General features: G+C 44.2%; 1 protein-coding gene across 1 annotated transcript; it reads left to right on the top strand.

Annotated features, from left to right (window-relative positions):
- The first annotated feature begins 16,560 nt into the window (after window positions 1-16,560).
- Window positions 16,561-59,153, top strand: LOC124593692 (protein yellow-like). Its single transcript, XM_047131995.1, has 4 exons — window positions 16,561-16,839; window positions 40,989-41,402; window positions 45,109-45,470; window positions 57,083-59,153. Exons 1-4 carry the CDS (start codon window positions 16,561-16,563, stop codon window positions 57,297-57,299), a joined length of 1,272 nt encoding a protein of 423 aa, XP_046987951.1. The 3' UTR covers window positions 57,300-59,153.
- Window positions 59,154-72,089: the final 12,936 nt, after the last annotated feature.

Below are 72,089 nucleotides of genomic sequence, written 5' to 3'. Positions count from 1 at the left end.
CGAATGTCAGCAAGTGTGGAGTGCGACGCTACCGTTTTCACACCACACAAGGAATCTACCTCTTGGTTCCAGAAGTACGCAATGTTTTGAGAGAAGGATCAAAGTATTTCATTAAGTTTGAAATAAGAACACAATTTTTATTTACACTCTCTTTTTGTTCACCAGCACACGGAAACAAAAGTGATAAGGCTGACAAAAAGGTTACGCACGGTTCAGACCCCTTCGCCAATAGCTCTCCAAATATCCTTTATCAAATTGCGATATTAGTATCCATTACTTTCGACGTCTCGTAACTATGGTCATATACAGGGTGAGTCACCTAACATTACCGTTGGGTTCTCGCTTCCCACGCCCGGGTTCCAGGATTCGATTCCCGGCGGGGTCAGGGATTTTCTCTGCCTCGTGATGACTGGGTGTTGTGTGATGTCCTTAGGTTAGTTATGTTTAAGTAGTTCTAAGTTCTAGGGGACTGATGACCTCAGATGTTAAGTCCCATAGTGCTCAGAGCCATTTGAACCATTACCGCTGGATATATTTCGTAAACCACATCAAATACTGACGAATCGATTCCACAGACCGAACGTGAGGGGAGGTGCTAGTGTAATTGTTTAATACAAACCATAAAAAATGCACGGAAGTATGTTTTTTAACACAAACCTACGTTTTTTTAAATGGAACCCCGTTAGTTTTGTTAGCACATCTGAACAGATAGACAAATACGTAATCAGTGCCGTTTGTTGCATTGTAAAATGTTAATTACATCCGGAGATATTGTAACCTAAAGTTGACGCTTGAGTACCACTCCTGCGCTGTTCGATCGTGTGTATCGGAGAGCACCGAATTACGTAGGGATCCAAAGGGAACGGTGATGGGCCTTAGGTACAGAAGAGACTGGAACATCCAGAATTCAAATTAATAATCGAATTAATTAATTTAATAAGATTGAATCTCAAATTGCTGGTCTACCCATGTACCACGGAATAAAATAAAAACTGTCAGTAGTTGAGGGAATGTGAATGAAAAAATGCCGTATTTAAGTTTAAAAAATAATGCAAGTATTACAGATTCATTTTTAACTACAATGGGCTGATAAATCTTACGCAAAAAATATCAAACAAAAGTAAGAGAAGGGATGGTGTTTGATTCGCAAAGCATACATTGGAGTAGAAGCTATACAAATACTCGCATGAAGTTATCCCTTTTACAACGCAATCTGACTTTGTTTACAGGAATCCACTGTGAGACCCAACTCTATTCAAACGGAATCAACTACGACCCAGTATACCACAAACTATGGTTCACCTGTGAACAGGCAGCTGTGAATATCATTTAACAACCCTACGCCAGTGCAGCAGTATTTAACGCTTTTACTTTGATTGAGGCGGCGGCAGAAAACGCCGAGCTGTCGGCGAGTAGTGACGCCTGCAGCAGCTGTTGATGTTCTGACACGTCCACGAAAATTTGCAAACTACGCTGTCTAGCATTCAGGTGATCAGAACGTGGGAAACTTCCCAACCGGAGCCCTGAAATACCGGCAGGTTTCATTGTGAGGTGCACCTGTTCGCTGGTCTGGCCAAACCAATTTGACTCACAGTCATGATAGTGCGTGCTTGAATTGTCAAACGGCAAGCAGCTGACTCAAGACGAATAAGTTCGCCCTCGTGATACACAATCTGCTCGAAATAATACGAGGGTTGGAACATTAATAGTGGCAACTATTTATTTACAGCTCGTACAAAATAGATACGTGTTTCAAAGTTTTACTGACCTTCAAAGTAGTCACCAGCATTGCGTATAACCCGTTGCCAGTGATGTGGAAGTCGTAGGATACTCTTAGCTGTGCCAGTTGTGTTGACAGTTCGAGCGGCGCGGTCTAATGCCCGACGAATTTTTAGCAGTTCTGAAGCGAATGCCGTGAAGTGTTTCCTTGAGTTTAGAAATCGAGTTGAACTCTCGTGGGCTTAAGTCAGGGGAGTGTATTACGTGGTATATCACTTAGCAGCCCCATCAGTCAAACAAGTCAGTAACACTGTACGTGCTTGCGCATTGTCCTGCAAAATGATGGTCAGGTCCTGCAGAAAGTGTCATCACGTCTGTCTCTATGCTGTTCATTTTTGGAACACAACCTACATGCTGTCATTCCATATCTTCATGCTGAGGCACGCCCCTGGTAGCTGAGTGGTCAGCGGGACGGAATGTCATACCCAGCGGCCCTGGTTCGATTCCCGGCTGCGTCAGAGATTTTCTCCGCTCAGGGACTGAGTGTTGTGTTGTCCTTATCATTATTTCATCCCCATCGACACGCAAGTCGCCGAAGTGGCGTCAGCTCGAAAGACTCGCACCAGGCTAACGGTCTGCCCGACGGGAGGCCCTAGCCACACGGCATTTCCATTTCATGCTGAGGGATTATGCCTGACTTGCGAGTGTCAGCCGATGATCTTGTTCACTGAATAGATCAGGCGATTCAAAAATGGTTCAAATGGCTCTGAGCACTGTGGGACTTAACTCCTGAGGTCATCAGTCCCCTAGAATTTTACTTAAACCTAACTAACCTAAGGACATCACACACATCCATGCCCGAGGCAGGATTCGAACCTGCGACCGTAGCGGTCGCGCGGTTCCAGACTGTAGCGCCTAGAACCGCTCGGCCACTCCGGCCGGCTCAGGCGATTCGTGAAAACCGTCTATGAAGGGGAATTCAAAATAAACGAAGAGGTATCTTGTCATCAGACATTGTTCATCTTCATGACAATGTTCGGATGCAGACTGCATTTTCAATAAAGACGCTGCTGCAGCGTTGTGGGCGGAAAGTGCTCGATCGTCCACTACACAGCTCAGACGTGGTTCCCTCAGGCGAATCGCCTTATGAGGACAGCATTACGGCACAGACAACGAACTGCACACCAGCGCAGAGAACTGGTGAAAAGCACAGCTGCCTTCTGTAATGAGGGTATTTGGAAGTTGGTACCATGCTACGATAAATGTCTAAGTCGGAGCGGCGAGAAGTAGCTGGAAAGTGTAGTTAAATGTCGTAATTTAAACGTTTTCGCTTTTCACTATGGTTCCCATTTTACAACCGATCGGATCTTGAAAAAATAGCCCTCACATTTACCAAAATTAAAGTCAAAATGTTGTAAGTGCTTTATTTGTTCGGTGTCGTATTGCGGGTTGGTTGCTTCGGTCAAGAGGTAATACACAGCGCAAGGAACAGTTCATGGCAACGTTTTGGAAAATGTGATCGCTGTGGATTTTTGTACTGGTAACACCGAAAATGATATAGCACATTCACGGATTGCCCCTGTCAACCGTGTACATTGTTGCATTCCGCAATGTTTTAATTACTTCATCCACAATCGTCATTGGCACTTCGGTAACAAGTAACGGAAGAAGTTAGTACAGTATAGGACCATCTTTTTTGGGAAATACGAATTTAAGTACTCCATGTGTTAATACACTGAAGAGCCAAAGAAACTGGTACACATACCTAATATCGTGTACGGTCACCATGAGCACGCAGAAGTTCCGCAACACGACGTGGAATGGACTCCACTAATGTCTGAAATACTTCTGGATGGAACTGACGCCATGAATCCTGCAGGCCTGTCTATAAAACCGTAATAGTACGAGGGGCAGGAGATCTCTTCTGAACAGCACGTTTCAAGGCATTCCAGATATTTCAAGATTTTAAACATGGCTGCAGCAGCAACTGTTAAAATTCTTCACAATAAAGGATGGCAGCCAAAAACAGTTGCAACTGTTTTTGGCTGCCATCCCAGATATGCTCAATAATGTTAATGTCTGTGGAGTTTGATCGCCAGTAGAAGTGTTTAAACTGTGAAGAGTGTTCCTGGAGCCACTCTATAGCAATTCTGGACATGTGGGGTGTCCCATTGTCCTGCTGGAATTGCCCAAGTCCGTCGGAATGCATAAAGGACATAATGCAGGCTATAGACAGGATGCTTAAGTACGTGTCGCCTTTCAGAGTTGTATCTAGACGTATCAGGGAGCCCATATCACTCCACCTGAACACGCCCCACAACATTACAGAGCTTCCACCAGTTTGAACAGTTCCCTGCTCACAAGTAGGGTCCATGGTTTCATGAGGTTGTCTCTACCCGTCCATCCGCTCGATACAATCTGAAACAAGACTCGTCCGATAGGGGCAACATGTTTCCAGTCTTCAACAGTCTAATGTCGGTGTTGACGGGTCCAGGCGAGACGTAAACCTTTGTGTCATGCAGTCATCAAGGGTACACGAGTGGGCCCTTGGCTCCGAAAGCCCAAATGTATGATGATTCGTTGATGGTTGGTACGATGACACTTGTTGACGGCCCAGCACTGAAATCTGCACAGCAATTTGGGGAAGCGTTGCACTTCTGTCACGTTGAACCATTCTCTTCAGTCGTCCTAGGTTTCGTTCTTGCAGGATCTCTTCGCGGCCTCAGCGATGTCGGAGATCTTATGTTTCAGTGGATTCCTGATATTCACGGTATACTCGTGAAATGGTCGTACGGAAAAATCCCCACTTCATCGCTACCTCCGAGATGCTGTGTCCCATCTCTCGTGCGCCGACTATAGCATCTTGATAACCTGCCATTGCAGCAGCAGTAACTGATCTAACAACTGCGCCGGACATTTGTTGTCTTATGTAGGCGTTGCCGACCGCAGTGCAGTGTTCGGCCCGTTTACATATCTCTGTGATTGAATACGCACGCCTATACCAGTTTCTTCGGCCTTCATTGTGCAAATGGTTTCTAGCAACTATTTTGCTTTTACGTTGAATAATACCTCATTTAGACTCTCGTGAATCTGCTCGTCATAATTGTGTTTTACCAGGTATTTTTTGCTCGTCATCATTGTGTTTTACCAGGTATCTATTCTTTAGATTCGTTTATCTTCAATCATCGACTGTACACCGTTGTAGTTATATGTTTGGTACATCCCGTTTCAGATCTGAGTTACCTGAAATGAAAAACTTATTCTCTGATTAGAAGCGAAATTATGTTTATGAAGCCACTGTAGATATTGTTAAAACACTATTTATTTCTAAGCTGCCTCTACTAATATACAACGCCTGTTCCAAATCCTGCTGTGTTTATGGAGCAGCCATGGCATGTAACAACTACAAACGAGTAAAGCGTACGTCACGGTTCCCTGCGTTTCGCATGTCGTGCCACATTTTCGTGACTCTGGATTAATTTTTATCAGCAGTCTGACGGCTGTGGTCACGGTATGTGCGGACTTTCCCACTATTATGGTCAGAGAACGGAAAGTGAGCGCGGTAAACTCGAGGAATGCCGACTGAAAGTACGTGTTTAGTCGTGCAGTGCTGTTATCAGCAAAGCCATCGGCCAACGACAACGCAGTAACACGACTCTCACTGCCAAGACCAGTGGTACGTTTTCTAGCTTCATTATCGCAAAATCCAAACTAAGTGACTTTACTAATTAGACCAAAAGGCGAAATTCGGATGATTAGGTGATGTTTTATATTTGCGCACATTTGCAGTGTGACGTGCTTTCTGACATTTGTTTCACGCGAGCTATAGTTGTACGAGTGTTCCTCTGCCACGTAAGCATCCACTCTTATCTGTTTCTCAAAGTAAACCTGACATGCAATAAACGCTAGGTGGCAAACACTTGCTCATTAAAGTAGTCCAAAACCTATCAATCCAATGTTCAACGACTCTCTACTGAGTAAATAAGTAACTTCAACCCTTATACTGCTACGGAACACCACATTAATCAGTCACGACCGTTTATCTTCATTCCTGTTAAGTCTTTTTTAGACAACATTTGCGAACATTTGCTGTGCACTTAATCTCGTTTAGTATCCTTAGAACGTGTTTTCGTATATTCTGGCCAATGAAGTGTTTTGTCGACGTACACTAATACCTCTTATGTTGGTTGGTTGGTTGATTTGGGGAGAGGGGACCAAACAGCGAGGTCATCGGTCTCATCGGATTAGGGAAGAGTGGGGAAGGAAGTCAGCCGTGCCCTTTCAAAGGAACCGTCCGGGCAATTGCCGAAAGCGATTTAAGGAAATCACAGAAAACCTAAACCAGGATGGCCAGACAAGGGTAATAGCCACCTCTTGTGTTGCTTCGGTAGTTTATACATAACGGTCTTCACCATTCATATTCATATATTAATTATAGATTATTAATTTTATATGCCTCCAATTTCGTTTTATCGTTCAATTGCTGTTCTAACAGGCAGACGTTCACCAGATGTACACGTGTTAATTTGATGTTACATCCATACGCTTACATACATAATATGTATCTCAATTCTCCATGCTCACAAGTTCGAATAAACATTGAGAAGCAGTTTCCTCCTTATACTACTGTTGTACTGAATTTCTATCAATCTCCAATTTCGGCCATACGACAAACACCATTTTTTTGATGTTGCAAAATTCAGTTTTTTTTGAAACTTCCTGGCAGATTAAAACTGTGTGCCCGACCGAGACTCGAACTTCGGGACGTTTGCCTTTCGCGGACAAGTGCTCTACCAACTGAGCTACCGAAGCACGACTCACGGCCGGTACCCACAGCTTCACGTCTGCCAGTATCTCGTCTCCTACCTTCCAAACTTTACAGAAGCTCTTCTGCGAACCTTGCAGAACTAGCACTCCTGAAAGAAAGGATATAGCGGAGACATGGCTTAGCCACAGCCTGGGGGATGTTTCCAGAATGAGATTTTCACTCTGCAGCGGAGTGTGCGCTGATATGAAACTTCCTGGCAGATTAAAACTGTTTTAATCTGCCAGGAAGTTTCATATCAGCGCACACTCCGCTGCAGAGTGAAAATCTCATTCTGGAAACATCCCCCAGGCTGTGGCTAAGCCATGTCTCCGCTATATCCTTTCTTTCAGGAGTGCTAGTTCTGCAAGGTTCGCAGAAGAGCTTCTGTAAAGTTTGGAAGGTAGGAGACGAGATACTGGCAGACGTGAAGCTGTGGGTACCGGCCGTGAGTCGTGCTTCGGTAGCTCAGTTGGTAGAGCACTTGCCCGCGAAAGGCAAAGGTCCCGAAGTTCGAGTCTCGGTCGGGCACACAGTTTTAATCTGCCAGGAAGTTTCATATCAGCGCACACTCCGCTGCAGAGTGAAAATCTCATTCAGTTTTTTTTGTTTACTTTATAACCGCTTTCGAGTATCAGAAACCATTCTCAACCAATTCAAACAGAAAAAATGGTTTATTCCGTGATAGCACGTAGACCATGGTTGGTTGGTTGGTTGGTTGGTTTGGGGAAGGAGACCAGACAGCGTGGTCATCGGTCTCATCGGATTAGGGAAGGATGGGGAAGGAAGTCGGCCGTGCCCTTTCAGAGGAACTATCCCGGCATTTGCCTGGAGTGATTTAGGGAAATCACGGAAAACCTAAATCAGGATGGCCGGACGCGGGATTGAACCGTCGTCCTTCCGAATGCGAGTCCAGCGTCTAACCACTGCGCCACCTCGCTCGGTTCGTAAACCATGTTAATGCTATGCATACTTCTGTTTAAGACAAGTTTTTCAGTGACATTTGGCAGGACAGACATATTTGTATGTAGATGCGGAAATAGATATTGTAGTTCCGTCGCTTAAACAAAGACGCACTGGCTGTTGAAATAAACTTGAATTAATTCTCCTGACTGTTGACATTCTTGCTGTCGCGCGTATTCAGTAACAGAACGCTTGTGCGTGCCTAAGATCAGCTCTCCTGTCTAACGATATACTCATCGCGTGGGGCAGTCCGGACGAGGTCGTGGAGTACCGAGATACATGTGCGTGCGCTACACACAAAGGAGTGGGATTTATTCTCACGGAAGTGGGGTCCTTGGCGAGTAAATCACAAGCAGAGACTGACGTGAAGGCGGCGCCCGTCAAGATCCTGGTCCGCGAGGCGTCGGCTGTCGCCGCACCAGCAGTCCACACCACCACTTACATACACTCCTGGAAATGGAAAAAAGAGCACATTGACACCGGTGTGTCAGACCCACCATACTTGCTCCGGACACTGCGAGAGGGCTGTACAAGCAATGATCACACGCACGGCACAGCGGACACACCAAGAACCGCGGTGTTGGCCGTCGACTGGCGCTAGCTGCGCAGCATTTGTGCACCGCCGCCGTCAGTGTCAGCCAGTTTGCCGTGGCATACGGAGCTCCATCGCAGTCTTTAACACTGGTAGCATGCCGCGACAGCGTGGACGTGAACCGTATGTGCAGTTGACGGACTTTGAGCGAGGGCGTATAGTGGGCGTGCGGGAGGCCGGGTGGACGTACCGCCGAATTGCTCAACACGTGGGGCGTGAGGTCTCCACAGTACATCGATGTTGTCGCCAGTGGTCGGCGGAAGGTGCACGTGCCCGTCGACCTGGGACCGGACCGCAGCGACGCACGGATGCACGCCAAGACCGTAGGATCCTACGCAGTGCCGTAGGGGACCGCACCGCCACTTCCCAGCAAATTAGGGACACTGTTGCTCCTGGGGTATCGGCGAGGACCATTCGCAACCGTCTCCATGAAGCTGGGCTACGGTCCCGCACACCGTTAGGCCGTCTTCCGCTCACGCCCCAACATCGTGCAGCCCGCCTCCAGTGGTGTCGCGACAGGCGTGAATGGAGGGACGAATGGAGACGTGTCGTCTTCAGCGATGAGAGTCGCTTCTGCCTTGGTGCCAATGATGGTCGTATGCGTGTTTGGCGCCGTGCAGGTGAGGGCCACAATCAGGACTACATACGACCGAGGCACACAGGGCCAACACCCGGCATTATGGTGTGGGGAGCGATCTCCTACACTGGCCGTACACCACTGGTGATCGTCGAGGGGACACTGAATAGTGCACGGTACATCCAAACCGTCATCGAACCCATCGTTCTACCATTCCTAGACCGGCAAGGGAACTTGCTGTTCCAACAGGACAATGCACGTCCGCATGTATCCCGTGCCACCCAACGTGCTCTAGAAGGTGTAAGTCAACTACCCTGGCCAGCAAGATCTCCGGATCTGTCCCCCATTGAGCATGTTTGGGACTGGATGAGGCGTCGTCTCACGCGGTCTGCACGTCCAGCACGAACGCTGGTCCAACTGAGGCGCCAGGTGGAAATGGCATGGCAAGCCGTTCCACAGGACTACATCCAGCATCTCTACGATCGTCTCCATGGGAGAATAGCAGCCTGCATTGCTGCGAAAGGTGGATATACACTGTACTAGTGCCGACATTGTGCATGCTCTGTTGTCTGTGTCTATGTGCCTGTGGTTCTGTCAGTGTGATCATGTGATGTATCTGGCCCCAGGAATGTGTCAATAAAGTTTCCCCTTCCTGGGACAATGAATTCACGGTGTTCTTATTTCAATTTCCAGGAGTGTATATTGCTTACTTTGCGTTTTGCAACCTTTTTGACGTATAGCTACATGATAAAGCTAACTGTCAGCCGCCCTGCAAGGCACATCTTTATCTTAGGGCAATAGACTTCATTCATCATTATTTCAAAATATTCACGCATAAAAATCAGTGCTTTACTTTTTCCCGTTTTCATTATACATTTTCCAACGTTACTCTTAACTCTAAAACCACGCCGCGCAACAGAATTAAAGGATTACATTTCCGAAAGTGCGTACATGTTTCTCATTCCAACGTATAAAAAAAATGATTCAAATGGCTCTGAGCACTATGGGACTTAACTTCTGAGGTCATCAGTCCCCTAGAACTTAGAACTACTTAAACCTAACAAACCTAAGGACATCACACACATCCATGCCCGAGCCAGGACTGGAACCTGCGACCGCAGCGGTCGCGCGGTTCCAGACTGAAGCTCCTAGAACCGCTCGGCCACTCCGGTCGTCGTGAGAACTGGGATGCCCAGCTTTGAAACTACACTGTTTTTGTATGACCGGCCGAATAAAGCATTTCAGACACACTTCAGACACACCGCCGCTCAGAGATGAAACGATAGGGCCTCAGCAGGTGACAGGAACAGCACAGTGAAACCAACCCTTACTTTGGGACGGTTGTCTCCACATATTTCGCCATCGAAAATGACAGTTGGCAGTGCGACGAGCAAAAGGACGATGTTATTGACAATCTTAGGCACTGTTGACAATTGCTGGGTGAAACAGACCTTTTCGACGGACCTCACGGGGTTGCAGCCACAGTGAAAGCGAACTCACCCTTTTGTGGGTACTGCGTGGAACCAATAGCAACCGTTCAAAATCCTTCGACGAAATCTGAACGTGATCCGACACAGCAAACAGTCCTTACGCTTTTCCAGTGCTACTTTTTCACGCACTCTTGTGGCGTGTACAGGGAGGGGTGCAACATTGACACATGCGTGAATAAAACGGTAAAGGGTGCCTCTAAGGCAACCCAGTTCAGCAGATGCCTCTGTGGCACCCACCCACATTTATTGAGTGCTTAAAAATGTGCGTTTAGAGAAAAAACCTTCGAATTACTCGCACGCTCCTGCAGGCAGACTGGCAGCTGGTTTCGGAGGTGTCTCAAGGGGCTGCCTCCCTGCGCGTACCTCGGGCTACTTCACAGGTTTCCTTTCTCTGTGCACTGAGTATCCTGTTCTTGATAAGATTTTTGTGGGAATGGTTTGCTAATGTTTTTTGTCTACGCATTATGAAAAGAAACCTCCTTTTCAGAATGTAAGGATGCATGTGATATGTTGGTACCATGCAATGTGTATTTCTCTTGTTAATTATAGACTTGAGACGAAGTGAAAGCAAGGAATATCCAGCGAACTCTACGTTGGCCCGTAGCCTACTCGGATAGCACCAAAAACAAAGGCTGATTTTTAACGTCCTCATGCTACCAATGAAACCATGTCAAACACCTTGCCACTGTCCCCAAGAGTCACTGCAGAGACGTTTCGTATCTAACTCAGGCCTGGTGTTAAGAACGCACTATTCCTCCGCGTCAGTCGCATCCTTGCCATTGGACTCCTGATTGTGACACTATACTAGGACACACTTGTGGTGATAAGCGGAAAATTATGACATCTGCCATACCACAGCCTGCATCTGACGAACTGTTCAGTCCTAGGTTTCGCATCGCAATTCCCCATACTGTGCAAGCAGCCAAATTTCCAGTAGGAGAAATTGTTTTGCCACTTCTCCTAGTTAACGTCATTTTTATTCTTGTTTTGTTATGCACTTGAGCACGTCTCTTCCACATCAGGAAATATTCTGCTTGTCTCTTGTAATATTATCTACTTACTACTAAGCTATTATGCGTTAGTTTAAAAGAAATTCCGATACAAAAGGAACAGATTTGTCAGTTGTCTGCCCTTCCCAGAAAATTCAGTAGAGTCTTTGTTGCCATGTATGATGAAAGAGACCGGTGCTAACGATGTCAATAATGAGAACGTGAAAGCGGGAAAGTTCAGAGAGGGTGTTCAGTAGTTCAGATGCCGGACACAAATTTGAGAGGACTTGATCTAAGGTATCTTACAGCCACGCTTGTGATGTGAATGAGTCATATTGCAACGAATTCCCTGTGTACTGGACGTTAACCTTCGTATGAACCACACTACTTTAAAATTATTTTTCATGCAAGGGCAATATCAAGCATAGTGTAACCAAGGCACCATTGTTGAGAACGGGAAAGTCCTTTTACTTGGCGAAGCTTAGCTGTCCTTCTCAACCTCACAGCCACTAATTATGTGTGAACTTTCTTCGCTTCGGAGTCCGTGAAAAACTTTCTTAACATGGAGATTGCCGAGGTGGTGTACTATCGTGCAACGTATTTTTGCGATCAGCTGAACTCCTTTGTGTCAAGAATAATGGCAGAAGCTATTGTGGGATAAGACGATTGAAAGCAGCAATGAAAGGCAACGTTCGCTACTAGTCGTTTCAGCAGCGCTGAAAAAGCACTTTACCTACTTTTGTGTGAATTTTGATCTGCAGTTCGCTCTAGCCACTCATCCAAGATGTATTTACTATTATCCTGTATTCAGATCTTGTATTGACCGGTTGTAAATACGATTACACGTGAACATTGAAAACAGATCACCGTAAAAGGATTACTGCGTTCTAGAAACGATTTGATTCGATTGCTTTGAGCATTACCATCGATGTACATTTTTTCCACATGGATGACTGTTGCGCAGAAATTCTCACCCATCCATCACTGTTGCGAAAGTAATCTTATTTAGTTCCGTCTTAAATTAGGATATTCCAGCGATTTATTTATTTGTAATCTAGAGAACGTTGAACGTACATTATGGCATTATTTGTTAACTCAGCCTGAAATGTCAGAACATTTACAACCAGGCTATACTTGGCATTCCAATAGTTTTATTTCCATGTATGAAAATAGACTCAACACCTTAAAGAGGTAAAAAAGGAAATGAGTCTGTTACCAATAAACAATCCAACGTTGCCATAAATATGTTTAGCAAGCATAGCATAACAAATTTCCGTATGATATTTGGTAAGTGCAGACATATGATATTAGGACGCGTTTCAGAGACGTGAAGGAACAGACACAAACCACTTCGTACCAAATGTAAAATACCTTCCAGCAGGATGGTCAGCTCAGCAGCCACAATACGATGTTTTCTGGAGTGGGACTTCAGCATCTTGCACATGACGATCTGTTGTTCTTGTGGTCTTCAGGCTGAAGACTGGTTTGATCCATACCACTCTATCCTGTGCAAGCTTCTTCGCCTACGGATAGCTACTGCAACTTACATCCTTCTGAATCTGCTTAGTGTCCCCCTCTACGATTTTTATTCACCACACTCCTCTCAAATACTGAACTGGTAAGTCCTTGATGTCTGGAAGTGTCCTATCAACCGATCCCTTCTTCTAGTCGTATTGTACCACAAATTTCTCTTCTGCCCAGTTCTGTTCAGTACTTCTGCATTAGTTGCGTGATGTACTGACCAAATCATCAGCATTCTTCTGTAGCATCGTCTTTTCAAAACCTTGTTTTCCCTTCTTGTCTAAACTATTTATCCTCAATATTTCACTTCCACATCTGGCTACACTGCATACAAATACATTCAGAAAAGGCTTCCTAACACTTAAATCTATATTCGATATCAACAAATTTCTTTTTTTCAGAAAAGCGTTTCTTGCCATTTTCAGTCGACATTTTATGTCTTCTCTAGTTCGGCCATCTCTGTTATTCTGCTGCCCAAATACCAAAACTGATCTACTCCTTCTCGTTTCCTAATCTAATTCCCTTAGCATCACGTGTCTTACTCGCCTATATTCCATTATCTTCGGTTTGCTTTTGTTGATGTTCATCTAATGTCCTCCTCTCAAGAGACTGTCCATTCCTTTCAACTGTTCTTCCCTACTCTAGGGTATAACTCTGTCTCACTCCCTCACTCCCTTCTCAACCACTGCTTCAATTTCATACCATCGACTCTTCATAACTGCCGTCTAGTTATTGTACAAGTCGTGAATAGCCTTTTTGCTCCCTGCATTTTAGCCGTTCTATCTTCATAAATTCAAAGAGAGACCTATCTTCTAAGTCGTAGGGTCAATGTTGCCTCATGTGTTACGACATTTCTACGGAATCCAAACTGACTTTCCCCTAGTTCGGCTTCTACTAGTTTTTCCATTCTTCCTTAAAGAGTTCGTGTTATCATTTTGGAAGCATGACTTATTAGACTGATAGTTCGGTAATATTCAGGTCTGTCAGTAACTAATTTCTTTGGAATTCTTTGAGGGTATTTCCCCTCTCTCATACACGTTGTGCACCAGGTGGAAAAGTTTTGTCATGAATGGCTCTCCTGAGGCAATCAGAAGTTGTGTTGGAAAGTCGTCTAATCCCGGAGCCTTGTTTCGACTTAGGTCTTTCAGTGCTGTATCAAATTCTTCTCCCAGTACCATATATCCAGCCTCATCTTCATTAGTTGCGTGTTCTGCCAATCTAATCTTCAGTGTCCTTCTTTAGCGCCACATTTGAAAGAATAAGTCTGGCAATCCTAAAATGTGACGTGATCTGTGTTAACGTGAAACTACTTAGTGCAAGAATGTTCGCTGGTGAGTGGGTCGCACAGAAAAGTGAGCGGTACACGGGCGCATGTAAAAGGCTTTTCCGTTCAGTGTGGGTGACAGCTTAGCTGCCCAGTGAAACAACTTTCGCTGCCGGTTGTTGTAACGTGTGTCGTGTTCCCTGGTAACTCGCCAAGCCGCCCAGCAGTCGGTAGGACTAGAGATCTAGGCTAGAGCGTCCGGACACCTGCCAGAAGGGAAAACGTCGAATGCAACTGGTCTCAGCTTGCCAACACGGAAGCTGTGGTATCTGGTGACAGAGGCTGCCATTAGAATCGCGGTAGTTACTAACTGGGTGACGTCAATGACTGCTAGGAAACAACAAAGGAAGTTGTTTGCTTGAGCAGAGAACGTTTTTAATTGTGGGACGGTATTAAGTTTTGCATTTGGAAAAATATATGGGTTTGTTGTTGTGGTCTTCAGTCCTGAGAGTGGTTTGATGCAGCTCTCCACGCTACTTTATTCTGTGCAAGCTTCTTCATCTCCCAGTACCTACTGCAGCCTACATCCTTCTGAATCTGCTTAGTGTATTCATCTCTTGGTCTCCCTCTACGATTTTTACCCTCCACGCTGCCCTCCAGTACTAAATTTGTGATCCCCTGATGCCTCAGAACATGCCCTACCAACCGATCCCTTCTTCTAGTCAAGTTGTGCGACAAACTCCTCCTCTCCCCAATTCTATTCAATACCTCATCATTAGTTACGTGATCTACCCATCAAATCTTCGGCATTCTTCTGTAGCACCACATTTCGAAAGCTTCTATTCTCTTCTTGTCTAAACTATTTATCGTCCACGTTTCACTTCCATACATGCCTACACTCCATACAAATACTTTCAGAAACGACTTCCTGACACAACTATACTCGATGTTAACAAATTTCTTTTCTTCAGAAACGCTTTCTTTGCCATTGCCAGTCTACATTTTATATCCTCTCTATTTCGACCATCATCAGTTATTTTGCTCCCCAAATAGCAAAACTCCTTTACTACTTTAAGCGTCTCATTTCCTAATCTAATTCCCGCAGCATCGCCCGATTTAATTCGACTACATTCCATTATCCTCGTTTTGCTTTTGTTGATGTTCATCATATATCCTCCTTTCAAGACACTGTCCATTCCGTTCAACTGCTCTTCCAAGTCCTTTGCTATCTCTGACAGAATTACAATGTCATCGGCGAACCTCAAAGTTTTTATTTCTTCTCGGTGGATTTTAATACCTACTCCGAACTTTTCTTTTGTTTCCTTTACTGCTTGCTCAATATACAGATTGAATAGCATCGGGGAGAGGCTACAACCCTGTCTCACTCCCTTCCCAACCATTGCTTCCCTTTCATGCCCCTCGAGTCTTATAACTGCCACCTGGTTTCTGTACAAATTGTAAATAGCTTTACGCTCTCTGTATTTTACGCCTGCCACCTTCAGAATTTGAAAGAGAGTATTCCAGTTAACATTGTCAAAAGCTTTCTCTATGTCTACAAATGCTAGAAACGTAGGTTTGCCTTTCCTAATCTTTCTTCTAAGATAAGTCGTAGGGTCAGTATTGCCTCACGTGTTCGAACATTTCTACGGAATCCAAACTGATCTTCCCCTAGGTCGGCTTCTACCAGTTTTTCCATTCGTCTGTAAATAATTCGCGTTAGTATTTTGCAGCTGTGACTTATTAAACTGATAGTTCTGTAATTTTCACATGTGTCAACACCTGCTTTCTTTGGGATTGGAATTATTATATTCTTCTTGAAGTCTGAGGGAATTTTGCCTGTCTCATACATCTTGCTCACCAGATGGTAGAGTTTTGTCAGGAGTAGCTCCCTTTTAATGGAATGTTGTCTACTCCCGGGGCCTTGTTTCGGCTCAGGTCTTTCAGTGCTCTGTCAAACTCTTCACGCAGTATCATATCTCCCATTTCTTCTTCATCTACCTCCTCTTCCATTTCCATAATATTCTTCTCAAGGACATCGCCCTTGTATAGACCCTCTATGTACTTCCAGCTTTCTGCTTTTCCCTTCTTTGCTTAGAACTGGGTTTCCATTCAGATAAGCCTCTACATCCTTACATTTGTCCTCTAGCCATGCCTGCTTAGCCATTTTGCACTTCCTGTCGATCTCATTTTTGAGACGTTTGTATTCCTTTTTGCCTGCTTCACTTACTGTATTTTTGTATTTTCTCCTTTCATCAACTACATTCAGTATCTCTTCTGTTATCCAAGGATTTCTACTAGCCCTCTTGTTTTTACCTACTTGATCCTCTGCTGCCTTCACTACTTCATCCCTGAGAGCTACCCATTCTTCTTCTACTGTATTTCTTTCCCCCATTCCTGTCAATTGTTCCCTTATTTTGAGTTTATGCCACGTCGGTTTGCTGCTCTGTGCTAGGCGGAAGGATATCCGACACGGTATTAGGACGTACCCAGTGACTTTCGTCACCTCAGTGTATGAGCCTTAAGTTTCAGTGTTTAGAGCTTTTGTAACATCTTTTGTCTATTAGTCCCTCTACTTGGGACTGGCCCGTCAGTGTTTGCCGGCGAGTGAGACGGCCCGTGGCTTGGTGGCTGTGCAGGAGACATGAGGTGGGCCCACCTGTTGTTCCTCGGCGTGCTGGCGGCCACGCACGCCGCCGACCTGGAGCAGCTGTACGAGTGGAACTTCCTGCCCTTCCGGCTGCCGCGAGGCTTCCCGAGCGACGGCTACGTGCCGGAGAACAACGTCTTCACGGGCCTCGAGGTGGGCTGGAACCGCGTCTTCGTCGCCATCCCGCGCCTGCGCAACGGCGTCGCCGCCACCCTCGCCGTCCTGCCCAAGGTCACGCACCCGGCGCACGGGCCCGCCGCGCCGCTGCTCGACGTGAGTATACCATGAGTATGCCCACGCAGCGCCGCCGGCCTGAGCTGCAGCCGCACGCTGTCAACACACTGTTTTGTGGGTAGGGCAACCAAAACTTAGATTACACATTGTTACTACAGATACATTTCCAAAAAATCTCCAAAATCATCTTAAAAAAACTTTCAAAAATTTCAAGACACAAAAAAATTACAGACATTGGCTGCGAACGGCCATTGATTGAAGTCAATGCGGAAAGTTGAAAATTTCTGCCGGATCGGGATGCGAACACGGGTCTCTTGCTTACTAGGCAAATTCTCAAGACAATTGATCATTTTTTTCAGTTTTGATCGTTATTGTTCTAGGTATTAGGTCTGGGCAGACTTCGCATTACACCTATTACACCTGTTCAAGTTTATCGTTGAATATTTTTTTTTTAAAGCAGGGTGCAGCCAGCGCGCTAACCTATCGTGCTGACAGCCACTCAGCTGTACGAAATACCCCCTGCGCATTATCCTCATTACTCGCGTAAGAGTTCGTGCCTGGTGTGCATCTATACTGAAGAGATCAATGATGGCGATGGCGATCTCGCCATATATATATATATATATAGAGAGAGAGAGAGAGAGAGAGAGAGAGGGGGGGGGGGGGGGGGGGAAGAAAATTCTTCAGGAGCGCTTTAGCTATAAAGACAATCTGTTATCGGGCAACACAACCATTTACATGACATTATAATGGACCTTCAGGCAATAACAACTTTTCACATCATAAGGCTAGAGAAAAGGTACGGTGTCCCAACGCTGAAATTGCAAACCGAAAATTGCTTAACCTCTTAATAGGTCGATCATCTAACGGCTAAATTTGGAATTTTACTCCTTAAGGTGGACATCGAAAGCGGCAAAACTCATTGTGCATTAAAAAACCCCAGGCTGTTTTATATTACACACTAAGTAAAAACGTTGAATCCTTATTAAACGTCATCCTAAAGTGCAGTTCCCATAAAAGAAGAGTGCAGTCAACAGGGATAATGTCTCCATCAGGTGGACAAAATCATAGTTCATGCAGATCACGTGACGGGGACGTTGTATATGCTAAATGTACTCCTCTTTTAATGGGTTCAAATGGCTCTAAGCACTATGGGACTTAGCATCTGAGGTCATCAGTCCCCTAGAACTTAGAACTACTTAAACCTAACTAATGTAAGGACATCACACACGTACATGCCCGAGGCAGGATTCGAACTGCGACCGCAGCAACCGCTTGGTTCCGGACTGAAGCGCCTAGAACCGCTCGGGCACCGCGGCCGGCTCTTTTAATGGGAACTGGAATTTAGGACCACGTTTGATAACGAGTTAAGTTTTTAGACCCTGATCTGTTATAATAATGAAGCTTTGGCTTTTTTAACGCAACGCGAGCTCTTAACTCTTTTGACGTTCGTCTTACGGTGTTTCATTCCGAATTCAGCAACTCGCAACTATCGATTAGCAGTTTCGACGTGCATTCTCTCCATCCTTATGAAGTGATAAGTTATTTTCACAAGATGCCTATAACGGTGTCAAATCAGTTGTGTTGCCTAATAAGGGAACTTCTTACAACTAAGCGGCCCCTGAAGAATTTTCATTCGTTTTCAAACAAAAAATTTTACAATCATTTCTTAAGAAGATTTTGGAGATTTTTTTGAAAATATCCTTGCAGAATCACTGTCAAAAGCTCTGTGTAACGATACCACGAAAGTCTGATGATGTTCTGCTATTGCAGTTCTTCAGTCTGCAGAACCGAAGTTGGCTATTGATATGATATACAGAGAGTTTGAAGAGAAATAGTAAATATTTTAGAACGTGGGAAGCTAGAGTAATTCCAATACAACACTACATACAATATGTCCTCAATTTTTATTGGTCACCGAGATACAGCTGTTAGAATTTAAGCCAAACAAATACTCATAGAAGATGTTAAGAAACGGCAAATGATTAAATTCCATGTTGATTTTCATAAATTCCAGCTCCGACTTCAATGTGATACAATACTTTAGAAAAGTATTATAATTAAAATTATTTCAAACGGTTTGAATCACAGAACTACTAATCACTTTACAATAGAGTAAAACATGAACTTTAAATCTTTCAAATCTTTCATCATCAGTTTTAAAATTGCTATGGGTAAAACAACAAATTTTAAGAAAACAAATCTTCACAATTATCAACAAATTAAATCACTTGAAGAGTAAGCAATGAAATGGCAAGTAGACCAGTCCATTCAACAATGTGTGAACATCAAGCCGTCTCGTTACCAAAAGAACATCGTTTACAAGGTGGATTAATTTTAGAGTGTGTGATCGGCTGATACCAGTTGTATATGCAACCTCTATGGTCGTTAGTTTGTCCTGAAATCGATACAGTTCCCGAATACAGTAATGATAGCTCCTACAGCTCTGCAACTGTTAAACACATATGATAACCAAGCAACGTGAATAAAATATTTTGGGCCTTAATAATATCAGAGCTTGGCATAGTTTTAAAGACAAGGCTTGTGTTTTACCCAAAAATATTACTTAACTACATAAGGAGCTAGAGAAGGGAATTGCTAAATCAGACGACAAATTTAATTATTGAAAACCAACACAGCACTTAATTACCTGATGCAAGGAATTTAAATTACCCAAAAAATTACTTAACGAGAAAAGAAGCTACGAAAACTTAAATGACAAATTTAAATGTGAATAAACAGTTCCTCACTTGATAGATGCTCGGTACTCTTTAAATTTAAGGAGTATTACTGTGTGGGCACTGGAACTAAATATATGTCTGCTAACCGGTATGCCGAACTTCGCACAGATTTCCTTTAGTACGTTTTTAGAGCAGGGTAAGTACTTACCAAATGTAAAACTTACACTGAATACTTCGTCGCTAGTCCTGGAAGACAATTCTCAAGTGCCAAAGAAACGGGTATAGGCATGCGTATTTAAATACAGAAGTATGGAAACAGGCAGAATACGGCGCTGCGGTCGGCAACACCTATATCAGATAAATGTCCGGCGCATCTGTTAGCTCGGTTACTGCGGCTGTAATGCAGGTTATCAAAATGTAAATGAGTTTGAACGTGATGTTATAGTCGGCGCACGAGGAATGGGACACAGCATCTCCGAGGTAGCGATGACGTAAGGATTGTCCCATGCGACCATTTTACGAGAGTACCGTGGATATCGGGAATCCGGTAAAACATCAAATCTCCGACATCGTTGCGGCCTTGCAAGAAAGGGACGAACTACAACTGAAGAGAATCATTCGGCGTGACAGAAGTGCAACCCTTCCGCAAGTTCCTGCAGATTTCAGTGCTGGGCTATAACAAGTGCCAGCGTGTGAAACATTAAACGAAACATATTCGACGTGGGCTTTCGGAGCCGAAGGCCCACTCGCGTACCCTTGATGACTGCACGACACAAAGCTTTACGCCACTCCTGGGCCCGTCAACACTGACATTGGAATATTGAAGACTGGAAACACGTTGCCTGGTCGGACGAGTCTCGTTTTAAATTGTATCGAGCGGATGGACGTGTACGGGTATGGAGACAACCTCACTAATCCTTGGGCGCTACATGTCAACAGGGGGCTGTTCAAGCTGGTCGAGGCTCTGTAAAAGGCGTGGGGAGTGTACAGTTGGAGTGATATGGGACCCCTGATAGGTCTGGATACGACTCTGACATATGACACGTATGTAAGCATTCTGTATGATCGCCTACAACTATTCATGTCCATTGTGCATTCCGACGGACTTGGGAAATTCCAGGGGAACAGTGCGACACCTCACACGTCCCCGATTGAACACTCTTTCGAGTTTAAACACTTCCGTTGGCCACCAAACTTCCCAAACATGAATATTATTGAGCATATCTGGGATGCCTTGTGAGACGCCCTGCTAAACCCGCAGGACAGGACAGGTAGTTTAAGTTGTGGAAAGCGGCTGTCAGTTACACTCGAACATACAACGTTTTATTTGACCAATATTTACAAGAGCCAAGATTTTTTTTTAAAGAAACACAGCTTTAGTTTTGAAACTTAATTAGCGGCTGAATGCGTCGTACTGTCTAATGCCTTAAGGGCAAGACCACTTTAATTTAAAAACGGCTGAAAGCCAATAACTTAAAGTTCAACCAAAATCGGAAATTTAAAAGGCAAAGCCTTATCTTAAAGCAGTTCCTTAATTAGGCTGAAGGCCCAAAGAATCTCACACTTTAAGAGCAAAACAACTTAAATTCAAAATCGGCTGAAGCACTCCATCTTCAGGCCACAAGTGGCCCATCGGGACCATCCGACCGCCGTGTCATCCTCAGATTAGGATACGGAAAGGAGGGGTGTGTGTCAGCACACCGCTCTCCCGGTCGTTATGATGGTTTTCGTTGACCGGAGCCGCTACTGTTCGGTCAAGTAGCTTCTCAGTTGGTATCAAGAGGCTGAGTGCACCCCGAAAAATGACAACAGCTCATGGCGGCCGGGATGGTCACCCATCCAAGTGCCGGCCACGCCCAACGACGCTTAATTTCGGTGATCTGACGGGAACCGGTGTATCCACTGCGGCTGAAGGCCCAACACTTAAGACTCAATAACATTAATTTTAAAAATGCCAATATATGTACGTAAAACAGTTCTTAAATTAGGCTGAGGGCCCAAACGATCTTATGCCTTACGGGCAAAATAACCTTAATCTAAAAATCGGCTAGAAGCCATACAAGTACAAACAACAAGAACAAACAAGAAAAGACAGTAGACCCAAGGGCACTCAGCCTGGAATTCAAACACTAACCCGCGCTTAGGTGAGACAGGCAGTCAGCCCAACCATTGTCGATCTGACGACAAGCCAACCAACCTGTGCTGGACAGCCACAACACGATGAGGAAAATACACTGTCTGAATTTACGTCAACGGTCAGGGCAGGTAACTGGAACGTTAACGGCCACAAGGCAGAAGATTCCGCTGGTGCACTTCAATCCAAACAACCAAGTACAGTTAAAATCCACCGGAGGGTGGCTGAAACTTGAAAACACACATTTTTGCTCACGGGAATATCCGAACAGCCGATAACAAACTCCAAACGACACAATGTGAACAGTCGTGACTTGCTGGTAGATTCAGGCAAAACTCAAGTTTCATGTCCAGGATCGGTGAGCTACGAACCTCGTAGCAATGGGGTCAGCACCACACACTCAGACACTACATAGAGGCCGCCAGCGGGCCCCGGCCAAACCAAGCGCCGCGCAGATTTCCTCACTGCTCCACGCTAACAGACCAACTGCCAGGCCCGGAAACAGTGAAACGACCAGATCTACGTCGGCCGATGAGACGACCAACCGAACGACCAACCAACGGTCGTCCCGCTCCAATCTCCCTACGTCGCACAGTTCATGTGTGTAGCCAGCGGTCGGCGAGTACTGGCTGTCGACGCCTCACCGGCGCTCCGTCCCCGACTTCACTGCTGCTGCGTCCCGACTGCACAGCTGACTGCCAGACACACGACGACCCGAAAATACTATCGGTCGCTCCGGAGATGGTATGACAGTGCACTTATCGATACGCGCTGCTGCTGCCGCTCACGGTCAAATGAGGCAGGAAGTTAACGACGCCAGTAAATGGAATAAGAAAACGAGGCGACAGTAGCGTAATACAAGATGACAGACAATCAATTGGATAAACGCGAGCCGTACACGGCCCACCTTGCGACGTGCTATTCAGAAGAGATCTCCCATACCCGCGTACTCTTACGGATTTATGGACACTCCTGCAGGATTCATTGTGTCAGTTCCCTCCAGCACTACTTTAGACATTAGTCGAGTGCGTGCCACGTCGTGTTGTGACACTTCTGCGTGCTCGCGGGTGCCCTACACGATATTAGGCAGGTGTACCAGTTTCTTTGGCTCTTCGGTGTACGTTAGCCACACTGTAAGACCCACGTAAAGCTGAGCGTGTTGCACACACAGCGACCAATAGGTCGTTCCACAAGCTATCTCCGGAACGATGCCATCAATGGGAAGGAAACAGCAACTGCTTTACTGAATGTACGATGTAGTCGGGGACTGGTGTAAGCTAATACGCGCCACTTTCAGACATTGCAAGACTACGAAATCTAGTCAGCTTGTCAGGAGCCGACTGGCACACACAACGGCCCGTCCACACACGACACTACACACAGCTGCTCTGCAGAACACAGCAAGTTGCACTATGGCTCAACTTCTTATCCACGGGAGGAAGCAAGCAGTCACTCTGCGGTAGCTTTCTCTCTCTCTCTCTTTCTCTGACACACACATAGACATACACAAACACACACAAACACACACACACACACACACACACACACACACACACACTCACACACACTTTGTCTGTCCCTGTCTTCTTCCTTCGACTGCCTGTCTTCTCTCTAGCGCCAACGTCAGCGCCGTTTTAAGAGTAGCCCCGCTAGAGTTTCTCCAATATCCGAGTTGCTATTTAACGCGAGATATCGAACCGCGATCAGAGCTGGAGCAAGGTCGACCACGCCACGGCTCACAATGTACTTTCAAATTCTCTGGACAACATCACGTGTAACTCCTCTGAAGTCGTTCTGGCCTTCTTTTATGAGGGCAGCACTATTCAAAATCCAGACGATGAATTCGTCGGTTGAGTTTACAGCCGATGGGAATTACAAATTTTATTAATACCGCCAAGAAGGAAAGCGGCTACTTCAGTTAATGTCTGCCTCTGCCTTCTTCTCGGAGATTTACAGTAAACATAACGATAGAGGTGGTGTCCGCAACGTTCTTAAATATGCAACACCGAAGCATGTCTAAATTCTGTGCATGTTTTCCAGAGGACTACTTTCTATCAACTGAATGATGGCTTCAAATTCCCTCTTCATTTGCGTCTACAGAACAGATATGACCGCTGTGCAATGCGCCAGTGTCACGCAGTTCAGTGAAAACACGAGTAAATACTCTTGAAACTGTCACTGTGCCGTTAGGAAATCATTTATGGCATTCTCTGCAAGCAGAATCAGCGTTTCCATCACAAAACTCTTACACAAACACTAGCATACTCCACAGCTATAAATACGTGTGGCATCCTTAACCGCTACTTTAGAATTTGTCAACAATTTACAATCACAGTTGAAGACTTCTAGTATGTACATCCAAGCACAGCTTCACAACTTGACCTTCAAATCAAAAATGACACTCCTTAAATAAACCCACAGCATCTGGAGTACCAACACGTGAAATGAAAACATGTCTACAACAACATGTATCTATGTAACCAATAGAAACTGGATACACGTACGAAATGTTTTATTCGAGTAAGATTGTACTACCGTCTCCTAAAATATTCTAAAATATTTAGTTTTTGTACTGAAATAATGAGTGTCCAGACGTCCTCGTTCAACGTTGTAGTTTCGACCATCCGCCAGCGCTCATGCCTTATTAGTGCAGAAGGAATGAGTGTAAATAGTGAAAGTAGGCACCTATACGAGCGTCACTACAGCTTGTTGAGCATAAATTTGATGAGATCTCCACATATTTTCTGTTTTGTAGAGAATGCTACGAACAAACGGAACGAGTCGCGATGGGCACCCCACTCTCGCCTATTGTCGCGAATTTGTGTATGGAGTACTTCTAGGTGTCATCCAAATGGAAACCCTCGTGATTTTTTCCGTTATGTGGATGACACTCTCGTCATCTGGTCCCATGGATCGGACCACCTCCTTGACTTCCTTGGACATTTGAACTCTACAAGTTCCAACATCAGATTCACTAAGGAGATCGAAGCAGAAGGAAGGCTGCAATTGCTGGACGTCATGGTCGAGAGAAGAGCTGATGGCACCCTGGGCCACGGGGTGTACCAGAATAAAACGCACACTGACCTGTATTTGCCTGCAGAGAACTTCCACCACCCTCCGCAGAGGAATGGGGTACTAAAACACTTGTATATAGGGTGCACACCATTTCATACGCAGAGAGTCTGCCCCAGGAGCTCGAATACGTCATAACTACACGCCGAAAAACGAGTACCTAGAATGGGAGATTAGGCGCGCACCAAAACAGTACAATCCTGTGGAGACGACAGATCCTACGGTGGAAGAGGCAGCCACTGCCTTTATACCACACGCTGGCGCACTATCGCGAAAAATCGGACGTTTCTTGAAAAAGCACCGAGTAAAAACCGTCTTTTGCTCGTCCAATAAGACACGAGAATTGTTGGGAAGTGTCAAAGATGATCTCGGTTTGCGCAAGGCCGGCGTATACCAGATCCCATGTCAATGTAGGAAGACATATATTGGACACACACAGTGCGTACCGCCGAAGATCATTGCCAAGAACACCAGAGGCACACCCGACTGATGCCCCAACAGGTCAGCGGCCGCAGAGCACTGTTTGTCCGAGAATAGCGCATGCAGTACCAGGATCTTGGCAGAGACTTCCAAATACTGGCACAGCGTTGTTAGAGAGGCCACAGACACTCGTACCAGGGACGATCACGTCAACCGAGGTTGCGGCCATAATCTTAGCATAGCTTGGGAACCAGCACTGAGTTTCTGCGACCAGGGCGGACAGAGAATTTATACCAACGATATCACAGACGCCGACGCTAGCGTGTCCGCGACCGCCGACACGTGCCCTCGAGCGTGAATGGCGCACGGAGCGGCTCGCGAGAACAGGCGATAATTAGTCGGCCGTGCGCCCTCAGGAGCTCAGTTCGTCAGCGCACCTGACGATGGCGACGTGTTTTATCACCGAAATATTGAGCCCGTTGGACACTATGAACCGGCAGTACACCCGTGGACTGGTTCAAATGGCTCTGAGCACTATGGGACTTAACAGCTGTGGTCATCAGTCCCCTAGAACTTAGAACTACTTAAACCTAACTAACCTAAGGACATCTCACGAATCCATGCCCGAGGCAGGATTCGAACCTGCGACCGTAGCAGTCGCACGGTTCCGGACTGCGCGCCTAGAACCGCGAGACCACCGCGGCCGGCACACCCGTGGACTGTTCGATCAGTTAAAATACATGGTAAATCAACAATAAAAACAATTCCTTAACAATATCTTATTCCTAAGAAACTCACACATAGAATCGCACAAACGTACAGTCACTTGTTCTCACATTTCTTAATATTTCAAACACATTCTAAATACAAAACATTTCAAACCCGAGCGACACACGGGAGTAAAGTCGAATTCACCACGAGCAATTCAGATTTATGTTTTCCGATATTTCCTTTAATCACCTAAGGCAAGTTCTGGGGTGCTCCCTTTGAAAAGCATGCTGACAACTCACTTCACCATTCCGAAACTGACGACGCCGACAACGCCTTAAATCCCATTCTGCGTCCTTTGTTTCTCAAGAAATTCCAAACAAAACATAAGTCTACAACTAAATACATGCGATACTTGAAGAAATACAGCAACAAGCTACTTTATTTTAAACTTTATTTATGATAATGTGTGTTCAGGTTTTCATCCATGTTCAATTGACGTAATGTATTTATACCTTCACCAACGCCACATTTCAGTAGAGTGCACTTTGAACGCTGTAGCTGTCCTGTGCAATATAAAAATTGTTTTAACTAGCACGTTTCCCGAGGTGTATATTCAAGTTTCATTTGCAATTAGTTGCACTTAATTTTAATCTGGATCTTGCAGCTCCTTGCTTCTGTGTGTTTATATCGGAAAATACACATACGTTATAATTTTCGCATGCATTCGGAAACTACCTCTGAGGTCAGATTTGATATACTTACTATTGTCGTTCTTGAAACTTCATACATGCTTCAGTCGGTTGAAAACGGAATGGTGTGTTATTCCTTACTTAAGACACAATTGTACTGCAATGATTAGAGCTATGGTTAGCGGAGCAAGGAGCACAGGTAAAAATTAACGCACTGAGTCTTGAGGTAAATGTGAGAGTGTCATATACATAACGAAGAATAGAGTATATAAAAAGATATAACTAGATTATCCGTTAGCAGAGTTTAAATGGTTTCGTAAATAGTGAAACAGAGACTGGTTAGCATTAACAGATAGTTTATCGCGCGAAATATAAACGGAGACAGTCACTCTCATATGTTCAAATGTTTGTGAATTCCTAAGGGACCAAACTGGGTCATCGGTCCCTAGACTTACACACTACTTAAACTAACTTATGCTAAGAACAACATGTGTTGGCAGAAGAGCCAACACCGTGTTACTAGAGGAGGCCGAAATGCACGCGTTTTAACTCACGCAGTCTGGCATGTGGAGGGAAGGACTATACGGACGTGAGGTCTGAAACATGACAAGGAATGAGAATTCAGAAAGCGGACGGAATTAGTTTGATACTTAACTTTAATCCATTAATGATGAAGGTCGCTCTTGACGGTACATGATTCACAGTATCAATATGAGTAGTAACTGAATATGGCGCCTTGCTAGGTCGTAGCAAATGACGTAGCTGAAGGCTATGCTAAACTGTCGTCTCTGCAAATGAGAGCGTATGTAGCCAGTAAACCATCGCTAGCAAAGTCGGCTGTACAACTGGGTCGAGTGCTAGGGAGTCTCTCTAGTCTAGACCTGCCGTGTGGCGGCGCTCGGTCTGCAATCACTGATAGTGGCGACACGCGGGTCCGACGTATACTAACGGACCGCGGCCGATTTAAAGGCTGCCACCTAGCAAGTGTGGTGTCTGGCGGTGACACCACATAACACACACACACACACACACACACACACACACACACACACACCCATGCTCGAGGGAGGACTCGAACCTTCGGCGGGAGGGGCAGCGCAGTCCGTGACAAGGCGTCGCAAACAGGGCGGTCACTTTGCGCGGCAGAGTCACTCTGCGACAGGCTAAAATCTTCTCTCTAATATTTCAGGGAGGAGGGCGCAGAAATTTATTTGATATGGGATGAGGCAGGACATCTCTTCTAACGATCTATCTCGATATTAACCTTAAGCGATTTAGGGACACCTCGTAAAGCTCAATTTGGGACAGCTGAATAAAGGGTTTGAAACCGTTAATACGCGAATATGACTTCAGTGTCTCTTCTATTACGCCAGTTTTCTGGGTCTTGACATAAAGGTGAGTGTGTCATACACGTATCTAAGGAGAGAACAAAAATAATAGTTTACATGTCTCAAAAAGCAGCAATTTGTCATTAATCAATGTGTTTTACCCAGTTTTAGTGATTTGAGGATTAGTTTCGACTTCAGCCAGTTAAAAGGCACGAAGTTTAAATACGTAATCCAACTTGTCACCATTACCTCCACAGATATAAGCTTTAAAAACTAAATTAAAATGTTTTACTTTTCCATGCGTCCGATAAGAATCAAATCATTCTGCTTTTAAGCTATCTGCAGAATACCGTAAATCGATTTAGTAATTTATTCCAGCATCTGAGTCTCCATGAATATGTAGGCAGTGTATTATTTGCACGGAATAGGATATCAAAGCCATAAAAGATCGAGTTCTCGGCTCTCGGAATGTAATTACGTTGTTCAGATTATATACAATTTTGCTCTCGTGCGCTGCAATTTCATTCCTGAACAAGGTCGACATAACAAGTCACAGATTACTAGTTTCCACTTTCGAAACCTCAGTTTAAGTAGCGGCAAAACAGTTGGCAAATTAATATACGAGGCCGCGAATGACACTACATTAGGTTTTGTGATGTAATGCTGTACGATATATGTCATTCGCAAGAGAAATCGTAATAAGAAAGTTACAAAGGGAATGCTTTGTATCTCTTTCATGATCATTTAGAATATTCTGACGTTACCTTTTTTTGTCTCGATTTTGACGAAAATTCATCTCATTAACATACTAAATTAGCAACACCGTGATACAATGCACTGGATCATTTAAGTCATGGCCATGAGTCATACTTTCGTGGTCTCCAGGATTTTCATAAATTATTCACTAGACTATATTTACATTAAAAAGTGAGACAAGGAGACATTACCTAATTCCCTACGTTTTCTGTGCATATTTTTGGCACTTTCAGTAAAGTTGTTCGTGGGAGCCTACAGTAACTCTCACTTTCAGTATACTCACCACCTGAAACTTTCTGGCAAATTAAAATTGTATACTGCACTCGGACTCTTATCCAAAACATTGGCTTTTGTTCTAGCGATCATAAATTCAACATATTGCTGCGCGCATGGTGTTTCACGTGATACGGACGCGCTTCTCAGGCTTTGCATGGGAAATGGGAACCAGAACTCCATACGCCAACACTGTTTAGCATTTGATGATCTGGCCCGTTGCTTGAAAAGAGTGGCACAGACGAGACGAGAGAGAGAGAGAGAGAGAGAGAGAGAGAGAGAGAGAGAGAGAGAGAGAGGAGAGAGAAGGGAGGTGGGGGGAGGAGGGAGGGTGAGAATATTCACTATAAATTCGCACAATTTTACCTAAAGTTCACAGAACTATTCAGAAACTGACACGCTACAGACACCAAGGCGGCATAATGAAAAAACAGAATTGAGGAGTTTCTTTAAAATGAGTCTTAAATCTAGTGAAGTGCTGAGGCCCAGAAATAATATACAGTTGGTACTTACAGTTTTGTGATGTTTAGAAAGCACATGGCCGATTTTCGCTCTACATAATTATAACGTGACCTTCGTAAATGTTAAGAACAAAAGCACGTGATGTTGAGTGAAGATGTTCTGGAGACAAGGAATTATTTCCGTTTAATTTTACATAAAATTCATTCAATAAACATTTTACTGAATATTGACAGAAACATCATATGAAAATGATTTTAGTCATAGAAGTAAGGAAAGATAGCTGATAACGTCCGTTATAGTATCCACATAACAAGCTGCTCCCTCTGAGAACGATCACTGGCACACTTACGAAACCTGATATTTTCTTCCTCATTCTGTAGATGTCAGAAATCTCTCCTAACCAACGACCCACATTCAAAACTAATAATTTTTCGTTTACAGAGAAATAAATAGTACGAAACCAGTATGCTATGTACTTACGTGGGAGCAGCTACGGTGAGTCAGATCCATTCTTTGGTTTCATGTAGTGGCCACGCGAATATAAGGTACAGTAAAAAGAAATACAACAGCACCAGAAGACGCCTTGAATATAAAAAAAAGTCCTCAGATCCTCTATAACTTAAGAGATGAGACAGATTGGCGGATAACACTCTTCTGTTTAAGTGCATGAATGTACAGTACAGTAAATACAGTAGCATAAAAACACAAAAAATTCAAACTTCTTGATTTCAGTGGCTTTCAAAATAAGATCTTCCGTGCATCAATTTAAATAAATAAAAAATCTTCTCTGACAGCGGAAAAGTGCTTTGATATTGCAGTCGAAACTAAAGTTAAAACATGAATAAAATACACGCTTCCGTAGTGGTGGCCGCTAACGTACGTCTGAGCTGTAGCATTGTACTCATTGGTAAGTAGGTTCCCATCCTCAAGGTGGATGACATTTTCACTGCTAGTATTTACCTAGTAAGAGGAGGAGACGTGCTGGCGTAAAGCTGCTGATCACCATCACCAATCTCTGCGCCAATGTCCTGGGTTAAATGCCAGACCTCTCCGCACTGACTCCTGGAGTGAGGGCATGCAGCGGTGTTGATTTTGACCCGTCCGTCGGATGGGGACCTTAAGCCCCGTGGCGCCTTCGATACTATTCGAGAGGAGTATGCAATATGCCAGAACCGGTGTCCCTTCTCTCATCACCATCCATCCACCACAAACACCACACTATACCATACACACTTCACACACTCCACAACTCTCACATACCACCTAACTCCCACATGTCCACAAGCAAAAAGGATAACCTGCGCGAAGGGTGAACACTTTTCGGACAAGGTGGCAGAACCCACCCCGTGGGATATCCCAGTCAACTGCCATACAACATTTACTATTAAATTTGAAAGCCTCCTTCAAAGACTATTGCCTATCACAGTTCTCGCAATATGGAGTTTTCGATGCAATAAAGTAGTGCATCACCTGGGACTTGCTACCATAACAACGGATGTCTTTTTTATGTTTAAAAGTTGAGCTGTTTGCAGTTCTAAAGTTGACCATCCTGGAAGACCGTTGTGTAGCAGTGAAAAAGATAGGATACTCTATCGTTAGGCACATGCAAAGAAAGGAAATACAGGATGTTACAAAAAGGTACGACCAAACTTTCAGGAAGCATTCCTCACACACAAAGAAAGAAAATATGTTATGTGGACATGTGTCCGGGAACGCTTACTTTCCATGTCAGAGCTCATTTTATTACTTCTCTTCAAATCACATTAATCATGGAATGGAAACACACAGCAACAGAACGTACCAGCGTGACTTCAAACACTTTGTTACAGGAAATGTTCAAAATGTCCTCCGTTATCGAGGATACATGCATCCACCCTCCGTCGCAAGGAATCCCTGATGCGCTGATGCACCCCTGGAGAATGGCGTATTGTATCACAGCCGTCCACAATACGAGCACGAAGAGTCTCTACATTTGGTACCGGGGTTGCGTAGACAAGAGCTTTCAAATGCCCCCATAAATGAAAGTCAAGAGGGTTGAGGTCAGGAGAGCGTGGAGGCCATGGAATTGGTCCGCCTCTACCAATCCATCGGTCACCGAATCTGTTCTTGAGAAGCGTACCAACACTTCGACTGAAATGTGCAGGAGCTCCATCGTGCATGAACCACATGTTGTGTCGTACTTGTAAAGGCACAGGTAGAGTATCCCGTACGAAATCGTGATAACGTGCTCCATTGAGCGTAGGTGGAAGAACATGCGACCCAATCAAGACATCACCAACAATGCGTGCCCAAACGTTCACAGAAAATCTGTGTTGATGACGTGATTGCACAATTGCGTGCGGATTCTCGTCAGCCCACACATGTTGATTGTGAAAATTTACAATTTGATCACGTTGGAATGAAGTCTCATCCGTAAAGAGAACATTTGCGTTGAAATGAGGATTGACACATTGGTGGATGAACCATTCGCAGAAGTGTACCCGTGGAGGCCAATCAGCTGCTGATAGTGCCTGCACGCGCTGTACATGGTACAGAAACAACTGGTTCTCCCGTAGCACTCTCCATACGGTGACGTACTCAACGTTACCTTGTACAGCAGCAACTTCTCTGACGCTGACATTATGGTTATCGTCAACTGCGCGAAGAATTGCCTCGTCCATTGCAGGTGTCCTCGTCGTTGTAGGTCTTCCCCAGTCGCGAGTCATAGGGTGCAATGTTCCGTGCTCCCTAAGACGCCGATCAATTGCTTCGGACGTCTTCCTGTCGGGACACCTTCGTTATGGAAATCTGTCTCGATACAAACGTACCTGCCGGCCGCTGTGGCCGAGCGGTTCTAGGCGCTTCAGTCCGGAACCGCGCGACTGCTACGGTCGCAGGTTCGAATCCTGCCTCGGGCATGGATGTGATTGATGTCCTTAGGTTAGTTAGGTTTAAGTAGTTCTAAGTTCTAGGGGCTGATGACCTCAGATGTTAAGTCCCATAGTGCTCAGAGCCATTTGAACCATTTTTTGAACAAACGTACCGCGCCACGGCTATTGCCCCGTGCTAATCCAAACATCAAATGGGCATCTGCCAACTCCGCATTTGTAAACATTGCACTGACTGCAAAACCACGTTCGTGATGAACACTAACCTGTTGATGCTACGTACTGATGTGCTTGATGCTAGTACTGTAGAGCAATGAGTCGCGTGTCAACACAAGCACCGAAGTCAACATTACCTTCCATGAATTGGGCCAACTGGCGGTGAGTCGAGGAAGTACAATACATACTGACGAAACTAAAATGAGCTCAAACATGGGAATTAAGCGTTTCCGGACACATGTCCACATAACATCTATTCTTTATTTGTGTGTGAGGAATGTTTCCTGAAAGTTTGGCCGTATCTTTTTGTAACACCCTGTATATCGGATCAGACTGGAAGCAGAACCTCAAGAAAACTACGAGGAACGATGGAAGATCTTACACTTCCGCAGCTGGTAACGACGTGCCTGTAAAAACTACAATAAATGTAGTCCGTGCAAGAGCCTTGTATATCATTATAACGTAAAAGTTGTACACCAGAATATTATATTTGGTCTGGCCTTTGGTTTGGGCAAAACAACAATGCGACAATGACACTTTTGCACAACTTCTTGCTTTGACAAAACATGTTACAATAGTATAGCAAAAATTTATTGTTTCGGGACATAGGTTTCTGCCCTGGTACGGTAATTTTGCATTAACCGGGAAAAAAGAAGAGTAATGGACGTCATGATTACCTATGAATCGAAGTCCTTAATATTTGCTTTTTAAGCACATCTTTCATTATAATGCAAATGAGCCAGACTGACTTTGTTGCTGTCAGTATACCTGAAAGTATTGTGACATGTGACTCAAACTTCAAAATTACTAATTACATTGTTAAATATCAATGCAGATGACCCACATTCAGTGTATCTACGTTTTAGTCATAATGTCATTCACCTTTGGGTACGTCACTGTCTGCTAAAGACAAAAGAGAAAGTCAGACCTAAGTTTACATCCGTATTCCTGTTATGAGGTTTTCCATATCTACATCTACATAACTACTCTGCAATTAACAGTTAACTACCTAGTAGAGGGTTTATCGAACCACTTTCACATTATTTCTCTGCCGTTTCCACTCTCTAACAGCGTGCGGCAAAAACGAACACTTAAATCTTTCCGCACGAGCTCTAGTTTCTCTTATTTTATTACAATGATCATTTCTCCGTACGCACATGGCTGCCAACGAAATATTTTCCGGATTCGGAGGATAACGTTGCAATCAAAAACGCCTTAGTTTTAATTATTGTTACTACAGATCAGTATCGCATTCGTGAAACTCTGTCCACTATTTCGCAAGAATACAAAATTCTTTCAACTTTTTTTATGTCTTCTGTCAGTCCTAAATGACTTTGTTGTATAGAGAGTTTATTCCTCCTTCGGCATAGAAAATGAGGTTCTTGTTGGAAGGTATAGATAATTTGATATAGAATACAGGAAATTTTCTGTGAACTTGCCTTCTGAGTGAACAGTTCAGCTTATTTTTCCTCTGTTTCACTTTTTCTTAGTTACTGTTTCGTATCCTCTGTAGAATCAGTCTTTCTTCGGTAAGTTTAAATAAATGCAAAGTATTAATTCAGTATATCAGATAATGTAATCTGTTAATATTTCACATAACTTTTGCCACTGTAAGAGAACATTATTTTTTTGATATACGATAGTATTCCACAGTGTACTTTTACACCACACGCTGTATTCTTTCACGGAAAGGTACATAAAAATAAAGATAACTTCCTAAGTTTTGTAGAATATGCAAATACAAGTCACTGTTGTATAATAAATACTGTACCCCTTGATCATACATAATCAATGATTAAATATATAGTTCCAAAGGAACTTCCTGAAAATTGTTACATAGTGATATACAGCCTTCTTAGAGGGCGGTCCTCATATTGTCGCAACAGGTACGCCAGGTCCTTTGATTTTGTGACTATGTTTCGGTCACTTTATAGAACAAACAAGTCGAAACTGATCTCAAGTATAAAAAATTAACCCCTCGGATAAAAACAGTCTTACAAGAAAAACGGTTTGATTCAGTAAATTAATCAAGGATATTCCACAAGATTTCGGGATTGCAGCCGGATCTCACCGACTTCTTTCCACGATATTTCGGCTGACAACCTTACAGCCCATTCCCAGGAGAGGGAAGGAAGATGGTGTAACATGGGCCAAATCAGACTGGGTCCGCCAGGAGTATTCTTTAAGACAATCATCGAAGTTCGACCGACTCTCAGCAACGTCACGACAAGAAGATGTTTTTCGACGCTCTGTGGCAAATTCCACGGATAAGGATTTAGACAACGTGACATTGTCGGTACTTGGGAAAGGTCTGAACTTCGCACCGACACCTAGGACCTTACCTTTAACAGATTTTATTAGTGCTGTTGAAGAAGCTGTCAGGCCTCTATCCAGTGAAGCAGCAGAAGAAATCAGGCGGGAAACATGTCGCGCCCTTACGAGAACTCGGCCTCAAAAGAGCAACATTTCTTCAATGGAAAGGGCTGCGCTGCGCAAGTTACGGGAAGATCCTCAGACGGCGGTCCTTCCGGCGGATAAGGGGAATGCTACTGTGCTGTTGCCACGTGATATGTATGATCAGAAGATATATAGTTTGCTGAGTGAGACAACGTACAGGAAGCTTGATAAAGACTCTACTCGGAAAGTAGAAAGGAAAACGTCAGAGTTGCTAAACTCCTCTTCTCTGCCGCAAGAAGTTGTGAAAAGATTGAGACCTCACAGTTCTGTTCCACCGAGGTTATATGGTCTTCCAAAGACCCATAAGGATAATGTGCCCTTACGCCCCATAGTGAGCAATGTCGGTGCTCCAACATATGATTCATCTAGTCATTTGGCTTCGCTACTGAGACCTTTTGTTGGCAAATGTACGCACCATTTTCGCAACTCTGCGGACTTTATCAATAGACTGAGAACACTACAGCTGAAGGATTCAGACTTGTTAGTAAGTTTCGATGTCGTTTCACTCTTTACGAGGGTCCCTCTTTTGGATTCATTGTCACTTATCGGCAATAAGTTTACGGCCGATATAACGGCGCTGTTTCACCATGCCCTGTCCTCTACTTACTTTCTATTTAATAATGAATATTTTGAGCAACTTGACGGTGTCGCCATGGGCAGTCCTCTGTCCCCTCTGGTAGCAAACTTTTATATGGAAGACTTTGAGGAGAGGGCTCTCGATTCGGCGATGTTGAAACCAACAGTCTTCTGGCGGTACGTGGACGATACCTTTGTAGTGTGGCCTCACGGTGAAGAAGAGCTTTCACGGTTTTTAAAACATCTGAATTCCATCCACACAAACATTCAGTTTACGATGGAAGTTGAAAAGGATGGTTACCTACCATTTCTGGACGTCACGGTTAAACGCAGGGTGGATGGGTCATTGGGGCATTCTGTCAATCGAAAACCCACGCATACGGATCTGTACCTGCAGGTGTCAAGCTGTCATCACCCGTCACAAACTATGGGCGTCCTTCGAACGTTGGTGCACAGGGCACATGTCGTGTCTGATAAAGACAGCCTCGCAGACGAATTAGAGCACTTGAAATCGGTATTTCAACATAATGGATATTCTGCACATCAGGTCAGTACTGCTTTAAGGAGGAAAAAACGTGAACACCCACAAAATCAAGAGGATAAGGAGATGTTTAAGTCCAGAGCATTTCTCCCATATGTCGGGAACATTTCATCGAAAGTAGGCAGAATTTTAAAGAAACATCGTGTGAAAGCAATCTTCCGGCCACCTACAAAGACGCGTGCTCTTCTGGGCTCAGCCAAGGATGATCTGGGATTACGGAAGGCTGGAATTTATAAAATACCTTGCGAGTGTGGGAAAGCCTACATTGGTCAAACCTCACGCACAGTACACGACCGCTGCGTTGAACATGAGCGCCACACTCGCCTTTTACAGCCCAGTAAGTCGGCCATAGCCGAACATTGTATTTCCACAGGAAATACTATGGATTATTCGGCCACGAAAATCTTGGCCCCATCGAGATCCTTCTGGGATTCAGTTATGAAGGAATCCGTGGAAATGCGTTTAGCGGAAAATCTCATTAACCGTGATGGCGGCTTTTTATTGAATAAGGCCTGGGACAGTTGATTTCTTTAATTTCAACCAAAAGAAAAGTTTTTATGGCTTCTGACATGTCGAGCGACAAGTAATTTTAATTTTAATATTGAAATTTTGCATTTTATTGTTTTGGACACGTCTGCGTGCATGTTTTACCTTTTTCACGCATTCGTTTGCGCTCCATAGATGCAGTAATATTGTAGACGGCCTTGGAATCGACAGGTGGCGCGCATGCTACGGTAACTTGCGAATGCGCGCCTGCGGCACTTTTACGTATAAATAGAGCGACTTGCACTAGCAATCTCCAGTGTCAAACACTCGCCTGAAGATGGCTGTAAGGTTGTCAGCCGAAATATCGTGGAAAGAAGTCGATGAGATCCGGCTGCAATCCCGAAATCTTGTGGAATATTCGATACGCCGGGAAAATTTCAAGAGTCACAATTAAGGATATGTGTGCGCAAAACGTAAAATACAAGAGATCATAGGTCACGGTACAAAACGACTTCTGAATCTTTCGTCCATAAGGGATGGTATCATGTGGGGTGCGACTGCTGATAAAGCAAATAAAAGAATTCACTACGTCAGTCACCTATTAATTCTTAACTACGCGTTTTGATGGTTCACACCGTCGATTTCAGGTGGAGAATTACATAGTTACTTTGATGGGGTTAGTGAAAACCATACACGCGTTTCTACAGCAGCAAACCAAAGGCAGGTTATGTTGCGTCTTTTGGTGGTAATACAGTTGGTTTTTCAGAAAACGCACTGTTAATATGAATGTAAAGGAGTACAGTGTACCTGTAAGCTAAGTATAGTCGAAGAAATGCTGCGTACTACTACTTGTTGCATGTGGCCTTCACTGTACATTTGTTTGCATAATGTCACTTGAAAGATGTTACACATTCAGAGATATGTTTCCACACTTTGAATACAAAGAATACTAACTGTAAGCTACAATTGCTGGAATTTAGTTATTCGTTACTGCACATCAAAATTCAATTATTATATTTATTAAATGGTCATTTGTTCATTTTTCTTTTATTTAAAAAAAAAAGCATATGGCTGGGATGTAACAGAATATGGACGTCTGTGTAAGTATGAAAGTCATCAATTGTAGGAGCAAAAGTAATTTATGTAATAAAATGAATGTTATTTATTATATAGCAACCAGATGCGGTGCCTCACTACACCATCTCCAGTCCTTAACTGACGCTGAGGGGTAGTTTCCAATCGTATACACGACACCAGCAGTGACCGACGTCTACGAGCTGTTTTCCTTAGACTACAGTAACAGCGATGTTGTGTCTGCAACCATAATTGGTTGTAGGCCATCATTAATGGGACGGGTTGTGTATACGCTTGGAGTCCACCCACTCAGCGTCAGTTACGGCCTGAAGATAGTGTAGTGAGTCACGGAAACTGGTAGCTATATAATAAATAACACTGTTTCATTTTATTATATAAGCGGACGGCCGAATCCCACGAGCCTTCAATCAGAAGGATGGACACATACAAATTAGTGTAGTTTAGTGAGTTGTTACTGAATTTAGACTTGTTGCTAATTGTAAATGTATTGCAAATTTAAAGAATAAATAGCGAAAGAACTAACAGTTTAACCTTGCAGGTCCCATATTTTGAAAACATTGTTGTGGAAAACAAAATTTTTCTTATGTGTTATTTATATCCGTACATCCATTTAATAACTATAGTAATATCATTTGGACGAAGAGTAACAAATATCTAAACTCGAGCAATTGCACTTTAGAATTATCTTAGTACTCAAAGTAAGCAAATCTACCTCTGACTTGACAACGCCTTTGCAGAGACAGTGTAAGCAAATGCACAGTGAGGAGCACTTGCAGGAAGCGACAAAGTGGAACGTTTTCTCGACCCTACGTGCCTTGTACGTACATCTACACCTACATCTACAAGGATACTCTGCAAATAATACTTACGTGCCTGGCAGAGGGTTCGTCGAACCACCTTCACAATTCTCTATTATTCCAATCTCGTATAGCGCGCGGAAAAAAACGAACGCCTGTATCTTCCCATGCGAGCTGTGATTTCCCTTATTTTATTGTGGTGATCGTTTCTCCCTACGTAGGTCGCTGTTAACAAAATATTTTCGCATTCGGAAGAGAAAGTTGGTGATCGAAATTTCGTGAGAAGATTCCGTCGCAACGAAAAAGGCCTTTATTTTAATGGTGTCCAACCCAAATCCTGTAACATATCAGCGACACTATCTACCCTATTTCGCGATAATACAAAAAGTGCTGCCCTTCTCTGAACTTTCTCGATGTACACCATCAATGCTATCTGGTAAGTATGCCATACCGCGGAGGACGGACAAACGTAGTGTAGGCAGTCTCCTTAGTAGGTCTGTTACATTTTCTAAGTGTCTTGACAATAAGGCGCAGTCTTTGGTTAGCCTTCGCCACGACGTTTTCTACGTGTTCCTTCCAATTTAAGTTGTTCGTAATTGTAATCCATAGGTATTTAGTTGAATTTACGGCCTTTAGATTTATCGTGTAATCGAAATTTAAAGGATTCCTTTTAGTACTCATGTGGATGACCTCACATTTCTCGTTATTTAGGTCAGTTTCAAATTTTCGCACCACACAGATATCTTTTCTAAATCGTTTTGCAATTTGTTTTGACCTTTTGATGACTTTACTAGTCGATAAACGACAGCGTTAGCTGCAAACAACGTAAGACGGCTGGTCTGATTATCTCCCAAATCGTTTATATAGGTAAGGAGCAGCAAAGGGCCTAAGGGGAACGCCAGAAGTCACTTCTGTTGTACTCGATGACTTTCCGCCAGTTACTACGAACTGTGACCCCTCTGACAGGAAATCACAAATCCAGTCATGCTGTGTCTAGGAATCGTGCATACTCTGTTCGGTACACAAACAGTCAAACAACTCTTATTAAAGAGTTTTTCGTACTATAAGACAAGTACAAGTACTTAACTTTGATGTGAGAATTCTTGTACTCCTCTATATATGATCATCCACAAGTGCGATTACATAGATATATCGCAAGCAAAGGGCGACATACAAATTAATCAGCCTTCTTCATAATAGAGAAATACAAGTAAGACTCCTGGTCCTAGCGTCAGGTACTAGCATAAGTCTGTCAACTGAACTGCAGTGACGACTGATCTCGAACTGTGCTACGTAGAGATTTCTAATGAAGAAGCTACCATGCGCCGGCTAACGAAGTGGCTAACGTTGAAGCTGCTTTCGATGTGGGCTGCCACCAGTTGGGCTCGGCGCTTATGTCGTCGTCACCTAGGGGCCGCTGGTGTGGCGTTGTCGTGCTGGAGGGAGGTCTACATGAAGATGGTATCTGTTCTTTCTAACATGTCCGAAAGAACAGGTACCACGGGTGACCATGCATTAGAATGAAATGATAATTAAATGAAGACCCTAAGCTGCCGACAGGCGTTGATATAACATCAACGGGGACAGCTGAAAATGTGTGCCTCGCCTGGGACATCTCCGAAAGAACAGACACCATCTTCATATAGTTAAGGCTAACCGGCCATTGACCTACTTCTTCTGTGCTGGATGCACACGCATTGCCCGAACTCTTACGGAACTCGGTAAGATTGTGTGCGGCGAGTAATGAGTGTAATGGGCAGGGTCACTACGATTGTAGTGTGTGGACATTAAGCTGGGAATGTGGGTCTCAAAGGTAGCGTGCAAGGGATAAATCCCTGCAGCCGCAATATCCTCTGTGCCCTCAGTGGATCAGACTGATAGAGAGTCTGCCATGTAAGCAGGAGATCCCGGGTTCGAATCCCGGTCGGGGCACACATTTTCAACTGTCCCCGTTGATGTATATCAACGCCTGTCGACAGCTTAGGGTCTTGATTTAATTATCATTTCATGGAGGGAGGTCGGTCAGCGTGCGATTGGCTGACCTGTTCTCACAGCCGTCTCTTCTCTGGAGATTCCCGACTGGAATGGCAGCGCTGACTTTACGCCGTAACAAGTCACATAACTGAGACGATATTCCATAAGCACGAAATTTCAGTACGAGCCGCTTGTGTGGTACAGTGTCCGGAAATCCCGAAATATGGAATCAATTTGAAATCCCTTATCAATAGCACTCAACACTTCGTGCGAGTAAAGAGCTGTGTTTCACCGACTGTGTGTAAATAGATCGTTTTCTTCGAGGTAATTCATTACTGTTTACTCTCACGAATTCTTTTCTTTTCAACTTGTAAGTACCAAGTTCTCCACCTGAAGATGATAGTGTGAGCCATCGAAACGCGTAGTGGGAGAATAAATAAATGTTGACGCAGTAAACTGTTTTATTTGTAAAACGGCGTCTACTTAGGAGGGGGACTGATGACCTTAGCTGTTTAGTCCCCCTTAAACATCCCAACAACCACCACCACCACTTAGGAAAAATATAACTGCTGTCCTCTCTTCCTACACGACCACGGTGCGTGGTGGTGTGATGACAGGAAGTGTCTCGAGTGTGCGTGTGTGGGCCGTTGCAGGCGTACCCCAGCTGGGCGTGGCACTCGACGGCGTCGCGGCCCAACTGCTCGACGCTGGTGTCGGTGTACCGGGCGCGCGCCGACCGCTGCGACCGGCTGTGGGTGCTGGACAGCGGCCTCATGGACTCGCTCGGCACCTTCACGCGCGTCTGCCCGCCCAAGCTGGTCGTGTTCGACCTGCGCACCGACTCGCCCGTGCGCTCCGTCACCTTCCCGCAGGACGTGCTGCGGCCCAGCTCGCTGCTCACCAACCTCGTCATCGACGACGAGGGCTCCCGCTCGTGCGACGACGTCTTCGTCTACATGAGCGACAGCGCCGCCCCCGGGCTCGTCGTGTACGACGCGGGCCGCGACTCCGCCTGGAGGGTCAGCCAGTCCTACATGTGGCCGCACCCCGACCGCAGCGCCTTCCAGGTAGGCCGCCCTCCACCCAGCCTCACCACCTCCCCTTCTTACTTCACCTACTCTCATTCCAGTAACCAGACCACTTGCATAGTCACTACATAATAACAAGAATGAGGAAAATTCTTCGAGTACATGTTTCACACTGTGCCAATCGTTGGGGGCGATTGAATGTTATGTTATTCTTGAAGAATCAAGTTTGCCAGGTTCGCTAGTAATTCTTGATATTACTATTACCGGTTCTGACAGACGTGCGCTGTCATATTCGGATCCTGTAACATTATTAGATGTACGTGCTTCTCACGACACTGGAAGTCACATAGTGATGTTGCGTCAAATTGTAATAAAAAGTGGCAGGGAACATCCGTATGTCACAAATAAAATGGCACACAATGAAAAGCATACAACCTTCACACATACATTAAAAAATGCAGGCACTTTGGCGTATTTTAATTAATGAAACAACTGATAAAAGTGGCAGTAACTACTCAATACTGTTGTGCAGTATGTAGCAGACGACATGCTGTTGATCGAAACACATATGTAACGGAAAATATTAACCATCTGAAAATGGACATGGTAATCCGAAATTGGTTATGGTACCAAAATTAAACGTTTTAAAATGTTGGTGTCGTCGTTCACCAACAATCAGCAACAGCTGCGGAGTTCACAAGATCCAACACAGATAAAATAAGATTAAGACTGGACAATTTGATACCACATTTATCGTTTTCCCACTCTTCATTTGGCTATGAAAATTCGGACAAAAATTTTCCGTGAAGTAACTAATTTATTTTTTCAGGTTACCTTCCACTGAGAAATCTGTTGCACTCAGCGACTGTTATATTGACTTGTAAATTATAGATTGCAGCGATGAGTCGTCCTTTTTAAATTTTATTGTGCAGATCTACATTTCGGCTAGAAGCTGGCCATTATCACTCCACTATTATTTTCGTTGAATGCATGTAATTTCCCTTTTAGTCGGGCTTCATCCACAGTTCATTGAACGAGTTCTCGAATTTATGGCCCGATAAAAGTACCTTCCTTAACTTTTGAAACACTTAATTTCGGAAATTTTTTCTCTTATGTACTTAAACGCCCGTCCTTCTTAGTTCATATCTTTGTCAATATTTTTCATCAAACCCAGCGTGATAAGCAGGGATGAAATAAAAACATCTTGTGGGTACACGTGAGGTCCTGAAGCGACATCACTGCATTCTTATGAGTATGCAAATGACATTTAGATCACCACGGATTTTACGTTTGTGTTCATGGTATTTGATTTAGGCCAAGATGGCTCTCATATGTCTCCTTCATATGGACTGTATGACCAACAGTTATAGAAGGAAGACGGATGCCATTGTGAAACAACACAGATTTCAGACTAGGCTCGAAGGAGTCTACGATTAGCCTCCATTCACTTGGATCATCGTTCAAATTCAAAGATTTCATCAAGCCATTAATGTCACTGCAAACAACGACATTGTTTTTCTTCTCCAACAAGGGAAGCAGTTCCATGTGACTTTTTCTGTACTGTCAGATAGTGACATCACATTGGAGAAGATTCCATTGCTGTAATCGAGATCCAAGAATATCTGGCTTTTCCTTCGACACGTCAAGGTGTTTAATCAGATCACACAACTCTGCTTGACTCAGTCCCTGCTGTTTATCATCTTATCCCTCAAAATCAGGGTCACAGGATGTGGAAGGCTTGTTTGGTTCTTCTTGTTGTTTCACACTTTCATTTTCTAATTCAAAGACACAATTTTCTGGTGGAATAGAAATTGGTAAACTAAAGGAATGCGGAAGGGGTCGATTAGCAGGTCCAAGATTCGGGTACCGACCTATTCTTCTTTTCTTCATAGGCCTTCCTGCCCTTATATATCTAGTCAAGCAGAAATAGCAGTCATCTGTATGGTCTGTAGTCTCCTGCCCAACCATAGACACAGCAAAAGCCATAGATCGTTTCTTATTTTTCAGCCATTCTCGTAGTGTAACAAAACACGCTTTACAACATACATGTGGAGCCCAAGACATATCCTGGTCCCCTCCTTTCATACCGCAATAATGTTGGTAGGCAGTTTTCACAAGGGCTTCTGACTGAGTTTGTGTGAGGAAAATGTTATTTCACCGCAAATGTTACAAACATTATTCATCTTATTTACACCATTTTTACGAATTTTACACTGCAAAAGCACTCTCTAACCAGAAATTCTACTTTAATTACAGCAAAAACTATATGAAACTCACCGTCATAGCAACAGTGTCTATTTTCATGACTTAAAGACAGGTGAAGAACATTTGTGTTTTGTTATCGGCCAGGTGTGCCAACTCCGAAAACAAAATTTCCACCAAAACTGAAAATGTTGACTGGAAAAATGAAATGTCACTTTGGCTCCAAATTCAAGAGCTAATATGTCACTTTTATGCCGATCTTTTTGATTCAGCAGATGAAAATGCGTGAGAATTAACAATTTTAGAGCCCGAAACATTTTCATTGCTGACTAGTGTTATTTGCAAAACAAACAAATCCCAAAGGGAAGTCGTCGGCTCCCAGTTTCCCTTTCACGCATTCATTTATGTTTCTTTCCCTACCAAAGCCACCAGTACCACCGGTAATCCTGTTATTTACTGCGTCATTTATATATCTCTTTCTATTCGTTTAGTCGGTTCCGACTCTTCGTGACCCCATGAACCAAATCACGCCACTTTTTCCTGTCTTGCACTTTCTACCGTAGACCTTCCAGGTTGGAACACATTGTTTCTGTGACGCCATCGATCCATCTCATCCTCTGACGTCCTCTTCTTCTAGTTCCTTCAGTCTTCCCCAGCATTAATGTTTTTTCCGGCGAGGCATGCGTTCGCATTGTGTGTCCAAAGTAGGTCAGCTTTTGTTTTAACATTAGACCTTCCAGGGAGAAATCTGGTTTTATTTGCTCCAATATTGATCTGTTGGTTCTCTTTGCAGCCCATGGAACTCTAAGAAGTTTCCTCAAACACCACAATCCGAAGGAGTCAATTCTACGCCGTTCAGCCTTTCTAATGGTCCAGGTCTCACATCCATACATCACAATTGGAAAGACCATAGCCCTCACAATACGGATCTTTGTTACTAGCGTTATATCTCAGGACCTTATAACCTTGTCAAGGTTTGACATCGCCTGTCCACCGAGCAACAGGCGTCTCCGGATTTCATGGCTGCAGTCGCCATCAGCAGAGATCTGGGAACCGAGATAGCTGAATGTGGTTACCACCTCCACGGTTTCTCCTGCTATATCCCACGAATTGGTAGGTGTAGTTTCCATAATTTTTGTTTTCTTCACATTCAGCATAAGACCGGCCTTTTCACTTTCGTCTTTCACCTTCAGTAAGAGTGTTCTCAATTCTTCTTCACTTTCTGCCAACAGGATCGTATCATCGGCGTACCTGAGGTTGTTTACATTTATTCCAGCTATTTTAATTCCTGTTTCTCCTTCATCTAGCCTCGCATTCCTCATGACATGTTCTGCATACAGATTGAATAAGTACGGTGACAGTATGCAGCCTTGCCGGACCCCTTTCTGAATCTTTATCCATTTCGTTGTTCCATACATAGTTCTCACCGTGGCTTCTTGGTCAAGGTATAAACTCCGTATCATTTATATACTTTGCCAAAAGTACAGTAGCTTTGGTAGAGCGCAACTGTAATTGGGAGCTGAGAGCCGGTGCTGTGCGGCAGGTGGCTGGCGAGTCGTTCACGCTGATGGACGGCGTGCTGGGCCTGGCGCTGTCTCCGCCGCAGCCGCAGCTGCACCCCCACCCCCTGGCCGGCCACGGGCAGCCCGCCTCGGGCTCGCGCCTCCTCTACTTCCAGCCCATGGCGGAGACGCGCCTCTTCTCGGTGCCGACGTCGGCGCTGCGCGGCGGCCCTCTGCGCGAGCTGGAGGAGCTGCCGGTGTCCGTCGTGGGCCACAAGTCGTCGCAGTCGGCCGTGCTGCACGTGGACCAGCGCGACGGCGCCGTCTGGATCAGCCCCGTCACAGAGGCCGCCGTCGCCTCCTGGCAGCCCGCCACCGACACCGCCAGCGTCGTCGCCTACAGGTCAGCAGCGCCTCGCCTCTCGCGTCCAACACCTACCACCGATTACAGAACATAAACTGCTTTGTCAAGATCGATATTAATAACCTTTATTCTCGATAACCGATTTCGGTAATCAGCGCCACCATACTCAGATCTAGTTCAAATGGTTCAAATGGCTCTGAGCACTATGGGACTTAACATCTATGGTCATCAGTCCCCTAGAACTTAGAACTACTTAAACCTAACTAACCTAAGGACAGCACACAACACCCAGCCATCACGAGGCAGAGAAAATCCCTGACCACGCCAGGAATCGAACCCGGGAACCCGGGCGTGGGAAGCGAGAACGCTACCGCACGACCACGAGATGCGGGCCTCAGATCTAGACATGAGGTTATTGCGTATCTCTTAAAGTAGAAGTCTAGTACTCTTCCTCGTCAATTCGCAGGTACATAACAATCTGAAGGCTGATGCATCGGCATGTCAGAATTAAAACAAATATTTACGCAGCTAATCAGAGCAAACACCTGTCTTATGCCACTCACAAGTGGCATAAGACACGTAAGTGTTGAAGAACTGTACATATAGTTGTTTTAATTCAGCAGGAATTAAAATCCACGAAGAAGAAATAAAAACTTTGACGTTTGCCGATGACATTGTGTGGTGTGCGTACTGTAAGACCTTCGGTACACACACCATCAGATTATTTGACTCGTCTCTCTAACGAAGTAGGCGAGTGTCAGCAATATGTCTCGTGGTCTTATCGTGGCGTGTTTATCTTCTGCTGTTAGGTCAGACGATAGAAATGCCACTTGCACGCTTAGAGTAGCAGATTGACGGTGACCAACTTTAAACAGAACTTGGCTAATTTTCGCACACATTTATTAAAATAATAACAAGCGTAAAAATTACTTAACTTGGTCCTGGATGCTATTTACAATTGACAATCTGAAGTTCCTTTGGGTATTGGCACGTTCATCTTATTCTCACATACTGTATATCTGTGATACTTGACAAAAGTGTCTACACATTTATCTTCATGGCTATGTACAGGAATATGGTAATCTCATTGGGGGCAGACTGAAACTTGATTATAGACTGGTACAGACAAATGTAGAACTCGTACAGACTGGTACAGACTAATGCAGACTGGTACAGACTGGTGCAGACAAATGCAGACTGACTAATCGGAAGTCTGTACACTCGTTATAATACCTCGCGCATTAATGTACCACTGCGCGAGTGTGATCCGTGAGGAGAAAAGGTTCTACATTAGCAGCAATCTCATTGGCTGCATTACATATTAATACGAGGATCGGCGGAAGTAGCATTTGGTCCATCTCTATGGCAGCGCCATCTCGCAGTGCGGAGACGGACGAGTGCTGCGCCTGCGCTGTTGTGCTTAGTGGGGCGCGCTCTAGTGGGAAAGTTGTGTACGCGGTGACTACGCGGAACTATGTACACAACACATTGTAACTCAGTCAGAGACAGCAAAGGACCTGAAAGAGCATTTGAACGGAATGGGCAGTGTCTTGAAAGGCGGATATAAGAAGAACATCAACAAAAGCAAAACTAGGATAATGCAATGTAGTCTAATTAAATCAGGTGATGCTAAGGCATTTACATTAGGAAATGAGGCACTTAAAAGTAGTAGATGAGTTGTGCTATTTCGGGAGCAAAATAACTAATGATGGTCCAAGTATGGAGGATATAAAATGTAGACTGGCAATGGCAAGGAAAGCGTTTCTGAAGAAGAGAAATATGTTAACATCGAGTATAGATTTAACTGTCAGGAAGTCTTTTCGAAAAGTATTTGTATGGAGTGTAGCCATGTGTGGATGTGAAACATGGATGATAAATGGTTTAGACAAGAAGAGAATAGAAGCTTTCCAAACGTGGCACTACAGAACAATGCTGAAGATTAGATGTATACATCGCGTAACTAATTAGGAAGTACTGAACAGAATCGGGGAGAAGACGAATTTGTGGCACAACTTGACTACAAGAGGAGATCGATTAGTAGCACACGTCCTGCGGCATCAAAGGATCACCAACTTAGTGATGGAGGGAAGCGTGGAGGGTAAAAATCGCAGTGGGACACCAAGAGATGAATACAGTAAGCGGATTCAGAAGGATGTAGGTTGCAGTTGTTACTCGGAGATGAAGAAGCTTGCACAGGATAGAGTAGCATGGAGAGCTGCATCAAACCAGTCTATGGACTGAAGACCACAACAACAACAACAATTCTAACAAGCCGATGCATTAGTCTTATAATTTTCTGCGTACATGCTAGTTTACGAGGGAGAGTTCTCGTACGGCTATATTGAGAAATATACGAAACCTGACTCTCGAGATCTGAAGATGGGAAAATTGATTACCGAAACCTATTATCGAGATAAAGGTTATTATCTTGGCAAAGAAGTTTATCTTCTATAATCTGTTGTTACAGATTGCCACTAACAGCTCAAAATGAGTAAACTAAAATATGATCAATAGCATGACAGGATAGGGGGGGGGGGACACTGAGGTAAGTACATATTATGACCAACGCTTACCACCAAACTAAGTGGCACCTGACGTCGTTGCGGGCACGAGATGCATGAGAGAAGTGCAGGGTGGTTATAATTAAACTTACTGTATAAATCTTAAATTAAAATTTCCCTGAGACATTTAAGTCTCTAACTTATCTACGATAACGTTGGAAACTGAAGATGTGAATTAAAATTTGTGCGGCGGCCGGGTTTCGTTGTTTATTAGGCAGATATGCTGACCATTACACCAGCGCAGCATTGTAGTTAACAGAGCTGCACGAACTATACAAGTCAAGTACCCGCTCCAATACAAACTCCAATTCACACCTTCCCTTATATTGTCACTATTACCAGGGCTCTCCGACATTGGAATAACACCCCAGCATTGGACGTCATGAGGAAGCGCTGTACGACATGTGGTCTTATAGATCTTGAATTAAGTTTTCCCTTGTAATAGTGACAATATAAGGGGAGATGTGAATTGGAGTTTGTGTTGGGGAGGGCACGTGACTTGGGTAGTTCGTGCAGCTCTGTTGGCCATGGTACTGCGGTGATGTAGCGGTCAGCATATCTACATAGGAAGCAAGATGACCCCGGTTCGAGTCCCGGCTGCAGTACAAATTTTAATTCACTTCTTCAGCTTCCAACGTTATCGTAAATTTACTGTGTTACGATTGCTGGAATGCGAACTGTATACTTCGCAGTACGCTGAAACATCGTAGGTATGCTACTTAACTGGTGCGCTCGCGGATTATGCTGAAAAAGTAGTAGTTCCAATTTCTGCCACCAGGTGAAAATATGGTACTATAGGAATTCAGAGTGTAGTGTGGGCGCAGCACAAGGGGAGGAAGGACCAAACTGATGATACGAGCGGTTCTCGCACTTTTATTAGGATACGGTCATAAGTTACAACATATGGTCTGTATGGGTCTCTGTACTCAGCAACGTGCTGCATCTGTAGCATGGCATGGTCGACACTAGCTCGAAACACAGCCAGTGTAATCAGAGCGATATGTCGACGTACGCTATCCTTCAGGTATCCCCGCAACCAGAAGTCACATGGATTTAGTTCGGTCGATCTGGATGGCCACACGTCTTTAAATTGAATAGTGATGATGTAATCGTTAACAAAGGTATCTCAGAACGAATATTTCATTTGGCAAGCGACATGTCGTTTCGTCCCATCTGCCATCATAATAATGGTTGCGCTCCAGCAAAGCTTGAATCATATGTTACAAAAAAATGGTTCTGAGCACTATGGGACTCTACTGCTGAGGTCATTAGTCCCCTAGAACTTAGAACCAGTTAAACCTAACTAACCTAAGGACATCACAAACATCCATGCCCGAGGCAGGATTCGAACCTGCGACCGTAGCGGTCTTGCGGTTCCAGACTGCAGCGCCTTTAACCGCACGGCCACTTCGGCTGGCCCATATGTTACACTAGGCGGTCCTTGTAACACGCAGATGTCAATGCACAACTAAGACGCTCCTGAGGTGTCATCGCCTGGAAGGAAAACGTACCGAGAATGAAGGAGTTAAACCACACCACGCGGACAAATAAGCTGAGTGCAGTGGTTGTTCCTCCACAACATGCTGCATAGAAGAACCCCGTATGCGGCAGTTATTTGCATTCACGACAGTGTGCAGAGTAAAATGTGCCTCGTCCATGCAAAGAATATTCTCCGGCAACATGTCATCGTTTTCTATACGTACCAGACAACGAACGGCTAAGTCAAGGCTCTGAAGCCCGTTTAGGGACTTCATTTGGTGCAAATTCTGAATCTTGTAGAGATATCAGTGTAAAATACGCCGCATAATCTTTTGCAGTATTTATTTCCACGACACAGCCAGAGCATTGGCTGCAGGATTTGAGGCAAGTGCTTCCCGGTCGGCTATAGCTACTATAACTTCACCAACAACTTCCCTGGGAATGCGCCGCCTCCACCCCCCCCCCCCCCCCCACCCCGCCTTTCGCACAACATATTTCACCAGTTTCTTCAGATTTCTTGATCACTTTCTTTAGCCCATTTTACTGACATGGCTGCTCTTCGCAGCTGTTTCTGTCATCGACATTCCTGCAATGCGTAGCTAATATCCCTGCCGTACTGATAAAAAACTTTACCAGCAGTGTACGGTCTTTCTTCTCAGCAGCCATTGTGTTTTCTACGGAAAACATTAACCTTCTTAACTCTTTACACCAACAGTCACTTCACAAAAGAAATAACGCACATTGCCAAGCGTCAAAACGGGAAACGTTTTACGTTCTGACTGATTGCAGTGCCATATTTAGAAAGTGGAACTATTATTTTTGTCACCATACTCCGCGAGGGCACCGCTTAAAGAACATCCTGCGATGTTACAGCATCCTGCGACTCACACAGCCCGCACTACAGCACTCTAAACATTTAATTATAAATACACTGTATATAGTCACTCGCCTTAAACTTGCACCGCAGATGTTGCGGAAATGGAAAGTGCTATTGATGTGCAGTTTTCAAAGAATGAAATGGTAGTCAGGGGCTCGTACTGCTAGCCTATGTACGGATTATAATAACACTTACAAAGGGTATTTTTTGCTCAAACTCACACTAATTTAAATGGAACTATGCCTGTTGACATTAACGAACTAAAAGTGTGGTAAGTTAGAATGTCAGTGGTGTTTGTTGCAGGATGCTAGTGCGAGTCTCTTACGAGGCTGAACTCATGTGTTCCTGGTTTGATGAACATTCAGGCACGCTATCGCACATGGAACACGTGAGGCAATACTGACCTTACGACTTATCTTAGAAGAAAGATTAAGGAAAGGCAAACCTACGTTTCTAGCATTTGTAGACTTAGAGAAAGCTTTTGACAATGTTGACTGGAATACTCTCTTTCAAATTCTAAAGGTGGCAGGGGTAAAATACAAGGAGCGAAAGGCTATTTACAATTTGTACAGAAACTAGTTGGCAGTTATAAGAGTCGAGGGACATGAAAGGGAAGCAGTGGTTGGGAAGGGAGTAAGACAGGGTTGTAGCCTCTCCCCGATGTTGTTCAATCTGTATATTGAGCAAGCAGTAAAGGAAACAAAAGAAAAATTCGGAGTAAGTATTAAAACCCATGGAGAAGAAATAAAAACTTTGAGGTTCGCCGATGACATTGTAATTCTGTCAGAGACAGCAAAGGACTTGGAAGAGCAGTTGAACGGAATGGACAGTGTCTTGAAAGGAGGATATAAGATGAACATCAACAAAAGCAAAACGACGATAATGGAATGTAGTCAAATTAAATCGGGTGATGCTGAGGGAATTAGATTAGGAAATGAGACACTTAAAGTAGTAATGGAGTTTTGCTATTTGGGGAGCAAAGTAACTGATGATGGTCGAAGTAGAAAGGATGTAAATTTAGACTGGCAATGGCAAGGAAAGCGTTTCTGAAGAAGAGAAATTTGTTAACATCGAGTATAGATTTAAGTGTCAGGAAGTCGTTTCTGAAAGTATTTGTATGGAGTGTAGCCATGTATGGGAGTGAAACATGGACGATAACTAGTTTGGCAAGAAGAGAATAGAAGCTTTCGAAATGTGGTGCTACAGAAGAATGCTGAAGATAAGGTGGGTAGATCACGTAACTAATGAGGAGGTATTGAATAGGATTGGGGAGAAGAGAAGTTTGTGGCACAACTTGACTAGAAGAAGGGATCGGTTGGTAGGACATGTTTTGAGGCATCAAGGAATCACAAATTTAGCATTGGAGGGCAGCGTGGAGGGTAAAAATCGTAGAGGGAGACCAAGAGATGAATACACTAAGCAGATTCAGAAGGATTTAGGTTGCAGTAGGTACTGGGAGATGAAGAAGCTTGCACAGAATAGAGTAGCATGGAGAGCTGCATCAAATCAGTCACAGGACTGAAGACCACAACAACAACATCGCACATGGACAGTTCCGCTAAATTACTCGACTTTAATTCTATTGAAAATATCTGGCACTACCTACATCTACACCAATACTTCGCAATTCACAATTCAGCGCTCGGCAGAGGAGCCAACATAATATTTTGGAATTCAGACAGTTTGTGAGTGAAATTTTGTGAAAGATCTAAATGCAACCAAATACGCTTTTGATTTAATTATTTCCGCTGCAACTCGCGTCTCATATCCGTGAAACTCTCCACCCTGCATCCACATCTACATCTACATGGATACTCTGCAAATCGCATTTAATACCTGGCTGAGGGTTCATCGAACCACCTTCACAATTCTCTATTATTTCAATATCGTATTGCGCTCGGAAAGAATGAACACCTATATCTTTCCGTACGAGCTCTGATTTTCCTTATATTATCGTGGTGATCGTTCCTCCCTATGTCCTATGTAGGTCGGTGTCAACAAAATATTTTTGCATTCGGAGGAGAAAATTGGTGATTGGAACTACGTGAGAAGATTCCGTCGCAACGAAAAACGCCTTTCTTTTAATGATGTCCAGCCCAAATCCTGTATCATTTCTGTGACTCTCTGTCCCATGTTTCGCGATAGTACAAAAGTGCTGCCTTTCTTCGAACTTTTCCGATGTGCTCCGTCAGTCCTATCTGGTAAGGATCCTACACAGCGTAGCAGTATTCTAAAAGAGGACGGACAAGCGTAGTATGGGTAGTCTCCTTAGTAGCTCTGTTACATTTTATCTGTCCTGCCAATAAAACACAGTCTTTGTTTAGCCTTCACCCACAACATTTTCTATGTGTTACTTCCAATTTAGGTTGTTCGTAAGTGTAATACCTAGGTATTTACTTGAATTTACGGCCTTTATAATTGACTGATATATCGTGTAACCGAAATTTAACGAATTCCTTGCAGCACTCATGTGCATGACCTCACACTTCTCGTTATTTAGGGTCAACTGCCACTTTTCGCACCATTCAGATATCTTTTCTAAATCGTTTTTCTGTTTATTTTGATCTTCTGATGACTTCATAAGTCGATGAACGACAGCGTCATCTGCAATCAACCGAAGACGGCTGCTCTGATTGTCTCCCAAATCGTTTATATAGATAAGGAACAGCAAAGGGCCTATAACACTACCTTGGGGAACGCCAGAATTCACTTCTGTTTTACTCCATGACTTCCCGTCAGTTACTACAAACTGTGACCTCTCTGACAGGAAATCACAAATCCAGTCACATAACTGAGACGATATTCCGAAAGCACGCAATTTCACTACGAGCCGCTTGTGTGGTACAGTGTCAAAAGCCTTCCGGAAATCCAGAAATATGGATTTCCTCGTCAATAGCACTCAACACCATTTCACGCTAGTACGAAACGAGCGCCCCTTCTTTGAACTTTTTCGATATCCTGCATTAATACTATCAGATATGGATCCCATGTCGCACTGCACTACTCCGGAAGAGGACGAACGAGCGTAATGTTGGCAGCCTCTCCAGTGCATCTTGTAGGTGTCCTCCCGATAAAACACACTCTTTGGATCGCTTTCCGCACAACGTGTGACCGTTGCAAATTAAGTTAATAGAAACTGCACTCCACAAGTATCTAATTGAAATAAGTCTTTGAATTTATGGTGATTTACCCAGCAGCCGAAATTTAGCAGATTCCTTTAAGTACGCCTGTGGATGACCTCACACTTTTCATTATTTAGATTCCATTGCCACTTTTCCCACCTTACAGATATCTTCTCTAAATACACTCCTGGAAATGGAAAAAAGAACACATTGACACCGGTGTGTCAGACCCACCATACTTGCTCCGGACACTGCGAGAGGGCTGTACAAGCAATGATCACACGCACGGCACAGCGGACACACCAGGAACCGCGGTGTTGGCCGTCGAATGGCGCTAGCTGCGCAGCATTTGTGCACCGCCGCCGTCAGTGTCAGCCAGTTTGCCGTGGCATACGGAGCTCCATCGCAGTCTTTAACACTGGTAGCATGCCGCGACAGCGTGGACGTGAACCGTATGTGCAGTTGACGGACTTTGAGCGAGGGCGTATAGTGGGCATGCGGGAGGCCGGGTGGACGTACCGCCGAATTGCTCAACACGTGGGGCGTGAGGTCTCCACAGTACATCGATGTTGTCGCCAGTGGTCGGCGGAAGGTGCACGTGCCCGTCGACCTGGCACCGGACCGCAGCGACGCACGGATGCACGCCAAGACCGTAGGATCCTACGCAGTGCCGTAGGGGACCGCACCGCCACTTCCCAGCAAATTAGGGACACTGTTGCTCCTGGGGTATCGACGAGGACCATTCGCAACCGTCTCCATGAAGCTGGGCTACGGTCCCGTACACCGTTAGGCCGTCTTCCGCTCACGCCCCAACATCGTGCAGCCCGCCTCCAGTGGTGTCGCGACAGGCGTGAATGGAGGGACGAATGGAGACGTGTCGTCTTCAGCGATGAGAGTCGCTTCTGCCTTGGTGCCAATGATGGTCGTATGCGTGTTTGGCGCCGTGCAGGTGAGCGCCACAATCAGGACTACATACGACCGAGGCACACAGGGCCAACACCCGGCATGATGGTGTGGGGAGCGATCTCCTACACTGGCCGTACACCACTGGTGATCGTCGAGGGAACACTGAATAGTGCACGGTGCATCCAAACCGTCATCGAACCCATCGTTCTACCATTCCTAGACCGGCAAGGGAACTTGCTGTTCCAACAGGACAATGCACGTCCGCATGTATCCCGTGCCACCCAACGTGCTCTAGAAGGTGTAAGTCAACTACCCTGGCCAGCAAGATCTCCGGATCTGTCCCCCATTGAGCATGTTTGGGACTGGATGAAGCGTCGTCTCACGCGGTCTGCACGTCCAGCACGAACGCTGGTCCAACTGAGGCGCCAGGTGGAAATGGCATGGCAAGCCGTTCCACAGGACTACATCCAGCATCTCTACGATCGTCTCCATGGGAGAATAGCAGCCTGCATTGCTGCGAAAGGTGGATATACACTGTACTAGTGCCGACATTGTGCTTGCTCTGTTGCCTGTGTCTATGTGCCTGTGGTTCTGTCAGTGTGATCATGTGATGTATCTGACCCCAGGAATGTGTCAATAAAGTTTCCCCTTCCTGGGACAATGAATTCACGGTGTTCTTATTTCAATTTCCAGGAGTGTAGTTTTGTGATTAGATTTGGTGTTCTGATGACTTCGATGGACGGCAAATAACACCATCATCTGCAAACAATCTAAAAAGGCTGCTCAAATTGTCTCCTACATCGTTTTCATACATTAGGAACAGCAAAGAGCCTGTAATAATTTCCTGGGGAGCGCCAGCTATCAATTTTGTTTTACTCGATGACTTGCCGTCAGTTACTACGAGCTGTGGCCTTTCTGACGGCACAGCAATGACAACACTACATAGGCGCACAATTTCATTCGAAGCCGCTTGTGCGGAACGGTATCAAGAACCTTCTGGAAATCTAGAAGTGTGGAATCAATTTGAGATCCCCTGTTGATACACTCAGTAATACTGAAGGTGTATAACAAAGATGTAACACAGGAATCAAGATCCTTGCAATGTCTTAGGTCTAAAGGATATACACTACTGGCCATTAAAATTGCTACACCACGAAGATGACGTGCTTCAGACGCGAAATTTAACCGACAGGAAGAAGATGCTGTGATATGCAAATGATTAGATTTTCAGAGCATTCACACAAGCTTGGCGCCGGTGGCGACACCTACAACGTGCTGACATGAGCAAAGTTTCCAACCGATTTCTCATACACAAACATCAGTTGACCGGCGTTTCCTGGTGAAACGCCGTTGTGATGCCTCGTGTAAGGAGGAGAAATGCGTACCATCACGTTTCCGACTTTGATAAAGCTCGGATTGTAGCCTATCGCTATTGCGGTCTATTGTATCGCGACATTGCTGCTCGCGTTGATCGAGATCCAATGACTGTCAGCAGAATATGGAATCGGTGGGTTCAGGACGGTAATACGGAACGCCATTCTGGATCCCAAAGGCCTCGTATCACTAGCAGTCGAGATGACTGGCATCTTATCCGCATGGCTGTAACGGATCGTGCAGCCACGTCTCGATACATGAGTCAACAGATAGGGACGTTTGCAAGACAACCATTTGTACGAACAGTTCGACGACGTTTGCAGCAGCATGGACTATCAGCTCGGAGACCATGGCTGCGGTTACCCTTGACGCTGCATCACAGACGGGAGCGCCTGCGATGGTGTACTCAATGACGAATGGCGAAAAGTCATTTTTCGGATGAATCCAGGTTCTGTTTACAGCATCGTGATGTTCGCATCCATGTTTGTCGACATCGTGGTGAACGCACATTGGAAGGGTGTATTCGTCATCGCCATATCACCCGGCGTGATGGTATGGGATGTTATTGGTTACACGTCTCGGTCACCTCCTGTTCGTATTGACGACACTTTGAACAGTGGACGTTATATTTCAGATGTGTTACGACCCGTGGCTCTACCCTTCATTCGATCACTGCGAAACCCCACAATTCAACAGGATAATGCACGACCTGTACGGGCCTTTCTGGGTACAGAAATTGTTCGACTGCTGCCCTGGCCAGCACATTCTCCAGATCTCTCACCAATTGAAAACGTCTGGCCAGTGGTGGCCGAACAACTGGCTCGTCACAATGCGCCAGTCACTACTCTTGGTGAACTGTGGTATCGTTTTGAAGCTGCATGGGCAGCTGTACCTGTACACGCCATCCAAGCTCTGTTTGACTTAATGCCCAGGCGTATCGAGGCCGTTATTACGGCCAGAGTTGGTTGTTCTGTGTACTGATTTCTCAGGATCTGTGCACCCAAACTGCGTGAAAATGAAATCACATGTCAGTTCTAGTATAATATCTTTGTCCAGTGAATACCCGTTTATCATCTTCATTTCTTCTGGGTGTAGCAATTTTAATGGCCAGTAGTGTAATTATCTAAAACTATCTTCGGCTATGTATGGAGTTTTCTCCTCTAGAAACGAAGCGATTACCAAAGCCAGGGGCTGTTTTCCACGGTCTGTATCCCAGGCGACTACTTTTTTGTACGGTGTGTTTATTTTTTGGAGGCAACTTTGTGTAGAGTCTTTGTATGCAGTGGTGTGCACGGTCAGAGTGCTAAGGGCGCGCTGCTGTCGCTGTTGCAGCCCTGACCTGATCCAGTTCTCGTCGGAGCTGATCCTGGCGCCGCGCGACGACTACAACGTGTGGATGCTGTCTTCGCGCTTCCAGAAGTTCTTCCGGCGCACCTACAACCCGCACGAGATCAACATGCGCATCCTGCGCATCCGCCTCGCGCCCACCGTCGGGCCCTACTTCGGCCCCGGACTCCTCAACAACACCCTCGTCTTCGACGGCTTCTAGAGCGCCCGCCACCGGACCACTCGCAGAGGTCACCTGTTGCTCGGACGGTTGCGTCGTTCTCCACTCCAGCCTCGTCTCGTTACCGCTTTCCAAAACTTTTGGCTTTTCATCTCTCCTCCCGCAAAATTTGTCTGAGAAGTATCACGAAAAAACTGGAAAATTACCTGTGTTCTTATTTACTCACTTACTCAATTTAACTGTAACGGAATATCTGTACTGCAGCAGTATTATCATATAATCATGTTCCTACGAGCGTCAGTCAGCTGCAAACGCAGAACTTTTCAGTTGTCTGTCGACCAGCAAAATGAAAGTCCCCTATTAAATAGATGTCGTATTACTCTCTGACCTGCTTCCTGACATTACTTGACTTCATTGCAGTTTTCAGATAGTTGATGACTGGTCATAACAGCTTATGTACACAATGTTTTTATCACATTTAACTTAAATCTTACTGAATAATACACACATAGCAGTAAGTTTTCTCCCACCATAGGAACAGCAACTGAGGTTCACATTCAAAATGATTGTGAAATTATGAGATATTTCGACTAAATGAAATCTGTATTTCAGATTCTGTATCGAGACAAACTTTTACATAATTCGAGCTATGGTCACAGTTTGTTACTTTTTTCTTCCCTCTCTTCTCAGACACTGAAGAGACAAATGTCAATATTAAGTTTAAACGACAATAGCTATCATATAACTTTACCTAACCATGTAGGGTTTGCTAGTGTATAATAACGTTTATGTGCAATATACAATTCTGTACTGCAAAATCGGATTCTGTAGCTACGAATTTGATGGTAAAATCGCTTGAATTAGAGTTCTAAAACTAGCCGTAATGATTAACGGCATCGGACCGTATTCCTTCGAATTTTCTTTATATGCACAAATCAACAAGTGCTTCTTACTTGTATAAACAGTTACGAATCCCTGTGCTCACATTAAATGAAACACGCAACTGCCTGTTTAAGCTAAACCAACGAATCTCTCACGGTATCTCTTTCTTCCAGAAGTTCAGACTTAGATATTACTTACTTGACACTTCATTGCAGTGTCTAAAATGTTACATTTCCTTACACTTAGTCATCTAGAGATAATTATATCCAAGAACGTAAAATAAAAATAATAATGGAAAAGTATCTTTAACAGAATGTAGCAGTTGTTCCTCGATGTCTACAGCTTTTTACTGGTCATTTCTGCAGTGGCCCAATGCATTTTTAAACCGTCAGTTTATTCTTTTTCAGAACACTGCTGACCGATTCGGAGAGCAGCTTGTGAATTAATCATCATTAACTGTCATGATTCTAGCGACGTTTCAACCCATAATGTTGGCACCATCTTTCTAAAGTGGCAGAAAAGCATATTAAAGATTTCGTTCGATCTTTTCATACTTCACTCTTATTTCCTGTGCCAAAGAGATCCGTGTATTTTTATGGTAGGCTTACCATATAGGCCTTAGCACACGTCAAAAGAATAGAATGTACGCTTGTAAAGCGTTATAGTTGTTTAATTATTGAAAGTGGAAAAACTATTCTATTTTAAATAAACTTACGTCAGTCACTTGTTTTGCTGCCATGCGCCAATACATTTAACTTGGAGTGAACAGTAGTACGTTAGATATGTACTACAGTAATAGCTAATACACAGACGGAAAATCTCTCCTGAGTTTGCATCCAAACAGACCACCGTCCATGTAAAGGACTTTATGATGTTGTTAATATGTTTGTTATTTATTTTTGTACATACTCAACAGAATTTTGTAATTACCATCTTTTTGTAACTTTTTGCACTCTCATGTTCTTGTTTCTGCGGTTACACGAAATTGTTTTTAAAATAAATTTTATTTTGGAAGTATCGTTGTTAAATTGTAAACGGAATGTTCCTTGCTTCCCTTTGTCTTCCATAAGAATGTAACTTTACAGTTTTGTGGCTTTATTATTAATGAAAATCGTGATAAATTAATGCAAAATCCAATTATATTTTAAACAATAAACTGTAAAATAAAAATTTTAATAAATTCATTTTGTTTAATCAAAATTGTAATTCATGTCATGAAATTGGTCTCTCTAGTCAAAACTGTTGTAGCTCTCAATCGCAGTAAACAAGAAAAAATACAAAGAGGGCAAAATATGCGAATTATACACGTAGTGAAAAACTGTGATTGTTAAAAGCTAGTACCAAAATTAGTGCCACTGTCATTTAAAGTGTAAAGGGTTAATTTTCTAGACGCAAATCAAACGAAAATCTTACGAGTTATACTTTTACAAAGTAACTATCATGAAATTATTCTTGAAATAAATATACATAAACGTCAAAGAACTGAGGAAGATATCGAAAATTGCACTAAATATTTTTCGCTGTTTTATCACATCAGTCATTCAGTGTTATCTAACCTCAGTATCAAAATAACGCAATACACGTGATAATAAATCTGCAGCAAAGAGTCACATTCGGTTAAAAATCGACTGAGTAGGTTACGCACACACTTTGAAAAAGTATTCACGCTGATGGGGAGATGTCTCAGTGTTGAAAAACGTGGAGCTCACCTATGCTGCCGTTTTAATGCTCTGGTGCTCGTCGGTTTGCAAGGATGAACTGTTAGCCACGCCCAGCTTTCACTGTAGTGACCACCTGCGCTGATCACATTTCACTTTCACCGATCTGTGTGCACCATCCTTAAACCAGTAAACATTTTTTCCTCGAACAGTGTGATCGTATTATCCACATTTCAGCCAATTTCACGTTCTCCTTCAAATAGAGTGTATTCGTAGCAATTTTGCATTAAAAGGTCAGTCCCGTTCAAGCTTGAAAGACTAAGGTGGTGAAAATGCCATCATTTAGACAAATACACTCCTGGAAATTGAAATAAGAACACCGTGAATTCATTGTCCCAGGAAGGGGAAACTTTATTGACACATTCCTGGGGTCAGATACATCACATGACCACACTGACAGAACCACAGGCACATAGACACAGGCAACAGAGCATGCACAATGTCGGCACTAGTACAGTGTATATCCACCTTTCGCAGCAATGCAGGCTGCTATTCTCCCATGGAGACGATCGTAGAGATGCTGGATGTAGTCCTGTGGAACGGCTTGCCATGCCATTTCCACCTGGCGCCTCAGTTGGACCAGCGTTCGTGCTGGACGTGCAGACCGCGTGAGACGACGCTTCATCCAGTCCCAAACATGCTCAATGGGGGACAGATCCGGAGATCTTGCTGGCCAGGGTAGTTGACTTACACCTTCTAGAGCACGTTGGGTGGCACGGGATACATGCGGACGTGCATTGTCCTGTTGGAACAGCAAGTTCCCTTGCCGGTCTAGGAATGGTAGAACGATGGGTTCGATGACGGTTTGGATGTACCGTGCACTATTCAGTGTCCCCTCGACGATCACCAGTGGTGTACGGCCAGTGTAGGAGATCGCTCCCCACACCATGATGCCGGGTGTTGGCCCTGTGTGCCTCGGTCGTATGCAGTCCTGATTGTGGCGCTCACCTGCACGGCGCCAAACACGCATACGACCATCATTGGCACCAAGGCAGAAGCGACTCTCATCGCTGAAGACGACACGTCTCCATTCGTCCCTCCATTCACGCCTGTCGCGACACCACTGGAGGCGGGCTGCACGATGTTGGGGCGTGAGCGGAAGACGGCCTAACGGTGTGCGGGACCGTAGCCCAGCTTCATGGAGACGGTTGCGAATGGTCCTCGCCGATACCCCAGGAGCAACAGTGTCCCTAATTTGCTGGGAAGTGGCGGTGCGGTCCCCTACGGCACTGCGTAGAATCCTACGGTCTTGGCGTGCATCCGTGCGTCGCTGCGGTCCGGTCCCAGGTCGACGGGCACGTGCACCTTCCGCCGACCACTGGCGACAACATCGATGTACTGTGGAGACCTCACGCCCCACGTGTTGAGCAATTCAGCGGTACGTCCACCCGGCCTCCCGCATGCCCACTATACGCCCTCGCTCAAAGTCCGTCAACTGCACATACGGTTCACGTCCACGCTGTCGCGGGATGCTACCAGTGTTAAAGACTGCGATGGAGCTCCGTATGCCACGGCAAACTGGCTGACACTGACGGCGGCGGTGCACAAATGCTGCGCAGCTAGCGCCATTCGACGGCCAACACCGCGGTTCCTGGTGTGTCCGCTGTGCCGTGCGTGTGATCATTGCTTGTACAGCCCTCTCGCAGTGTCCGGAGCAAGTATGGTGGGTCTGACACACCGGTGTCAATGTGTTCTTTTTTCCATTTCCAGGAGTGTATAAGCAGCAACAAATCAAGTCTTACTGAATATCATGCCTGGCAATCAGTGTATACTTCTGAAAGGACGTGTTGCAAACACCAAGAGCTGCATTTTATTACATATTTGGTCACCTGACGATGATCCTTTTAGGAAAGGGGGCGATGTCTGCAATACATCAAATTGAATGTAGATATTCAGTTACTAATGATTGCAACGTGTAGTAACAAAGCAAAAGATCACTTTTATACAGTAAATGTACTTATCTATTTAAGGAGTAGTTTTGACAGACTACCAACAGTTGTTGTTGCATCACGGGAAAAGGCAGCTATTTTAGTGCATAGTCGACTCGCACAGCGTTGCAGACCTAATTTGTGACAACGTTTTTGAGTAGTGAAGCTGTTAAGACTGTGAAAATTCACCGTAGGATCAAAGCACTGAACGGTGATTCGTGTGTGTCCCTGGAGTAAGTTCAAGAATGGTGCGAATAATTTACACGTAGACAAAGACATGGGATTCCTCCTAATATCGTGTCCTTTTGATCCTGCTTATGCCCAGCATAGGGCAACAACTCGACGCGACATGGGACTCACATCTACTTCCTTTTAGGATGAAAAAGGGGTTATTCTGGAGGATTACATCGAAATGGGATTATGAGTGACCAATAACTCATATACAAATCTGATACTAAATCATATTCTCCCTGCGGTCAGGGTAAACGACGAGGTCTTCTGTCTGCAGATGTTTACCTGCAACCGTCCCAGCGTAACAACAATACAGGAATGGAATTTGAGTGTCTTGAACTCCTACTTTACTCACATAACTCCGAATCCATTGTTCGGACGACTCAAGGAAGCGTTGGGAGCCAAGTGTTTCAGAGGTGATGGAGAGTTGAAAACCACGGCGCACGAGTGGCTGCGGTTACAACGAAAACAATTATTTCCACGATTTACTGGTGGAGTTCCGAAGCGATGAAATGGTTGCATTATAGGCTAAAGATACTATTAAAAAATTCTATATCTGTAATTGTAGTATTATGTCTTACTACAACAATAAATGTTGATAGTTTTGATGTGAATCATCCTCTTACAATATTTTACGACCATGATATTAACAAACATAAATACCGCACGGCGTTTTTGGCTGTGATCTGTCCTAAGGCTTCAGCCAAATCAAATGCAATGATTTTTTTAATTCTAGCCACTAGGCAACTGTCCTACGTGAAACGTGACTGTTTAGCCTAGCTGAGTGATGAGTTCGTCCTTAGTGTAATTCGTGTTTATGTTGATGACGACGAGAGAGAGAATAGAGACGTTAAACCAAGGTACCAACACGTCTACTATCGAACAGCACCAAGAGGGACGTCGTGTTTGAGGTCCCCATGCGACCAGCAGATCACTTTCAAGGGTGTCGCGTTTCCCCAGTACGTGGTACTCTGTGCAAGGTTTGGAATTTAACCCAGAACATTGGTGCAAGGTCTGGTGACCAGAAAACTGGTGCCACTATCTCTCCTTCCCATTGAAAAGGTGGAATTCTGTCCCAACACCTGATCTCAACCAGCTGAAACGCTTCTGCCCTTTTTAAAATGCGGTATTTGTGAGTTCGCTTTGCCATCCAGTTACGAAGTTATGGATAACCGGTATCTTAATTAGTGTCCTCATATTTAGGTACCAGTACTGTATGGTTGAGTTGTTATACGCTATTTGGAGCTCTGTAGCAGTCTGACTGCTTCTCAGAAAACTCCACAGATCCATCCTCTGGACCGGAACGTAAGGAACGGAGTGCCGATTCCTTTCAACCGCCTATTAGTGTCCCACACACGTGAATGGGAGCAAAGTCCGCATGTTGCACCTAACTGGGTCCACCTGTACTACCAAGCTTCCCTCCTTCCCTCTCTCGCAGCTCATCTCCTTCTCTTTCCTTTCTCTGTCTATCACCTATTCTCTCCTCTCTTGGTCCATTTCCTCTTCTATGCTTTCTTTGTCCTTTTCGTCCTCCTCCTCTCGTCCATATCCTCCTCCCTCCTTTCTTTCCCCATCTCTTCCTCCCCTGTGTCTCTTTCTATCTCTTTTCCTTTTCTCTCTCCTTCTCCCCCCTCTGTCCACTTCCCGTGCCCCCTCTCTGTTCATCCCCTCATATGCCCTATCTACGTCGATCTAATCTATGCCCCCTCTCTGTCCATTTCTTCCTCCCCTCACCCACGTTATCGTTCTGACCCCAATAGGAGGCTATTGGTCCTTACCCGACAGTATTTCTTTCCAGATTGTAGCTAATATGTATACCCAATTTGGCTGAAATAGTTCCACGGGTTCAGGATGAATTTTTTGCATGTTAATTGCCTGTATATGCACATCTCAAATATATTTCGCATATATTTAACATGTTTAAAACATATTTGTTCACATTTTTCACTTCTGTCCCTAGCGAATTTCGCCTGCAGTGTAGCTTTCAAGCAGCTCAACGCTTACGACATCGTATATTCTGAACTTGATGTCGAACAATGATATAATTTTGCAAGTACATCCAGTGGTATATGTGTCTGCCGTCTGCGAATTGCGTAGTGTATAGAGATAATAGTAAAAAAGTAATAAATAAAAACATAACGCATTATGCAGCAGTTTTTCACACATTTCAGTGTTTGTGATGTCGTATCTTGTGACTAGGTGGCATACACTAATATATTTTTGTATGTACATTCAGCAGCATATGCGGAGTTTGTGTGCCAAACGTGTTGAGATTAGAGTGAGTAGGGAGGAAGTAATAAATGTAAACATCATGTACGATGCGGCAGTATGTCACATCTCTCAATGTTTACGACGACGGATCTCATGAGCTGTGTGCCGCATAGTGATATAATTTTTCTGGTGCATTCAGTGGTATATGTGAGTACTTTCTGCAAAATGTGTCATGAATGCTTTTAGTAGTAAGGAAGTAATAAATTAAAACGCCTTGATTCATGCGGCAGTTTTACGGCGTGAACAGCGAAAATGTAGCAGGCGATAAACTTTTTTCCCTCGACCGTTCTTTGGAGACTGTCAGTAAGAAAAAGTTTCCTAAGGATTTGAAATTGTGTTTAAAATTTATTTCAAGCCACTAAGCGCTCTCATTCTCAAGTACTGGATGACTCTGGCCATCGAGCGTTGTGGGCTGCACTGGTTTTTCATTCACTCCTCCACCCCTTTGATAGGTAGGTGGTTACTATCCACAGTGATGTTTCCCAGACATTAAGTGATATATGCACCAAGTTTGGTCGAATTCGGTTCTGTTGTTTTGGAGGAGATGTGAAACATACATACATCAATTTGTTGAATTGTATGGAAATACTTGGAATGAAAGTCATGTGTGTGCGTGTGTGTGCGATTGAATACCTCTTTCCTTTACTAAAATGAGTCGTATCCACTATAATTTGTAGCGTGTAGTGTATCAGGAGCTGACTAAATAGATTATATCCGGAAAAAAAGATCCCTAAGCATGATGAAGGAATCATGCGAATGGGACGGAAAAAGGTAGATCTACATGTACAGACAAGCAGATGATTACAATTTCAGAAAAAAAAACTGGATAATTTGTTCAAGAGAAAGAACTTTACAAAGAGAGCAAGTCAGTAACGCGTTGGTTGGTCCACCTCAGGCCCTTATGCGAGCAGTTATTCGGATTGGCATTGATTGATAAAGTTAATGGATGTCCTAGTGAAGCATATAGTCCCAATTCCACCCCACTGGCATGTTAGAAATTTACGATCTGCCTCAAATGTTGTCAATTGGCAAGAGATCCAACGACCTTACTGGCCAAGGTAGATTTTCGCCAGCACGAAGACAAACAATAAAAACTGTCGCTGAAATGTAATCCCAGGATGGCTTGCTATGAAGGGCAACAAAACGGGGCGCGGAATATCCCAGATGTAGCGCTGTGCTATTAGGGTTCTGCGGATGACAACCAAAGGGCTCCTTCTATGAAAAGAAATGGCAGTCCAGACCATTACACCCGGTTGTCCGACGGCACGGCGGGCGGTAGTCAGGTTGGTATCTCCCGGCTATCCAGAGAGTCTTCGCTCGTCAGTTCGAAGTGGGACTCAGCACTGATGACAATTCCACTCCAGTGAGTAAGATTCCAGGCCGAATGTGTATGGCACCACTGCAAACGGGCTTGTTGATGTACAGAGGTCAGTCGCAGTCGGTGCAAAGAGCTCAGATCCCTCTCCGTGAGCCGCCTATTAATGATCTTTGTGGTCACTGAGCATCAGATGCACGTCAGATTGATGATAACCATGAATCCATGGCTCTCAGTCCTTCTCTGACGATTGCTCGGACAGTACGTTCGGTCGTTACTAAAGGTCGACCGCTTCCTTCTTGACGCTGTGCTCAAATGTCTGGGCGCATCACACCCGAGTTGCGATCAGTAGGAAGGCTGGCGCCTACGAGTTATGCGACCGCCGACCTCGGATGTATTGGTGGTTGCTGCTACTGTAGGCGCTAGGACTACCCACAGCATGTATGACTAAGGATCGTGGCTGATTGTGATTGAGGGAACTCTGACGACCTAACGGTGCGGTAAGGGACATCTTGCGTCCTCACATGTTACCTCTCATGCGACAGTATCGTGGTATCAGCAGGACAATGCTCTTGTACCCATGGTACGTGACCCTATGAACTGTCTGCGAGATGCTGAGGTACTTTCGTAGCTGGCAAGGACAGTCTCCAACAGAACATATGTCGGACCAGCACGCCCTCGTGTCAGTACCCGCGATATCAAGGACGAGTTCCAACAGTTGTGAACCAGCTTGCCTAGGGTATCCTGCTGCTTGAAGACGACTTTCCCAACCGAAGAGTGCATCCGTCCAAACCAAATGGAGTGTAATGACATACTCATATGAGGGCTCGCACTGTCAAGTTCTTCGTAAACTTGACTCGATTTTACGGTCATTGAATTAACATCACATTGTCTCTCGACCCATGAAGTTTCATTACGTTCTTACCTCCCCTTCTGGGTGTTTGATTTCTTTTATCAGACAGACTACATTTTGCGCCATGACCACATTTGCAAGTGCTCAGGAATTAGAAGTCAAAACCGGTGTTTACTTGTGAATCCATCACTGGTAGACACACTTTGTGAAGCGTGTAGCACGTAGATGACAACGCTTTTGGAATTGCCATCCTACATGAAAACTGGGTACTGGTCAAGTACCCTCTCACATATGCATTTGTAGGAAAGCGCAGCTGTGAGAGGAAACATTCCGCTGCCTGTCTGCCATGTTTCCCTCAGGAAGAAACAAATTATGATCAATACTGTTCCTACTGCTGGTAATAATGAAGAGGCAATTTATGTTCTACATGTTACGTCACTCTAGCATCGGTTTGTGGGGTGTATTCGGTGAAAATTTCTTTGTCAAGTTTCGACGTATACCCTTTCAGATCTTATCTTTATAATGAGTGCATTCCGTATCTAAGTACGAGTCTGTAAGAACACATCTATGGCTGAATAACATGCTCACTATACTCAAAACGTTTTACACCCAGAAATTTCTTTTCGTATAGGAATAGGCCAAAGTTCATCTAATTAATTGGTTAGATGATCTACGAAATTGCATTTTCGATGCTTTTGAGTCATCAGTCTTATGACTGGTTTGATGCAGTCACCACGAATTCCTCTCCTGCACCAACCTCTTCATCTCAGACTAGCAACTACAGGCTACGTCCTCAATTATTTGCTGGATTTATTCGAATCGCTGTCTTTCGGTACAGTTTTTACCCTCTACAGCGCCCTCTAGTAACACGATGTCTTTACAGATGTCCTATCATCCTATCCCTTCGTCTTGTCAATGTTTTCCATACGTTCTTTTCCTTGCCAATTCTGCGGATAAACTCCTCATTCTTTACCTTAACGGCCCCCATGTTTTCAACATTCTTCTGTAACAACACATTTCAAATACTTGGATTCTCTTCTGTTCTGGTTTCCCACAATGTTTCACTACCATACAACACTGTGCTGCAAACGTATATTATTATAAATATCTTCCTCAAATTAAGGCTATGTTTGATATTAGTAGACTGCTCCTGGCCAGGAATGCCTTTTTTGCCAGTGCCAGTCTGCGTTTTATGGCCTGGCTGCTCCGTCCGTCATGGGTTGTTTTGCTGCCTAAATAGATGAATCCATTAACTTCGTCTGCTCTGTGATCCCAAATTTTGATATTAAGTCTCTCGTTGTTCTCATTTCTGCTACTTCTCATTACTTTTGTCTTCCCCGATTAGCTCGATTAGCTTTTATAGCATATTCTGTATTCATTACGTCGTTCATTCCATTCAACAGCGCCTACAATTCTTCTTCGCTTTCACTGCGAATAGCATTGTCATCAGCCAATTTTATCCTTGACATCCTTTCACTCTTAATTTTAATCCCAGCTTTGAACCTTTCTTTCATTTCCGTCATTGCTTCTTCGATGTACAAATTGAACAGTAGTGGCGAAAGACGACGTCCCAGTCCCACATCCCTTTAAATACGAAAGCTTGGTTCTTCGTCTTCCAATCTTATTATCCCCTCTTGCTTTTTGTACATTTTGTATATTACCCGTGTTTCCCTGTGACTTACTCCTATTTTTCTGAGAATTTCGAAAATCTTGCACCATTTTACGCTGTCGAAGGATTTTTCCAGGTCGGCAGATCCTATGACCATGTCTTAACTTTTCTTCAGTCTTGCTTTCTTTACCAGCCACAACGTCACAACTGCCCCTTTGGTTGCTTTACCTTTCCTAAATCCAAACTGATAGTCATATAACACATCCTCAATTTTCTTTTCCATTCTCCTGTATATTAACCTTGTCAGCAACTTGGATGCATGAGCTATTAAACTGATTGTGGGATAATTCTCACACTTGACGGCTCTTGCAATACTGGGATTGTGAGGATGATATCTTTTCGGAAAGTCTGATGGTGTATCGCCAGACTCATACACTCTACACAGCCAAGTCATTATTCCTTTCGTTGCCTTTTTTCCGCAATGATTTTAGAAATTGTGATAGAATTTTACCAACCGCTTCTACCTTATTTGATCTTAAGTCATCCAGAGATATTTTAAATTATGATTCTAATGCTGAATCCCCTGTCTCATCACAGTCGACTTCCGTTTCTTCCTCTATCCCGTTATCAGCCAAGTCCGCCCCCTCATAGAGGACTTCAGCGCACACTCTCTTCACCTATTCGCTCTCTCTCCTTTCCAACAGTGAAAATCCCATTGCATTCTTAAGATTCCCGCTCTTGCTTCTAATTTCACCGAAGATTGTTTTGACTTTTCTATATGCTGAGTCAGTCTTTCCGACAGAATTTTTTTTATTTCTTCACATTTCCTATTTCACCTTAGCTTCCCCGCGCTTCTTGTTTATTTCATTCCTAAGTGACTTATTTTTCTGTATTCCTGGATTTCCCTGAACATTTTTGTACTTCCTTCTTTCGTCGATCAGCTGAAGTATTTGTTCTATTACTCATGGTTTCCTTGCAGTTACCTTTCTTTTACTTACGTTTCTCTCCCCAACTTGTGTGATGGACCTTTCTAGAGATGTCCATTCCTCTCCAACTAAAGTGGCTAACGATATACTCATTATCCCAGTATCTATAGCCTCAGAGAACTTCAAGCGTATCTCTCCTTTCGTTTGTATGTCCGCACCTCTTTTCTTTGCACATTGATTCTTCCTGACTAGTCTCTTCACCTTCAGCCTACTCTTCATCATTACTAAAATGTGATCTGAGCTATGTCTGCTGCTCGTTATGCCTTACAATCCAATACCTGATTTCGAAATCTCTGACTGACCATGATGTAACCTAACTGGAATTTCCCGTATCTCCCGCCTTTTTCAAATACTCCTTTTCGTTTTGTGATTTTTGAACAGAGAATTCTATTAATCTTTCACGTCTCTGATTCCTACGTTAAATCCCATATTCTCCCGTAACCATTTCTTCTAGTCCCTACCCTACAAGCGCACTACAGTTCCCCATGAGTATTAGATTTTCATCTCCCTCTCTGCATTGAAACTACCTGTTCGACATCGTCTTATACTTTCTCTATCTCTTCATCCACTGCTAGCAACGTCGGCATGTATGCCATTGTTGTCGGTCTCAGTTTCCTATATATTCTGATGAGAACAACTCTATCACTGAACTGTTTACAGTAACTCACTCTCTGTTCTACCTTCATATTCATAGCGAATCCCACTCCAGTTATACCATTTTCTGCTGCTGTTTGTGTTATGCAATACTAATCTCGCCAAAAATCCTTGTCTTCTTTCCATTTCACTTCAGTGACTTCCAATTACACCAATATTTAGCTTCTGCATTTTCCTTTTCAGAGTATCTAGGTTCCGCACTATGTTTAAACCTCCGACATACCATGCCCCCCGCCGGCTGAGCGGTTTTAGGCACTTCAGTCCGGAACCACGCTGCTGCTACGGTCGCAGGTTCGAATCCTGCCTCGGGCATGGATGTGTGTGATGTCCTTAGGTTAGTTAGGTTTAAGTAGTTCTACGTCTAGGGGACTGATGACCTCAGAAGTAAAGTCCCATAGTGCTTAGAGCCACTTGAACCAACCATGCCACGACTAGTAGAATGTTATCCTCTCGTTGGTTATTCAATGTTTTTCTCATTAATCACCTCTCCCTAGGCAGTCCCCTTCCGGTGATCCGAATGGCGGTGGCAAAGTAGTCCGACATCTTTTGCCAGCGGAGAGTTTATCATGACATTTTTTCGGCTACAGACCACATGTCCTGTGGAACACATTATGTATCTTCAATGTAGTGGTTTCCACTGCCTTCTGCATCCTCATGCCGTTGATTATTGCTTTATCTTCCACCTTTTAAAAGCTGTTTCCCACCCCAAGGGCAAGAAAGTGCCCTGAACCTGTGTCCGCTCCCCCGCTCTCTTTGTCAAGGTAATTAGAAGACGGAAGGTGACTTTTTATGCCGGAAGTCTTCGGCTGCCATTTCTGATGATATATACTCAAAATTTAAGTCTTAGGTTCCTCTTTCCTAAGCATCTTTGTTATCAGGGACATTGTTCTGACGAAGGTTATATTTGTTTCTTCCTTTATTTTTTCATTCTTCTTTCACTTTTTACAGTTCAAGATTCATGTCGTGATCTCACCATTTTTATCTAGCTGGTTCAGAATCCTTTTGTAATATTTGTCAGTTATTGTCTTACCCTTTTCAAAGTAACGATTTGGAAGAATTCTTTTCATACCTCAGAAGAGAATGGCAATTACTGTTTGTCTTTAGGGTAAAGCCTACCTGCTTCCACTCACTGCTTTGGCTGGTGTATCGTTTTGGTTGTAACGTGATGTCTCACCCATAAATACGGACATAATCAGTTGAATTAATTTTGAAAGTGTGGAAAATATAAGAGTAACTTTTTTTGTATTTAATCTAAGTCAGTATTCAACAGACGGTGTAAGCACCTCCCACAAATCTTTCTCATAGGGAATTGTTCATTAAAAATATACTGTTGTCTTTTTTTGTTACTACTGCAGCGTTAGTTACTTTCTAAATCATTAATCAGTTGTCGCCTGTGGTTGCAGCTTTGCAATGTCTCTTGCGTCAACTCTCTTCAAGAGATTCAAGAGGGACATGGCTACGTTTGTATTCAGCATCACATTTCCAAACTGCATTACGAACTACCATAGGTTTGAAGAAATTTCGATTGGCGGTAATGTCTCCAACGCAGAAAATTATATGACAGTTCACGATTCTATTTTATCCATTTACGCTAAACATACACAGGACGACTACTTCAGCAAGCGTAAACAAAACTCTCCTGCACCTCAAGTTGACTCCAGATGTGACTCCTTAATTTTAACTTTATGTACCAACGGAGAAAAAGGACAATTTCATTGTCACAACGCACTCATTTTCTTCCTGCTCTAATAAATGAGTCATTGTTGCTCATCGCGGACGCAACAAGAATAACAATCTGCAGTCTTTTTTCTCTGAGTGAGAAGGAAGACAATATATATTGGTAAGAGGTGTAAACAGTCGAATATGATTTGTCATACTCCATTCTACCAAAGAGAGAACGATACGATGGTAGACTGGGCATGTGTTACGCCTTAATGAATCTGTTGATTCCTGCTCTAATAAATGAGTCATTGTTGCTCATCGCAGACGCAACAAGAATAACAATCTGCAGTCTTTTTTCTCTGAGTGAGAAGGAAGACAATATATATTGGTAAGAGGTGTAAACAGTCGAATATGATTTGTCATACTCCATTCTACCAAAGAGAGAACGATACGATGGTAGACTGGGCATGTGTTACGCCTTAATGAATCTGTTGATTCTGCTAAACCACCAGCTAGTAATTTATTACAAAACCAACGCGGATACGGCGTGACAGGAAAATTAAATTATTCAGACACCTCTCTAAGGTCTGGGGACTTTTAATAACGTCCTGTGCGTCAAGATCCTCGTACAGAGCGGGAGAGAGCAGTGATTAACACGCTGGACTCGCATACGGCAGGACGACAGTTCAAACCCGCGTCCGGCCAATTTGATATAGGTTTTCC

This window comes from Schistocerca americana, chromosome 2, assembly GCF_021461395.2.
Source record: "Schistocerca americana isolate TAMUIC-IGC-003095 chromosome 2, iqSchAmer2.1, whole genome shotgun sequence".
NCBI lineage: Eukaryota > Metazoa > Arthropoda > Insecta > Orthoptera > Acrididae > Schistocerca > Schistocerca americana.
This window is presented reverse-complemented; position numbering and strand designations above follow the sequence as displayed.

Coding starts and splice junctions, on each gene's coding strand:
- LOC124593692 (XM_047131995.1), top strand. CDS start 16,561: ATGAGGTGGGCCCACCTGTTGTTCCTCGGCGTGCTGGCGGCCACGCAC. Junction 16,840..40,988: donor CCGCCGCGCCGCTGCTCGAC/GTGAGTATACCA, acceptor GGGCCGTTGCAG/GCGTACCCCAGCTGGGCGTG. Junction 41,403..45,108: donor CCGACCGCAGCGCCTTCCAG/GTAGGCCGCCCT, acceptor GCTGTGCGGCAG/GTGGCTGGCGAGTCGTTCAC.